The sequence below is a fragment of the Rattus norvegicus genome, chromosome 2 (genome assembly GCF_036323735.1).
Source record: "Rattus norvegicus strain BN/NHsdMcwi chromosome 2, GRCr8, whole genome shotgun sequence".
Classification (NCBI taxonomy): Eukaryota; Metazoa; Chordata; class Mammalia; order Rodentia; family Muridae; genus Rattus; species Rattus norvegicus.
The window spans coordinates 61,610,000-61,682,088 of record NC_086020.1 but is presented as its reverse complement, the minus strand read 5'-3'; the positions used below and the strand labels follow the sequence as shown (position 1 = coordinate 61,682,088).

The following is a 72,089-nucleotide window of genomic DNA, read 5'->3' as shown; positions in this document are numbered from 1 at the left end:
ACTGTATCACCTTTTTTTTTTACACAATTGAAGAAATCACCAAATAGGTATTAATCCTACTTCTAAAGCACCTGCATCCTTAAAGTGTTCTGTTCTTCAAAGGTGTTAGGAAGGACATTTAAGTTCTTGCCTGTGGAAAACTCAGCCTGTGGGACTGTGGGGTGATGAAAGTCAACACTGAGACCCACAGCTGAACGATGTGCACACAGTGCTCCCACTGTCTCAGAGCACTCTCCCCTAAATGGGGTATCTTTATCAAATTCCTCCCTCAAGGCTCGAGGATCTAAGCTGAACATCTATGCAGACTGTGAAAGCCAGAGGTGATGGATGATGCCAGGGAAACAGCATCTTCCAGACACAAAGGAACAGGTGGACCCATAGAGACTGTAACAGCATGCACAGCCAGGATTCCAGCGCTGGGAGTGGGAAGTAAATACAAACCACACCTTTAACCAAGAAGGTATTTGTAACCAATACCTGCTGAGAAAGGAAAAATCAGTTTTGTCCAGTGAGGTGACAGTGAGAATATCACGTACACCCCAAGGCAGATCCCATGCCCAGGAAGGTAGCTGTCTAACACAGCATGAACTGTGTGTGTGTGTGTGTGTGTGTGTGTGTGTGTGTGTGTGTGTGTGTGTGTGTGTGTGTGCGCGCGCGCACGTGCGTGCATGAATTTATGGTTTGGCATTGTTTTGGGCTAGGTCTCTTATTTGGGTTTTGTTTAGTTTGATTTGGTTTTGAGACAGAAAGAACATAAAGTTGGTTGGGAGGGGAGGTGGGGGGAGAACTGGGATGTCTAGAGAGAGGAAACGAATATGATCAAAATATACTCTATAAAATTTTCAAATGGTAAATTTTAAGTAATAAAAAAGACCTACAAAACAAGATGGAGAGCAAATGAAAAAGACGCTTAGCATTACCCTCTAGCATCCACAACCATTACGTACGTAGCCAAGTCTAGCCTGGGACTTTTTATGCTGCCCCATGAAGACCTCTCTGTCTCCTTCCTGAGCTGCTGGGATTACAGGCCTGTGCTACCGTGGGCAGCTTTACTTCAGCGTGCATCTGAAACCACGGGATTAACTGTGGTGCCGACTTCAAACTGAAACACTTCACATAACAAGACAATCCTAGCCCAATTATGTCACAGGGAAAGATGAGATCCTAAAATTCTATGTACAGCAGTGTGCCATGAAGACAAGAAGACCAGATAGGTAAATCTCCAAGGTACCGAGGGGTCGAGACATTGTCCAACTGAATCTCACTGCACTCAGGTGACTTCACACCATTCCATACCACCATCAGAGATGCCCACGAGGGGACAAGAGCTAGCAGAACCGACACACCTCCTTTGGGAAAATTAAGGAAGGTCTGGGCACACAAAGCAGGGTAAACATCCATCCGTGTCGTGTACAACCAAAGCACCAGCTTTCCAACCAAACAGACCGCCAACGTTTTTGAAGCCTGAGTTATTTTTTAGAGTATTAAAATTGTCAATTTAAAAGACAGATGAAATGTCCCACAATATGCTGACAGCTATTGTTACATTCGCTGGAAAGATGGTGTATAAAAAAAAAAAAAAAAAGACACCGTGGTGTTCAAAAGGCCTCACAGTCAAGATCGAAGAGCTCGCAGCGACGCAGGACACAAGACTCGGAGAAGTTACTTACCTTTAAGCAGCAGTGTGTAGAACTGGGGTTCTATTGCACCTACAGCCATGAACTCCCCATCTGCGGTCTTGTAGGTTGTGTAGAAAGGTGCCCCGCCATCTAACAGGTTTTGCCCTCGAGGCTGTGCCCACAGACCCATGGCTTGAGTTTTCCACAGGAAAGTACTTAAGTATGCCGTTCCTTCCACCTTGGAAGAAGCAGGAAACACTGTGCTCAAGTAAGGAGAGAGGAGGCAGCATCGGGGGAGGGGAGGTTCGCCTTTTCATAACTGCTTTACAGTCCATGACAACTACATCTAGTCATACAGTTTCTCTGACATTTCTGCAAGTTGAGGTAGAGAAGGTTTATGGGAGAATGCCATGGGTACATTCTCCAATTCATGAAGTATTTTGGGACTTAAAGGAACGACATTTGTCTTCCTTTCAAATGCTGACAACATGTCAATGATATTTGAAGTCAGGTAAAGGTGCAAGGCTGATCCCTGAATTCCTCTCTCTACTTTTGTTTGTGAGTGAACACAGGGGTCAGAGGTCAATGTCAGGCGTCTTTCTCAATTGCTTTCTGATGGTCTCCTACTGAACCTGGAACTCACCAACCTAGCCTGGCTATCCAGGAAACTCCAGGGATCTCTTGTACCTGCCTCCCCCAGGGCTGGGATAGAGAAACTGTTTCTGCTGAGCTTCATTATAAATGAGGAACACGACATCACAGGAGGCCAGAGAAAGAGAGACCCAGGCCTAGCAACTGTCACCTCGTCTGGAGGCCTCGCAGTGACTACCCCAGCACACATCTCTCTTACTCTTTTACCCACATGCTGTGCAAGCGCTGGACAAGAGCAGCCTCAGGTTCCCAACTCTGTCACCATGTGGGCCAACAGCCTGCGCGTGACTCTCAGCAAGAGGTCAGGGGCACTACTCCCTACAGAGAGCAGACACATCGCAATGGGCATTTCCCGCAGTTACCTTGGCCCCACAGTTTTCAGGGGACAGCACTGTGAGAAAACAGGCTCTGTCTCATTTCTGGCCTGCCAGGACCACAGATTCTGTTACTAAACGGCAGGAAGCTACTGGCCTCTCAGAAAGACGCCTGCCTTGCCTCAGTCAGTGTCTGCAAGGGCCCACAGGGAGAGAGAGTGACATATGAGGTTTAGTGACCTTATTGACTTGAGTTCTTAGCCAAAAGTGACTGTTCCCTAATGTAAGCATGAACCCCTTAAGGAAAGGTCAGACCCGCCTTTAATACACTCGAGCTCACTGTTGCCTACCAATCAGGTGAGTCTAATTAGATACATCCTGATGAAAAGTGAAACCATTTTCTACTTCCATTTAACTATAAAGAACCAATTATGCGTAACAATCCATGATTCCTTACAACTCCCAAGGCCACATGTTTGTCCTTTGTTGGTCCCTTTTGGATGGCATACACGGTGCCCACAAGGGGGCAGTGAAGGGAAGGTGTTCAAAGGCCTTGCTTTGGATCAAATTGTGCTATGGTACTGTTAGAAAACTGTTCCTCTCTGGAGCCTACAGATTTCCAATAGCTAACGGAGAGAGCCGGTCTCCTTTAGGCTGTGTGGCTCACAGGAAGGCAGGCACAGGGGAGCCACTGAGCCTTGCACTTAGTGGGACAGTGTGAACTTTCTACTGCTGCTGCTTTCTCGCCCGAGGTGGTGCGGTCTAGGCCAGGATCCGGGGTTAAGTGGTAAACCCCACGCTACACCTCCCAAAACACACTACAGAGAGGGGCCAAAAGGGCAAGGAGAGCTGTGCCCCATGACAAGAAACAGGCACAGCACAAGGCTGAGCATCATCTGTGAGAAGCAAAGAGCCGGCCAAGGCTCAAGGCGAGCAGGTCTAGCTCGAGAAGAACTTTGTAAAGTGACCCAGTGGCCCACAGCAATTTACATTCTCAATGTTGGGGTGTCCACAGGCCTCTGACCCTCTGGCCATTAGAAGTGTCTTCTCTTGAGCTTTTGTTACCTTGGTTTCCATGGTGACACGACACTCCCTTCTTGTTCCAGGCTTACTGCTCTCCCCCTTCCTTCTACTCAGCCCTACACATTAGCATTCTGTCACCTGGCTCCCGGTTTATTCCCAGATGACTGCAAAAGCTGTTACTGGTCCCAGCTTTAATACTCTCCCTGGATACTGAAAAGCTACTTCAAATCTGAAATGAAGACTGAATTCCTTTTGCTCTGGGAAGAGAGACTCTCAATCACAAACCCTCACAGGGCCAATTCGGGGCACTGCTCACACAGTACACAATGATGGACTAATTAAATTCCCTAACAATTCTGACAGGTTACCTTGGCATATTATTCATTTTACTAATTTGACACGGTTGTAAAGTAACCGCCACCCCCTGCTCCCGCCCCCAGATGACAGAGCTGGCAAACTGCAGAGGAAGGAGGAAAGAAGCGAGCTGTCAATCTCCCGCTGCTGCTTCCTGCTGTCCCTTCCCTCATCAGTCTGCCCCTGGGAACCAGGGACACCACCCCTTAGCTCACAAGCTAGAAATCTGTCTCTGCCTCAGTTCCTCCTTCTTTCCCCATTGCCAGGGCATCAGCAACCCTCTGTACCAAATTTGCACCTAGCATTCCTTTAATCAATCTTACACTCATATTAACTGCTTTAACACGTACCCTCATTTGCTAAGCAAACACTAGTTAACTGGTCTCTCTGCTGCTAGTCTCGCCGCCCTCAAATCCATTTTCCACTCGACCTCCAAAGATCTCTCAGCAAGCCTTCATGTGGCAGCCTTGGATCAAACTCTTACCAGGGAGCTGTGAGACCTCAGGGGACTGTCCCTGCTTCATGACAATGTACAGGTCTCTCCATTTATATGCACTTTCCCTTCCAATACCTACAATTCGGATTAACCACAGTCTGAAAATATTAACTAGAAAAGTCCGTAGGTAAACTTTATCAGTGCATATTTTAGACTGTTCTATTTTTAGTATTGTTGCTAATCTCTTACTGTGTCTAATTTATAAATTTTGTACGTAGCTACATCTAGGTAAGATACAGTAACATAACGTTTAGAATTATCTGCAGTTTCATGCATCCAGTGGGAGCCGTGAATCCTACCTGTGCCAAAGGGTGGGGAGACAGTACATTCACCTAGGCTGGAGGGAGAGATCACATGCAGGAAGGATTCAGCTGGAGGAAATGAGTGTTCACACAGAGAAACACATGAAACTGAGGCATCTCTGAAGAAAGGCAGCAGGAGATCTGAACAAGAAGTCCCACCTTCCTTAGTGTCTTTGAGAACCTGTTCTACTGGCTGAAAACCACCACCGATGCTCAGTTTTGAAGGATCATTACTTGGCAGCTCTAGGTCAATCACAAAAGGCAACTTGGAGACAAATATTGAGCATCACCCAGGAATCAGGTGATTTCTCTAGCGCATGCTGAGAGCGATGGCTTGGCAGATGAGGATGCCGCCATTCCTGACAACCGGAGTCCCCAGAAGCCACAAGATAAAGAAGGGTAATGACCCTCAAACCTGTCCTGACCTCCAGATACGTTCTTACACATGTGAACTACATAAATAAAGTTTAAAGTGCCCCATAGGTGGCTCGATGTGGCCTTCTGGTGCACACAAAAGGGTGAGGCTGATTTAAAGGAACTATCTTTTGCCAGACATGTTGGCACATATCTTAAATCCCTATATTCAGGAAACAGAGGGAGGTGGATCTCCATGAGTTCCAGGACAGTCAGGGCTACACAGAAAGACCTCACCTCTCTTACTCAGAAAGATTTGTGGCAACCACACGTGATACTGAGACACAATGGCAAGCCTATCATCCCCGCCCCCAACTGATACTCACCATGTTCGCATCAATGACCTGCCCTAGGCCAGACCGCGTGCGTTCGAAGAGAGCCAGCAAAATGCCCAATGTGCACATGAGGCCACCGCCACCAAAGTCGGCCAGGAGGTTCAGGGGAGGGTATGGGTTCTCACCGCTCCTGCCAATCTTTGACAGGACACCTGCACCAAGGACAGCAAATTGAACACCCCTTTTAAGTGAGCTCTAGAATGCCTCAGAGGACAGCCATTTTTATAGTCATTGTCCTAAGTGGAAACAGGGCACAATGCTCTTCAAACTATGAACCCGCTGTGTCCACTCACAAAAGGCCTTTCACACCTGCAGTCCCAGCACTCAGCCGATTTAGATTTCCAGACCAGTCTGGGAGATACAGTGAATCCTCCCCACATTAAGGCCAAAAAGGAACATCCCCCAAAACATTTTCAATATTTTATCAAAGTCTTCACTTATTACTAAGTTTTAAAGAAGACGTAATTACTATCCATTTGTTTCCTGGCTTTAAAGCCATATAATGCACTTGACTTTATTAAAAAGAGATATGAGAATATGATCATACGCAAGAAGGAAGTGGAATTAAGTTTTAAAGATATATAGAAAGCCCGCTTTATAGTTCGGCAAGTTGGGAAGGTTTATTCTCGACCTTTCAGTGTCTTCTTAAAGAGGGCAGGACGTTTGCTTTCATCAGTAACATACAGTTCTTAGATGTAACACAGCCAGGCCATTCAAAAGCCCGTACTCAGGGACAGATTCTAACAGAGTGGTAGCAAAACCTGAAACCGTGGGCTTTTAGCTGTATTCACAGATGTCTGAAACGGCGGCTCAAAATGACTCCTGGTGAAGGAACATCAGAATCAAACTAAACCACCTTTCCCACTAAGTGGAGCGACCAGCCATCATATAACCTACCTTGTCTCTCACCTCTAGTAGGGGCTTCCTTAGGACTAAGTTCCCAACTGCAGAAAATCAGTGTTACTAGTGACTCAAATGAGTCGGGGCGGGGATAGAGCTTAAGTACGGCAGTCCCGGGAACTCAAATCAACCCGTTTTCTACAACCATGTTCTCTCTGCCAGTTCCCATATGCATTGACATCTTGGCATTTTTAAAAATTCATGTTAATGAAGGCTGGGCTGGAAAGATGTCTCAGTGGCTCAGAGTATGTACGGTTCTTGCAGAGGACCCAAGCTCAGTTCCCAGCACCCACATAGAAGGTTTGCGACCCGTTGTGGCTCCAGCTCCAGGTGATCCAGAACACTCTTACTGGTCTCTAGAGGCATACGCACTCACATGCATATAACCACACACATACACATAATGAGAAATAATAAACATTTTAAAGCCCTTGTTAATCAGTGTAACTGCACTTCTGACTTTGGAGCCAATCCAAACGGTTTTAGAAAAACCTTTCCAACATACCTGACAAAGCCACATAGTTGATGTCATGGCCAGCTACTTTGGAGAAAATTCCCGACTGGCCAAATCCACTCAGCCTGGCATAGATGAGCTTTGGATTGTCCTGCTGTAGAGTCTCTGGCCCAAGCTGGAGTTTCTCCATGACACCTTTAGAGGAAAGCAGTCAATGGTTTTGTGGGCTTTTGTTGTTGTTTTTGTTTGGTCCTGGGACAAGGGACTGAGGTGCATATTTTACAGATCAAAGCAGACTTGGCTCCAGGTCCTCCCAGCATCCCTCAGTCCCTACCTGGCATACCCTGTCCTCAACTCTTAACTTTCCAGCCCTGCCCTGGGCTGCCCTTCCCCAAGAGGTTCTCCCCTATATAATTCAGACATTTTGCACTCCCTCCTCTTCCTCTTCCTCCTCACTCCTTCTGTTCCACTTCTCAACCTTCTGTTCTTTTCTTCTCCTCCTCCTCCTCTCTCTGCCCTTTCTCTCTTTTCCTCTCCCTCTCCTATCGCCCCTTTCCCCTGGCAACTTCCCTGGTTCTTGGGACCAGTGAACTCCCCTGCCAGAGAGCAGTTTCCCAATAACCCGGCCTTTAATATAATCTAGTGTGGCTTGAACTGGTTCATTTCACCAGTAGAGAAATTACCTGTCAGTTTTGTTTTTACAGAGAGCATGAATCACAGACAGGAATAATTCCTACTCCAGGGCAAACTAAAGGACAGACACTTCCAAGTAATACTAACATTGTTAGTTGTGATTTTGGTGAAAGTTGTCAGAATTAAGAGTCACTTGGAGAAACTACTTAACCACAGTGACCCATGCTCATTTTCAAATGGAGCATTTTAACATTGCGATTTAATCCTAAACTCACTGTGCTCAGGTATGCTTGTGAGAACTAAGAGAGTTAAATATAAATGTGCCTGGTGACCCTCTCCTGTCCCATTTCATTGTCAAACTTATTGGCTTACAATATTAGTAAGGAGCAGGTCGGGGTGAATGCTCTGAGTTAATACAGGAGGAAATGCCTTCAGACTTGGTTCAGGGTTTGTGACAGTTGGAAGTGCATGTCACCAAGCATGCAAATGCTCAAAAAACGGATTCTGTTAACGACTTGGTCGTTTGTCTACAGAGCATTAAAACAATGTTTTCGTACGGCCCAAAGTAAATGAAGTGATCTTGAAGATGGAGCTTGGGAATACCAGCCATTTAGGGGAAGGGTTAGCCATGGTCTGTCATTGGCTTTAGTGCAGAGGCACATTGCATATCAAAGGGTCAGTGGCTACATTCAATTGAAGTTTTTCAATCTGTCTCTTGCACTAGATTCTCATACGGTTCAATATTCCCCAAATAATTAATAAAGGCAAATCTGAAAGAGTGCTTGGGGGTGGGGTGGGGTGGGGTGGGGGGAGCAAATTAAAAGTCTTAAGAAGGAGTCAGAGAGGGGGTTGGGGATTTAGCTCAGTGGTAGAGTGCTTGCCTAGCAAGCGCAAGGCCCTGGGTTCGGTCCCCAGCTCCGAAAAAAAAAAAAAAAAAAAGGAGTCAGAGAAGCTTGGAGTAACCCGGCAGGAGAGAATGTCATCTTTCAGTGCGGCAGGGCTCACCGCAACGGAAGGGCTCCAGCAACACGTCCGCGCGTGCGCACATGCGCCGCAACACCGCGGCTCCCGGAGACCGCTTCAGGTCCAGCGCCAGCGAGCGCTTGCCTCGGGCCAGGTGACTGGGGTGGTTCACGGAGCCCAGTCTGTCCACGAGCACCACCTCGGCGCCGAAGTCCGCCAGGATCATCCCGCAGAACGGCCCTGGGGCCAGGCCTGCCAGCTCCAGAACCCTGACGCCACGCAGCGCCATGGCCAACCCTACGGTGACATCTGAGCGGCCCGGCGCGGGACCGCAGTTTATTGTACACACCCCGCCGCCCGCCCTCTGCCCGCCCTCTGTCCATCCTCCACCCACTCTCCTCCCCACACCGCCGCCCCCTTCATGCGCCTGCGCACCACCTCCCCGGAGGCTGCGCACTTGCTCACTTCCTGCCCACCCTAGGTTTAGCTGCTGACCTTTGGTCTCCGGTTTAGGTCGTGAATTGCATCCTGGACCTTGACAACCCCGTGTTGTGCGGGTCCTCTTCTGACACTCTCACTGCGCGGCCTGAATCCTTACTCTCACCCCGCACTACGTGACTAAAGGTACCCAAGCACCTCACTACTTAGACCAAAGTAAGGAGGCAAGGACGTTTGCTGAGCTGTGGTAGTCCACTGGGTGTCTCCCTCGCAGCCCTGAAAACTAGTTTCCACCCTGCAACACTTTGAAACCTGTCCTAGATCCCCTTCGTTTTAAGAGAAAGGGCCAAGGGTGTGTAGATCAGTTGCTAAGTTCGTGCATGGAGGCCAGCAGCACTTAAAACACCGGTGGTATGCACGCGTATAATCCCAGCATTTAGAAGAGTCTGAAATATCAGAATATTAATCTTGGGTTAAATGAGAGAACTTTAGAAACTAATTTGGTTTGTCAGCTGTCAGTTTTATGGACAATTACAATTTTTGAGTTAGAAACCTTTTTCAGCCTTTAAAGTACAACAAAATAATCACAAATACCCATCCACATTTACAGGTCTTTTTTTCTTTAACTTCTCAGTAATGGGTGGAGCTTGTGTATAGGTGGCCAGACGCAGTTTTTAAAAGCTCTAGGAAACTGAACAGAGGTAGGTGTGAATGCTAGGAATCTCCCGCACCAACTATTAACAAGTGGGGCAGATAATAAAAGCAAAGGCGGAATGCTACATAGTTGTAGCCAAAACACTTTTAACCAGCTACTGAGTTTTAAGACACTTCAGGGTCAAGCGGTCTGTGTGCTCTCTCTGAATGAGGTGCCTCCTGCTAGAGGTAGACAACTTCCACGTGGTCCCTAATGCTCTCTGAGTGTCCGATGCTTCTCAAGTGGCTACCCTTGCTCAAGCCTCATTCTATCCAATTCTTAGGAAAAAGAAAATGGCACGGAATGGTACGGCTGACTTCCACATAGAGACATTAACATTTTATCAGTTGCTTCCTTTCTATTTTTCTGAAACAAAACAAAACAAAACAATGGGACAGATGTGATTTGAGCTTACATACAGGATCATAGTCACAGGACTCACAGGTCCTAGCCAGCATCATGCTTTACAAACCGTCTCAGAGCACCGAGTTACCCAGAGGCCCAGACAAAGCAGACACTGGTAGGAGGTCTCAACACTTCGGATCTTTCCTCTGGCACAAACTGTCTTCTAAAAGCTAATCAGGAAACAATAATATAAACCCTACATAGGCAGTTGTGTTCAGATATTTTTTAAACAAAGGATATCCAAAATGCATTATTTGTAAAAAAAAAAAAAAAAAAACAAAAAAAAACAACAACAACAAAAAACCAACAAAAAAAAAAATAACAAACCTGGAACTTTTGGTACATGGCACACACTGCTATCCCAGACCTTGGGAAGTGGAAGAAGAACTATCAGGAATTCAAAGTCAAAGTCATCCTTGCCTATACAACAATTTCAAAGCAAGCCTGTGCTACATAAGACCCTGTTTCAACCAACAACAACAAAAAAATATAAAGAATCAAACAAAACCTCCTAAAGCAAAACTATTAAATATGCTTTGAATTTTTAAATTAAATTTAATGTCTATGCCTGGTGCCTGCAGAGGCCAGAAGAGGATGTTGTATCTGAGGGCACAACAGTTCCCTGAGGGAACTGGAGTTATGTAAGGTGTATGGTGCATGTGAACCCTGGGAATCAAATTCAGTCTTCTAGAAAGCAGCCAGTGTCCTCAACTGCAGAACCATTTCTCCAGTCCCAAAATTACATCCACAAGTGGTTCTAGACAGCAAATGAGTTGGGTCAAGATAGCAAACTATGTAGGGGACAAGTCAAATGGTGTGTGTTGTTACTATGCTTAACAAATGAAAGTTATAAATCGGTTTAGGTCAGTCATAAGAGTGTTCATGCTTGAGGTGCTGGGTTTGACTCCACCCCCCACTCCCAAACCACAAAGCAATAATAAAGCCATGAATATCCACAGGAAAGGACCTGGTCCTTTGCCATCTGTGGCTGTTGAAAGCTCACACTTGCTTTTACTTTACTATCCTTTGTTGAGAACTCAGAGAAGGCAGAGGTTTTAATGGTTAAGCAACACCATATCTTCCAGTAGGGAGATGTTTAGCAACTCTAGCCATGTCCTTTGGGACTTTGGTTCTCATTGGAATATACATTTTCACTGGAATATGCATTCACTTTGGCTTGAATTTGAGGGGGATTTCTTTGCATGTATGTGTTTGTGTGTGTGTGTGTGTGTGTGTGTGTGTGTGTGTGTGTGTGTGTGTCTGCATGTGCGTGTGTGCATGGGTGCGTGTGTCAGTGGGAATTGGACCTAGAGCCTGTGTGTTAAGCAAGCACTTTACCACCTGGAATATATCTCAAGCCCTGTTTGTACTTTGTAGTTTGACTCAGGATCTTATCGAGTTGCTTAGGCAGTGTGGAACTTGTGATCCTTCTGCCTCAGCCTCACAAGTAGCTGGAATTGCAGACTTACATGATCAGGAATGGTGTTTTTGCTTATTTGTTTAATTTGACCTCAAGGGGTTTTTTGCTATTTCAAATGACCCAAATAGCATCTGACAATGCTCTTAACACATTAGATCAAACCCAGAAGAATGTATTTGTGTGTGTGTGTGTGTGTGTGTGTGTGTGTGTGTGTATGTGTTTATTTCTATATATGGTTATGAAGTTTTTCTTGCTGCTGTTTTACCTAAAGATAAATGAAAATCTTCCTCCAAGACACTAGATTAGTGGGTACTCTATTCCCTCCAAACGTGTATCTGTATAATGTTTCCTATAGGTACATGCACAAATGTAATGTTTCTTCCATTGCATTCACTCACTTATCAGGGGTTGTGACTTTAACCTATGCACCTTGAAGTAGAACAGCAAAACTGCTACCAACTTTTCCCATTGTATGGTTTTGGCTTCTTTGTCAAAAATCAAGTGTCTTGTAGGAAGTGTGGGTGTATTTCAGCGTCTTCTACTCTAGTCCATTGATCAACCTGTCTGTGCCTATACGAGTACTGTGCAGTTTTTATCACCATTGCCCTGTAGTACTGCTTGAAGTCAAGGATGATGAGACCCCCAGAAGTTCTTTTATTGTACAGGATTGTTTTAGCTATCCTGAATTATCTGTTTTTCCACATGAAGTTGAAAATTGTTCTTTCATGCTCTGTGTATTGTGCTGGGATTTTGATGGGAATTGCATTGAACCAAACTGTTTTAAGGTCAAAATAAAAAAAATATCATTCTTGATTGTGTCAGTCTGTAATCCCAACTACTTGTGAGACTAAGCTGACCACTTTTACTATGTTAACACTACCGATCCATGAGCATGACACACCTTTCCGTATTCTGACATCTTCTCTGTTTCTTCTTCAGAGACTTGAAGTTCTTGTCATACAGGTCTTTCATTTGCTTGGTTAAGTATAAAGACATATTACTTATGGCTGTTGGGAAGGTTGTGAAACTGCAAAGCCTCTGTAAGGCAAAGACCACTGCCAATAGACAAAACAGCAGTCTACAAGAGTGGAAAAGGATCTTCACCAATCCTACATCTGACAGAGGGCTAATATCCAAAATATATAAATACCTCAAGAAGTTAGACACCAACAAGATAAGTAACCCAATTAAAAAACGAGACACAGAACTAAACAGAATTCTCAACAATGAAATCTCTAGTGACCGAGAAGGACTTAAAGAACTGTTTGACATCTTTAGTTCTCAGGGAAATGCAAATCAAAACAACTCTGAGATTCTATCTTATACACATCAGAATGGCTAGGAAAAAACTCAGGGGACAGCACATACTGGCGAGGATGTGGAAGAAAAGGAACACTCTTCCACTGCTGAAGGGAGTGCAAACTTGTACAACCACTCTAGAAAGAAATGTGGAGTTTCTCAGAAAATTGGAAATAGTTCTACCTCAAGACCAAGCTATATCATTCCTGAGCATATCCCCAAAAGGTGTTTCACCATCCCACAAGGAATTTGCTCAACTATGCTGATAGCAACTTTATTCATAATAGCCAGAAAGTAGAAACAACACAAATGTCCCTCAACCAAAGAATGGATAAAGAAAATGTGGTTCATTTACACAATGGAATACTACTCAGCTCTTAAAAACAAGGACTTCATGAATTTCACAAGCAAATGGAGAGAACTAGAAAATATTCTGAGTGAGGTAACCTAGACCCAAAAAGACATGCTTGGCATGCACTCACTTATAAGTGGATATTAGCCATAAAGTATGAGATAACCACACTGCAATCAACAGACCCAAAGAAGCCAAATAACAGCAGGGCCAAGGGAAAATGCTTGAACCTTTCTCAAAAGGGGAAAAAAATAGATACGGGACAGAAGGAGAGACCTTGGTGGGAGAAGGGATAGAGGGGAAATGGGGCATGGGGATCAGGTATAGTGAAAGCACGGGAAATAGGTGGTGGGTGGCTACGAAGGGGAGGCACTCTAGATTGTGCCAGAGACCTGAGAAAGGGGGAGACCAAAAAAAGTCTATGAGGGAGACTCTGGCTGAGACTCCTAGCAGTGGGAGAGACAGAGCTGAAGCAGCCATTTCCTGCAGCCAGGCAGGACTCCCAGTAGAAGGATGAGAACAACCAACCCACAAAATCTTTGACCCAAATTGTGTCCTGCCTTCAAGATATACAGGGACAAAGATGGAGTAGAGGCAGAAGAAATAGGCAAACAATGACTGGCCCAAACTGAGACCCATCCTCTGGGCCAGAACCAATCCCTGACGCTGTTAATGATACTCTGTTATGCTTGCAGACAGGAACCTAAAGTAACTGTCCTCTGAGAGTCTCCACCCAGAAGCCGATGGAAACAGATGCAAAGACTCACAGCCAAACATTAGATGTCCCTGTGGGAGTATTGTGGAAGAATTGGGGGAAGGACTGAGGGACCCAAAGAGGATAGGGAATCCATAGAAAGACCATCAGAGTCAACTAACCTGATCTCTGAGGCACCAACCTAAGAGCAATCATGGGCTGGACCTAGGCCCCGTGTGTGTGTGTGTGTGTGTGTGTGTGTGTAGCAGATGTGCAGCTTGGTCCTCATGCCGGCCCCCAACTGGACCAGGGGCTGTCCCTGAATCTTTCGCCTTCCTGTGGACTCCATTCCCCTAACTGTCTGGCCTCAATGAGAAAGGAAGTGCCTAGTCCTGTAGTGACTTGATATGCCAGGGTGAGGAGATATCTGGGGGGCAAGGTTGGGGGTGGACTCACCCTTCTTAGAGGACAAAGGAAGGGAAAATGGGGGAAGGAGGGAGCTGTGTGAGGGGGGACTCGGATGGGGTGTGCTGATATTGGGATATAAAGTGAATAAATAATGAAAAGAAGATTGTGGGTGTATGATGAAGACCATCCATTCGGAGATACCCAGGTCTGAGAAGGGACCCTCTAGTCACTGTCGTCTTAAATGATTGAAGGTGGAGCGTAATTGCAAGTGGGTTCTTGTGCAGACAGTGACCTCGCTGTTTATGTGTCTTCTGTGTCTCTGAGTTGTATGGCTGCCAGGAAAATATTTCACTCTGCATTATCCACATGACAGTCAGTGTATGACCTTTGTAATTATTAAGAACATTTTTAAAAACATATAACCAACAAACGTGCGTTTATTTCCACATAGGCTTATGCAATTTTTCTTGCTACACTTTTATCTGCGACAGAATCTTCCTCCAGGTCACTTAATAGATAGGGGATAGGCTTCAGATATGATATCTCCTTGGTTATTATATAACACCAAATATCCTTTGCACTTCGGTGAGATGTTTGTGGTATATGCAGACTTAGGAAGGCTTTAAACACATTTGTGGATAAAAAGGATAAGGTCAAAGGTTGGACTAAACACGGGAGCCAACGAATAGGACTTTCTTCACTTTCATTACCTCTAGATGGAGGGTGATAAATTGAAGGAAATCTGTGGTTCAAAAGCCTATGCATACGTTTAAATTGCTGTGGAAGATAAACCAAGGACTCACTAAAGAGAATTGATTATATGCTATTTTTCAGATAAGAATTTCCCTGGTGAGTTTTATATATGATTTAACATCAGGGTAAATACATTGCAATTTCTTCAATGAAACAAACTTGGGTACTGGGAATGTAGCTCAGTGGAAGAGCTTATGCCTAGCATGTACAAGGCCTTAGGAGTTTGAGCCTCAGCACTGTGTGTGTGTGTGTGTGTGTGTGTGTGTGTGTGTGTGTGTGTGTGTGTGTGTCCTTGTATGTGTGTATGTGTGTCTGTCTGTGTGTTATGTGTGTATGTGTCTGTGTTTGTGTATATGTTACTATCTGTGTCAACTTATGGCACATTCTATAATGGTGTTTTGGTAGAAAATTTAATCCTTTTTCTTTGTAGATTCTGGGGTGGGGAAAGTTAGGCAAAAACCAACTAGCACCTTCTTTAACACTGTGGCATATTAAAGTTGATTTGTGAATGTTAGTCAAGTATGATCTAGAGAAAATAATATCACTTTTATTGAAAACATTTAAGACATTATTATGGATCTCATACATGGAATACACTTATATTTTGTATCCATTTGTCTGCCAGTATTTAATAAGTTTACAGCCCATTCAACATAACATGGTGTATATAAAAACTTTGGGGATAATTCCCAAATTTAAAAAAAAGTGATAACATCTATACTATATCAACTTAATCTTACCTCAACAGGTTGTGCAGAGTCAAGAGAGCTCTACCACAGCCCCAGTAATGCAATGGCAAAGAGAAGGTGTGGCAAGCCAAATGTTGAGAAAAATTTTTATCTGAAAGTCTAAGCCAGTAGAGCTCAATATTATCTACATGGGATTTTTTTATTTGTTTGTTTTTTAAAAGAGGAGCCAATTATTTCTGAGCACTGTAAACAATTGTACTATTTAAAGGTTCTCTGAAATGACTAGATGTATTTTATTAATGAATATAAGAATAAAACCCACAAAAGCAAATGCTATTTCCCAGTCTAGACTTCAGAAGTGTCTCTCCTATGTAAGTAAGTACTCTTATTCTTGCCCTAGCCCTGTCCCAGTCAGGCTAGTCTCTGAAATATTTTGAAGAACAGTGAGCTCAAACTTGGCTGACTCCAGAGCCACCACTACATTTAAACAGAGCACCAAAACTCTTTGCAAATGCATTCTTTGAGGTGAACGCTTATTTCCAACCTGTATCAGGTGGCGATCCCTTTAGATGTAAAGAGTAACAAAAATGCTGAGTATTTCCCAAAGTCGTCTGGGAATATTACCTTGTGGTCTATTCTTCCTAGCCCCTAAAGTATCCAACATAATTGGTATGCCATTAGAATGAGTAGCAGTGTGACCAATGTAACAGTTAAATACTCCATAGAGAAGCCCAACTCCAACACCCCTCAGATCCTAACAACCCTAGCTCACCTACAAATCGCCCTTAGCATGGAGCTATCCTGACTTCCTCATCACTTAGTTTCAAAAAGCAGAAAGCCTGCGAAGGTAGAGAAGCGCTGGTGGTCCCCATGGAGGGCACCGTTGCCCATTCTTAGCCAGACTTCATCTCCTTTGGCCAACTTCAGCACTGCATGGTTGCTGGATGTATCTGATTTTCCCTTTGTTTCATAGCTGGGAAGAGAAAGAGGGACGCCCTAGTTAATCTTTGCAGTGCAAACCCCTGCCCTCAGCATTTTCTGTCTGTATCTTCCCCTGTGCTGTAAGTGTAGTTGTGTGTTCTCGAAATGACATGCATTCCTAGAACTGTCCAATAAAACCTTCCTTCTTCTTTCCTTTCCCTTGCCTCTAGATTACCAATTACTATAATAGGCTAGAAAGCCTTTCATAAACATCTGGGTTCTATGTAGAAGAGAGCTAGCTCTCTTACCTCTGTTCAGACTGGGACCATACACCCAGGAATATCTTTTTTTTTTTTTTTAGTTTGTAACTTGCATTTTTATTGGTTATTTTATTTATTTACATTTAATTTTTTAATTTACATTTTTTATTAGATATATTTCTTTACTTACATTTCAAATGTTATTCCCTTTCCCAGTTTCCTGTCCATAAGCCTCCCCATCCCCTCCCCCTCCCCAATATGAGTATCCCCCCCCACCTATTCCCCCTTACTGCCCCCCCATATTCCCCTGCACTGGGGGTCCAACCAGAGCTTCCAGGGACTAAACCACTACCAAAGACTACACATGGACTGACCCAGGACTCCAACTGCATATGTAGCAGAGAATAGCCTTGTTGTGGCACCAGGGGAAGGGGAAGCCCTTGGACCCAGTAATATCTTATCAAGCCTCTGTGAACTGTTAAATGAGGAAGAAGGAAAGCTCTACTATCTTTGAACCTTCACACAGAGTCTTTATTATGATAATTTATTTCCTTCTTGCAAATCTGGAATCTGATATTCAACAAAGATTCTGTCAACAGTTATAATGAAAATATATTACATTTGCTCACAGCCAGACAGTAGGCAATGTGGAATTAAATGTTGTGAGCTAGAAAGATAAAGACTAGTGTGTGGTGGCTTGAATGAGAATGGCCCCCATAGGTTCATATATTTGAATGCCTATTCCTAGTTGATGGACTGAGAGATATGGCCTTGTTGGTGATGTGTCACAGAGGGACGGTTTTGAGGTTTCTAAAGCCTGTATCAGTCTCATTCTTTCCCCCACTCCTCAAACTTGTGGACAGGATGTTGTTAGGTCTCAGCCACTGCTTCAGGGACATGCTTGCCTGCCTGCTGCCATGCCCCCCACTATGATCTCCAGGAACTTAGCCTCTGAAATGGTAAGGAAAGCCCGAAATAAATGCTTTATTATATAAGATGTCTTGGTCACGGTGTCTCTTCACAGTGATAGAACAGTGACTAAGACATCATGTTATGCTTAGAAGATATTTGAAAAGAATATAGTGACACAGACTACGTGGTATACACACGCCACCTAAGACAAAGTATTCCAAAGAGGCAAATACTGTTTGCAGCTTTTAGAAGACGTTTCCTGAGAAGATGAGTTTGGAGAATAATAACATGCTTGAGAGACAGACTGTAAACAATTGGGGCCCTAACAAGGCTGAATAATAAAACCATGTACTTTTATACCTGGAAGAGCAGGGATAGAACTGGTGATGTGTTCTCATTAGGAACTTTCATTCAGAGTCACATTCTTCTGTATCTCATAAATAGAGAATGTTGCCTTTCTAACCAAATCTACTATTGTAAAATGTCTTTGGTAATAGTAACTATATTTAAAAAGGGGCAAACAACAGGCCACATGAGTAACAGGCTAAAAATGGTCCAAAAGTGTACTGGATGTGATCCACCAACACGTGTCACTGACTGGGAGCAAGCCGAGCAAAAGCCATGTGTGTGTCTGTGTCTAAGGAAACTGCTGCTGAAGACCCAGTCTTGTTATAAAGACTTGGGATATTTGACTTAGTTCTTAGAGCTACACCAGCAGGAAGTGGAACATGAAAAAAAATCCCTAAAACTTACCACACCACTTTGGATGTGGCCACAGAGAAAGGTAAAGAGGAAGTATTCCCCCAAAGGATGGAATCAGAAGCCAGAGAGAAACCCAGATGAGGACTTGGTGTATGAAAAAGACTACTCATCTCTGAGTTCTAGCGTTGAACTGGTTTAGGGTCATCTCCCACGGAGACTAAGACAGAGAAGTGTGTCCTATGATAGGGAGGAGGAAGAACTAGATGGATATTTGGAAATCAAGGACTTGGAGCAGGTTAGATGTTCACCAGTATTCATTCTCTCCTTGTTATGGTTTTGATGGAAAATGTCTCCCACCAACTCCTGTGTTTGAACACTTGGTCCCCAGCTGGTAGAATTTCTTTTTTATTGGGAGGCTGGGATGTGGAATCCTTAGATGGCAGAGCCTAGTTGAAGTAAGTAGGTTAAAACAGTGCTCTCTTGAGTGAACATCACCCCTAGATCCTTCCTACTTGATTTTCCCTATCCCTTGTCTACTGAGACATGAAGAACTCTACCATATGCACATCCAACAAGGAACTCGTTCATACCTTCCAGGCTGTGCCAGGCTGAATCCTCTCAATCTAATCTATTAGACAAAAATAGATCCTCCTTTAAGTCACTTCCTCCTGGGTCCTTGGTCACAGAGATGAGAAAAGTAGGGACCGCCCTCCTGCACACTGACTGTACTGGTTTCTTACTGCTCCTGGGTTGGTTAGCTGAGGTGGGGAACAAGGTGAAAATCTGACCTAATACAGGGGCTCTCATGAAGAACGAAACTGCTGCATTAGGCTGTTGATTCCTAAACTCTTCCCTGTCTGTAAGACTTTCTCTGTTCAAGTTACAGCAGCAGCCGAGAGACCTGTAATAGAAACCATCACGTACCTGTACATGCTGAACACCGTGTTACCATTGTGCATAAGGTACACATACACTTCCTCCACGTCCTCATGCTTCATCATGCTGAAGGTGAAGAAATACACGCCTGGGAAGGGCAAGGATTCACTCATTCACCTGTACATAGGTGGTAAGTCATGTGATCTCACACCTGGCTTCGTTATTTTCTGGGTATTGTGTAGTTTCTTCATGGCCTGTTTGTATGACCATCCTCTCATCTGCTTGTCTTAAATGTGCTTTATTTTGAGCTTTCCTAATGTATTTCCTGTTTATACTTAGTAAGATTTTAAAAGTTATTAATCTAATAATGAGTCAAACATGACATTAAAATAGACCGCTACACCCCACAAATGTTGGCCAAGGTAATGAAATATTGGAGCACAGAGTAAATGTTTCATAGTTCTAAAGAAACAGTTCAGGAAACTTCTCACGTGGCTGTTATAAATCAGTCAAGTGATGTGCAAAGGAAAATATCCAACTTTAACTCAGCCACAACACTTTGTTACTAAAGGTATATTCTTACTGATTTCCATGTTACAGTTTTTGTACTACTGGGTATACAAGAGAAACCCCCAGAAATATCTACAAAAGAAAACTAAAGGAGCAATGGGCCATTCCTATTTCGTCTCAAATATCTATTTGCTTTCTATGAAGATTTCAGCTCTTAAGGCTGTCATAATTCTTCCTCTGATGTTGACCCAAGTTGTAGAAGAATAATTATGCTTTGTGAAGTGCCAGGGATGTATATTTGATGGCAATCAGTGATGTCCATTTGTACACCTAGAGACTGGGTCATAGATGAAAGGCAAAGACAGATGAAAACTGTCTTTGTAGATGTTGAGTGTTCTATATTTTATAAGATTTAATTTCATACACACATAACAACTTTCAATACTTCTAGAAAATAGATTTATAATCAAAATGACATCAAAATACATTAGTCTTCCTTCCTTAAAATGATGCTATAAATAAAAATAGATTGCAGAAACACTTTAGAAAGAGCAGATTAAGAATCCAGACAGCAAACAATGAAACTCTTAGAATGGCAGAAGTGAACCTGTATTATGTGAGCATGGGGCTTTCTCTGCCAAGAAAGGGGAGGGGCCACCTTTGTGCTCTGGGTTCCAGGCCTTGTGTGGTTGCAACTGCAAATATCAGCTTTCTCTGTCTTACTGATCTTAAAAATGAGAAAGATGGCCATCAGTTGGTAATCACTAGTGAGGCTAAGAAACAAGCAGTCCGTTTAAGGAATCAACTGTTACCATCAGGATGGTGTCCAACCAAGGGAGCTCCAAAAGCCTTTAATCCTTACGCTTTGATTATCACATCACTAAACTCAGTGAGATTATTAACCCAGGATGGCCAGGCACTTATCTGTGGCATAGATCATGATTTGCAAAAATTGTTAGAAGAAAATTAAAGCCCTCAGAGCAAAAAAAATTGCAAAAATTAACACTGATGTTATTGCAGCTATCTCTGTAGTCACATGCCATAGGCCATGTCTCACTTCAGTGGAATAGAATAAACCAAAGCACATGTTAAAAGCATGTGTGCAAGCTTAACACAGACACTTCATCCATTAGAATATTTTTATTATATATATATATATATATATATATATATATATATATATATATATATATATATACCCTGAAGGGGAAGAAAGAAAACAGAAAGGCAGAAACTGGAAAACTGTCAAATTTACACAAAGCTAGAACACTGAAGAAAATCAATAAAGTTCAGCTCTGTAGAGGCAGCAGGACGCTGGGCAGGGCTTCTGAGACTGGTGGAGTTAAGAGCTCAACTCCTCCCTGATGGAGACAGGACACACTCAAGTGCTAAAGGAATGGTCCTGGGATCAAGCCTACACAGGCAGTTTGCTGGGAAAAAAATATAGGATGCTAAAGTGTTTCTATGGCAGTTAGGATGTAGATGTCAGGATTTGTCAGTCTCCTGAAAGCTGGGAAACTTCAAAACTGGTTCAGAAGTCTTCCTTGGAAGTATGCAGAGGCAGAGGAACTGTGGTCTCAAAGGAGAAGCACATAGAGGAGGCCCACTTAAGAATTTGTTATGTAGTGTTCGGTGGATATCCCTGGGAGGCCTGCTCATTTCTGAAGGAAAAGTGGATCTGGATGAGGGGGCAGGTGGAGGGTTGGGGGTACTGGGAGGGGGGAGGAGAAGGAGAGGAAAACAGTGGTCGGGATTTATTGTATGAGAGAAAAATAAATACAAAGAAAAAAAAAGAATGGGCTCCTCCCCTTGCTAATAGCTGATCTAGGAGGAGCCAGTTCATTCAGGAGTCAGCTACTTTTCAAAAATAGAAACAACAGCAAGAACTACCCAATGGATGACTAGTACTGAAAGGAGATGTTGCCACATACTAGATGGATGATGTCACCAAAAGCTTCATCATCCTGAGTCGTAAATATACACATAGCATTGTTATAAAATAGAATTCAAGAGCCTGTGGGAGAAAGATCCAGACAAGACAAGGAACTGAAAACAGGGACATTGGGAAATTCTGATTATATTATTTTCCCAATAGGTGTGACCAAATACCTGACAAGAAGCAATTCAAGGAAGGAAAGGTTAATGTTAAAAAAGGGCTGCATTCTATCATGGTATAGAAGGTATGACATCACCAGCATGTCATGTGACTTAGTGGCTCTGTAGCCAGAAAGCAGAAAACAGACAGGACGTGGAACCAGACAAAACCTCTATGCCTGCGGTAGTGACCTACTTCCTCTAATAAGGCTCCTACCTAAAGGCTTCATAGCTTTGCAAAACAGTGCCACCATCTGAGGACCAAGTGTCCAAACATGACCTTACAGGACACATTTTATGTTCACCCTACACAGTCTGCTACAGGCCTTCACAGTCTCATGGCTGTCTCACAATACAAAATTCATTCACTTCAATTTTTAAAGCCTCCACTGTCTTTTATGTCCTAATTCTGGTCACAAGTATACAGCATCATCTAAGAATCAAGGTATTCTCTTAACCGAGTCTCTGCACAGGTCAAAACCAAATTACATACTCGCAGCATATGGCACAGAGTAAATATTTCCATTCTAAAAGGGAGGAATGGAAGCAAAACCAAACCCTACTAGGGCGAGCGCCAGAATGTCCTACAGCTCCCTCCCCTAGTCTGGGGTCTGGGATCTGGGGTCTGTGGTAGAACTGTCTGGCTCTGAAGGGCTTTGGCTGCTCCACCCTTCCAGTTCTGCTGCTTACGGAATACATGGCTCCTCTCTTAGAGCAGATCCACTCTATGCCTGGAGCTCTCCTTGCTGGAGAACCCCAACTTCTGTAGCCAGTCCAGCATCTCCAACGTTCTAGGGACTGTTGCAATGAGTTGCACTTCCATATCCTCAAGAAATGGTCTATCGAATCCTCCTTGTAGGAGCCCTGGCCCTGAACACATTATATGACTTCAGTGGCCTTCTATATACCCTTGGCATCAGACCACAGAACATTTCACAACCCCTTCACTCTCATTTCTTTAATGTCTGGTGGGGAAAAGCCATGAGAATAATGCTCCCAACTTCTACTGCCCCCTCAAAGTGTAGGTTGGCTCACCTTGCACCACAGCCATTGTAGCCTTTATGTGCCTTTGAGGCTGAACCTGGGAAACACTTCTCCAAGTGGCAGTATTGGACCAAGAACCTCTTTAGCTCCCCTGTTAGCTCCCTCTTGAGCTCTATGTTCTTGCGAGCATTCTGGCCTTCCAAACTGCCACCAGGAAGCCCCACTGAGTCCCACTGACATCATTCTAGGACTTTTGTGACTTGCAATTCCAAACTCTTCCACAGTCCTACAAGAAAGCTCCAAGTGCTCGAGAATCATGAAGTCAGGCTGATTGCAGTAATGGCTACCCTTCCAAACCATACCAATTTTCTGAATACCTTTTCTCATTGCTTTTAGCTAACACTTGACAAGAAGCAGCTTAACAGGGGGATTTATTTTGACTTACAGCTTAGGAGAAGATACCAAACATTACTGTTTGTAAAGCTAGGTGTCAAAAGCATGAGGCAGATGTCACATTGCCTCCATAGTAAGAAAGCATAGAACACATAGGAAGTGAAGCTAGACCTGTCCTTAGTGGGCCTCTTCCCTCAGCAAGACCAACCTCCTAAAGGTCCCACCGCCTTCCAAAACGGCCACTGGTGGGGACCCAGTATCCAAACATACAAGCCTATGGTGAGCATTCCACATTCAAACTACAACACCAATGGATCCTGAATAAATTCCAAAATCAGTGGCAGTGTTGTGCCCAGTGGATTTATTTATTTTGGTAATCAGAGTTTAGTTACCTTAAATCTAAACATCAGAGGAAACAGACTAAAGTGAGTGTGAAAATTTGGCAACTTTTTGTAACTTTTATAAGTCTAAATAACTTCAAAGTTAAAAAGAATTAAACAGTGGGATTTCTGTTTGTTTAGCTTTGCTTTTTAATCAGTCAGCTGTCCAGACTTTTCAAAGACTTGTTTTTAAAAAAGTCACCACATGGAAAGATTTTTAAAATATTTGGTAAGTCTTTCTTTAAATAAAACAAACTATAATCAGAATATAGACTATGCTAGCTTTTATGTAATAGGATTAAATATATTTTTATAAACTAATTTTTTTTGCATTTTCACTCAATTTTTAATATTAAAATAGGTAAAACCTTCTTTGATGTAATGACAAAGGAATACAATTACCACACAGTCAAACTCTGAGGATTATGTTCTGGGGTCTTTAAAAATCGGACATGACTGGGCTCTCTCTGGATTACTTGGTTCCATCTAAATAAATAATCTTTGAAGTCATAGTCATTGTTTTGGTTCTTTTTTCTCCATTCAGATTTTAATAGGTTTACCTGGCATTCGGAAGACTATATGAGCTGCTTGTTTCCCTTCCTCTTTTCTTTCCTCCTTCCTACTTCCCCTTCCTCCCTCTCCTCCTTCCACCCCTCTCTTCCTTTCATCCATTTTCCCCTTCCCTTCCTGCCTTTCTTCTTCCCAGTTCCTCCTCCCTCTCATCCCACCTCCTCGTCATCCTCCTCTCCCTCCTGCCTGCTTTCTCTTTACAATGGCTTCATCCATTGACTTTGCATCTCACCTGATACGGGGGCCCCAAATCTACCAGTCATGACATCGAAGAAGTTTCCAATGTTGGTCTCAACACTGCTGAAGATAATGCCACTGTTCTGATTGCTGAAGTGAGTCGCTAGAGAAGCCATGAACGCAATCTAAGGATAGAGCTGGTGGTCAGTCCATCGGCAATTTGTCATGAAGAAAAACATCCTTACACACGTAAATCTGTTTCAACATTACCTGTGATGGTAAGCGTCATATAAATACCAAGCAGTAGGCAAGTAAGTAAGTGAAGTATAATAATTTAAAGTGTTTTAAGCTTTGTGATATCAGTCTGCATTAGCAATTCTAAATACAGCTCAAAAACTACTAACGTTTAAAAGATACTTCTTTAAATATCAAAATTCTGTTATTAAGTAAGGCTGAAAAATTTTGCATAAAATTCTCAGACTGTAGATTTTAGAAGCGCATTTGTACATGAAGGGATTAGAGAAATTGACAATTGAGCAACTTCTTAATTTTGTTAACCCTAGGAAAGCCTTAAAAAGTAGGAAACACAAGATTACTATGACTTAATATCAGACTTGTTATGTGTGTCTTTATAAGTGGGGTTGTTCTGTAGTCAAACTGAGAAATGTGCACGAATGGCTAGTAAGATGGCGGCTAGTAAGAGGGCGGCTAGTAAGAGGGCGGCTAGTAAGAGGGCGGCTAGTAAGAGGGCGGCTAGTAAGAGGGCGGCTAGTAAGAGGGCGGCTAGTAAGAGGGCGGCTAGTAAGAGGGCGGCTAGTAAGAGGGCGGCTAGTAAGAGGGCGGCTAGTAAGATGGCGGCTAGTAAGATGACTGCACAGGCAAAGGTGCTTGCTATTAGGCATGACGAACTGAGTTCGGCTCCCAGTGACCCCACGATAGATGAAGAGAGCCAGCTCCTCCACAGCTGTCCTGTCCTCTGACCTCTACCCATGTGCCATGGCAGGAGAACGCCCCCTCCAAATAAATAAATGTAATTTAAAAACATTTTAAAAGAACACCCACAAAATTACTACTGGCTGGGCTCCTGGCATAGTAGTTCCATGTGAAAATGTTTCTTTCTTATTACAAATACAGTTTTTGCATGAGAATGTGTCAGTTTTTTATCCAGAAAATATATTCATTTTAATGTTATAGAGTTCTATTTATTTATATGAGTAGAAGTGTTCTTTGAAATATTGCCATTCATGAAACAATGATAAATGACGCTGAATGCTCATGTATGTTTAAGAATAGTATCTGGACTTGGTCTAACACATGCTGTAATTCTAGCAGCTCATGAAGTTGTAGCAGCAATCCATGCCTGTGAGTTTGGGGTCATCCTGGCAAGTTTCAAGTCGCCCTCTGTGACTGTGGTCCTTGTGCCACTGAGGGCCTCCTTTTTTAGAAAAATAATTTAGTTAAGTTACTTGACTGTATGCTATAGTGATTGTCTCTGAACTTGTTTTATTTCGCACACCTATGTTTTATTGATTATTTTTCTTTACAATAAAAGGCTATTGTATGGATAATCTTTAAAAAGCAAAAGAGACTTTTGCAGTTATCCAAAACACAGGAAAAGTGGTTAAGTAAAATCAGAAACTTATTGGGAAAGCAAATTTTCTGAGCATAACTTTGCATAAAATAAATATCAAATAAATTGGAGCAGAAAATTCAAGAGAACCAGAGAAGCAATTAGTGTGAGCAGCCCCGCCTGTGGCCTGTGGCTAATCCCTTGTGTGGACAGCCTCAGCTCAATCTGTGAGAACAACTGTTCTAAGAAACCTGCTCCCAGCTCCAACCTCGTGATCCAGGGGATTGGGGTGTACATATCTATTTGAAGATATGGTATTGAGTCCCGGCTTACATCTGAACCTCAAACTTTCAGTTGAGAATGAGTCATGATTATTTCTCCTTTACTGCTGCTACCATTGTTACCATTACTGGTGTTTTAAAAATAGAATTTGCGTAACTAAGAGGGCTTTGGAACAACTCTGTCTATCAAGAAATTGTATTACTTGATAACAGTATTGGAGAATATTTGAAAGCCAGTGGTGATCCCTTGAAAATAAATAGAAGAACAAATTCTTTAACATCCAAAGGATGTCCAGTCCCCTTCTTCACAAGCTTCCTTTTCAACTAACTTTTAAATTTGCAAATTTTGAAATTAAAATGTGATTGCCATCCCCTCCCTCCAACTCTTCCTATGCTTCCCCTTCCCTCCTTCTCAAATTCGCCTTCCTAAATTATTATTGTTGCATACATAACTGTGCAAAGGCATAACCATAATCTGCTGATTCCTTCCACTGTTGTTTGACTGTATATCTTTTCAGGACTTGGCATTGGTGTCTGATAACCAGTTAGGGGCTCATCCCTGAAGGACGCCGAGTCTCCCTGTGTCTGTGGTTAGATGCCTGAAGCTCATTGTCTCGAATGAGAGCCTACAAGATTCGTTCCTCCCATGTTAGCTTGTCGTCTGTCAGAGCTGCCATTGCTCAGGCAGCAGTATGGTTGAGGTTTCGTAGGTGTATCTTTCCAGTTATTTCTAGGAGACACAGTCTAACAGTACACTTCCTGGTCCTCTGGCTCTAATAGCCTTTCTGCCCCTCCAGTGATGTTCTCTGAGCCTCAGGTGTGGGGGTTGTGTTGTAGATGGGTCAGCTGAGGCTGGGCAGCTCAGCAACAGTGGCTCTCTGCACTCTGACCAGCTGCCTTCACAAACATCTTAAGTCTGTCTTCCACAAAGCATGAGAAAGCAGCATCTCGAATGGCTGTATCGTCGTGCTAAAGTGGTTAATAGATGAAATATAATGACTGCTCCGGGTGTTCTCCATTAAGTCACCCATTCTACAAAAAGACCATCTATATGTTCTGTGTTGCTGGTTTTCATCTATCCCTAGACTGTCATAGAAAACACCTTAGCCGGGACGGTCTCCCTCCCACTTGTTAATTTGTACTGGCATATGAAACCCAGCATGCTGGAATGATTAAACAGTATTTGTTACAAGTTACCCCCAAGCCCACAATAAGGTCTAGCAACACACAGGACATCTTGGTTTGCACTTGAATAAGAGGAGCCCAGAAGAATTACACAGTGTGTCCAAGAGTAAACATCTCTGCCTTCGCCCAAACTGCACTTTCCTCTGATCTTTCAAACAAGACCAGCTTTATTCGCTGGTTCTCACAAGGTCTCCTTTGCTACAGAATTTTCTCCCAGATACTTAACTTTACCCATTAATTGCACTTTAAGGAAGACTTGTTAGCCACACACAACCTGAATAACAACAACAGAACCTGGTTTACCATGTTGATACAGATGCCTTCTAGGAGAACTGTCTAAATATTAATAAACTTAGACTTCATCATTTTTCTGGGTGACCTAACTTCAATATTAACGAATTGTAGATGTTGCAAGAACTATAAAGACGAGTTAGAAAGAGAAATAAAACAATTCATACAACCATAAATGGGTTATGGTCATAGTAGATTTTTAAAACCTCACGCTGAGAGGAAAAACAACCTAGTCTAGCAAATTTGAATAACTAAAAAACAAAATGTCCTCCATGGACAGAAGAGTCTGATGCAAAAAAAAAATTAAAGAAAAATTGAACTACAAAATCTGACTGAAGAGAAACAATGTCAATCTGCAAAGGTGAAATTTTACCACATAAAGTGGCAAATCAGCAAATAAAATATAAGTAGGTACTTAGCCCTCCATTTACATACTTAACTACGTCAGTGTTCAAATTGGCTAAAACCCTCTTCTTGTTGAACCCACTGTCTTATCTGGGAAACAGGATATGAGGTCATATTTATGGTTGCATGGTACTTGGTCCTGTGAGAGAGTTGGATTTCACACACGCAGTAGATACCCTGTCCTAAGAATGCCCTCAAATCTGTGTTTGACAGCACAGGCTCAGTGCAAACATCCTGTCATGTAGATGAGCCTACCAAAACTGAGATTTCCTCACCATGAGCAAGGCTTGCTCACTTTAACCTTTGTTCCCTGGTCCCTAATGGTCAGACAGGGTTAGCAGTCACCCGGAGGGTGGTTTACCTGCAGCTCTGGTGGCACCCCTGGGTATCCCTTCTCTCCTTTGGGGCCATGCTGCCCCCGTTCCCCTCGAGGCCCCAGGTCGCCTTTGTCTCCTTTCTCACCCTTGGCCCCTTCGTGGCCAGTGGCTCCGTTATTTCCATTGTTTCCATGGTTTCCTTTAAAAATCAGAAATCACATGAGAAACCTTGGTCAGTCGTCTCAGAATATATGTTTTATACAGACACAACCCTTCCACTCAGTTGTACAAGGAGAGCATTTATAACAACCCTGACCGGAGTAGCCAAAGGGCATCAGATGGACTCTAATAGATTCTGAAAATAGCATTAGAAACTAAGACAGCAAAGCATGCTTTTCTGTAAAGTAAGGGACGAAGGAAAGACTGTGCAGAGAACTCAGCACCCCATCATCATTGAACACGGTGAAGATTTTTAAAAGCACATACCCACCAATGGCAGAATGTCTACCCCTTTGCAATGGTACATTCCTATCAAGTTCTACAAACATTTTAAATGATCAATGTTATAATAAACCTCAGTGACATCTTTAGGTATAAAGGTTCAGAAATAAATAGGGGTGGCATGGCACTTTTTCAGTGTGGGTCATTATGTATTTATGTATTACATCCATAGAGGGAAAAACTAACCTAATTTATCCGCAATAATTTATGTTTTCTAAATGGATGAGGCACGAGTGATTTTGTGCTATTATGTATATTTTTCCATCTCCTTCAAGTTTTCTACCAAAGGTTTGAAGCAATTTTATAACCAGGAGTAAAGCTCATAAAATACAATCGTTTTAAAATCAAGAGTCAGGTAGAAAATTCAAGGGTTCAGTGAGTCTCACGGAACAATCCGCACTTCCTTCTTGTTTTCATATTCGCTAACCTTCAGGTCCTCTTGTATTATACTTTGTATGTTACCTTTGACCTGTCGCTGGGCTAGGTTTGCAATGCTTTCAGACCAATGAACTTTGACTGTTAGGTTAAAATGTTCTGTCACAAGGCACTTTCTACTGGGAAACATTTAACCAAACCCAGCTTGCCCTGTAACTTCAAAGGAGGTCAAACAAAGGTTTCAAAAGAGTCAAAAGACGATTTGCTTTACATCATTGACCCTGTGAATCATTGCCTTTGATGGACAAGACAAAGGGCAGGGTTTTGTCTCTTGTTTTCATTATACATTTGGCGTCACATGAGAACTTATCTAAGAGTGTACAAAAGTTAAAATTTTGATAAATATTGACATCAATGAGGGAAAAGGAAACAAGACAAGTAGACCTTGGCCCAACCCTTTGTCAAAGGAACTCAGTAAAACACTGAATAGTTTTGGACTCTTCAGGGGTGGGGGCAGGTAGGAAGTGTCCTTGAGTGTCCTTGAGCCTAAGCAGCTGGAACAACATAACACAGAAGGTTGACCTTCTAGGTTAGCAGCAGTTCTCAACCTGTATGTCACGATCTCTGTGGAGTCAACAGACTTTTTCATGGGGGTCACCTAACACCATCGGAAATATTAGATATTATGTTATGATTTGTGACTAGCAAAATTATAGTTACAAAGTAGCAATGAAGTAATTTTAAGTCAGGGGCAGGGGTCACCATAGCACGAGGATCTGTATTAAAGGGTCACAGCGTTAGAAAGGCTGAGAACCACTGCTCTAGAGGGATCGGATGAGATCAAGAGCCTTCACTGCCTCTGCTGCTAGAGGTCGAAATGCATCCCTGAGACCAAGTAAGGCATGAAAATCAGCTGAGGGACAACAGAGATTGGTGAAATTATAAACAAAAATAAAAACGGACAAAAAAACAACAACAAAAACAGCCTAAACCTAAAATGACACAGAAAGTTTACACTCCTCAGTAGGTCAGAGAGAAACACAGCAAGCTTCCCTCTATTTACTAAGGTCTAAGAAAGTTATAGAGCGCTGTGTAGAATACACTACAGAGTGTTATGTAGAATGCACAGAAGTACTGACTGCTGTGATTTAGACTTAAACATCTTCTCAAAGGCCACATACTAGAGGCTTGTTTCCAGTATGGTGCTGTTGGGAAGTGGTCTGGTCTAGTTGAAGATTAGAGGTCACTAAGGCTAAGGATGTGAGGTGTGAGGGGAGGTAGTAGGAACCTCTTCTCTTCTGCTCTCTCACTTCCTAGCTGTCGAGAGGGGAGTGGCTTTGACCCACTACAGCTCCCCCATCCTGAGATAGTTCCTCATTATAGTCCCAAAAGTAGGCTTAGCCAGCCAGAGGAGAAACCTCCGGGATACAGGAGCAAAACAAACCTCTTCTGTAAGTTAATTATCTCAGGTATTTGCAACAGTAACAGAAGGGGACTGTGCGTAGGTGCTGACGTGTTTCCATTCCCAGTAAGTGGGTCTCTCCCCAAGTGGTGAAGATCCTCCCTTCCTGAAGCCCTTTGGATCCTTGGAGTAATGTAGCAATTATGTGCTGTAAAGGAGTGTTCCACTTGAAGTAACCTAAAGAACCAACTCCCCTGACAAGGTCTTTATCATCGCATCTTCCACACATACTGGTATACTTAAACCCGTATTCATGTTTACTCTTGGCTCCTAGTTTTGACCCAGTCTGCTACTGAAATAGCAGTGCAACTTGTGTGTCCTTACCTGGAATGCCAGGAGGACCTGGGGGTCCAGGGGGCCCTTGGTAACCACGGAATCCATAATCTCCATGGCAACACTTGCTGCAGTCTGGGGGCAGTCCTCCAGCTTGTGGAGACTAAAAAAAAAAAATATGATGGAAAAAGAAACTTCAGGCAAAGATATTTGAGAGCATTTAAGAACGTTATAACTTCCTCTGGCCTTCACCCTTAGGTAAATTTAACTCACAGTCACATTCAGAGAAGATCTGAATGCCCGAATAGCATGGGGGCTGAGGAGTAGTTAAGACCAGTGGGTGATCAAAGATACAGGAAACAGAAATTCCACAGCAGATGTGCTACGATGTAAGTGTGGCTGTGCAGCAGCTGCCCATGTCAGCTTTTGACAGCAAAAACACGATCTCATTCCGAAAAGGACACAGAAACCTCCTCTCTCTCAATACCCAGAAGTCTTGGGTACTGAGTTAACTCTCAATGCAAACAACCAGCAACTTCAATGGAACCCTTAAACTCTGCATCTCTCATCCTGGCTTACGTGGTCTAAAAAGTCTGTCTCTCCACTTCCTCATACCTCTGAAGCACACACAGTGCTGAGAAACAAAGTGTACATCTGCTCCTTTATTTTTTAATTGAGAAGTAGAAATATAACTATCTTACACAGCCGCTGTTTTGAGATTTGCGTGTGCATCCTTGTTGAATGGCTAGTTAACGTACATCTTACTTCATTTGCTCTCCCAGAATGAGTACGTTCAAAATCTACACTCTTGATAGTTTTCCAGAATACAATACACTGCTATTAGCTGCATCTATCCAGTGGATTTTTATCATCTACACACGGAGCAATTTTAACTTCGATATAAGTATTTAGCATCTCACACATCCCTCTTCTAGATTCAAAGTTATTACCTTACTGGACTAATATTGAGTGAGCACATACAGGTACTAAGTATGCAAAGATGCGACTTCCAGTAAAACGTTTATTTATATAGAAAGAAAACATTTGAAAGTGTGTGCTTGCTGTGAAGGAAGACCCAGGGGACTGACTGGAGGGAGAGTCAGAACTTGTAAAATCTGGAATCTCGTCTGCACTGGCAACCTGCCTTTTGATTGTGTCATGCAAAATACTTGCGGAAGCTTTCCTAGACACCAGCTATAACTCAACTGTTTTGAAAACAGCACATTGTTGCTAAGGGATTCATTATGAAAAGAAGAAGGTAGGGAGCTATGGAGGGAAGACTTTAACATTTCTGTTCTCTCCCCCACTAGACACGTTCCCCAAAGAAAGCCAGATCGCTTCGCCTCACTGCACATTTACGCCTCACTTTTAGTAGTTGGTCTTATGGGCATGGTCACTGTCCTCCCTTTTCCCTAAAGTTTTCCATAAAACTGGTCCACACCTTCTATGACACAGCTCTGAAGGCAGTGTTGAGGGATGGAGAGCTCAAAGCTGGAGAAAACTCTTAGCTTTGCCTCTGCCGGGACAAACTACAGACAGAGAGAAACGATTAATGGCTAAGGAAAAAAGTCAACTAATGCACATGGTCAGAGGTGACAACACTTGGAAATCAAACACCACAGCCAGCCCCACCCACCACACATCTCAGAAGGGTGATCATCTCCTGCGTGCTTTGCTAATGAGAACTACAGCTTCGAAACCCTGGGAAAGCCAGAGTTTGGCCAATGATGGATTTCGTGGATAGAGAAAGGGGACAGGGTATGGAAATCCTTGTGTAAGAACATAGTGAAAATACTGAAATGCTCAGGACTGTTAGAATAATCACCACACTGGGACCAGTGTTCCTGCTCAGTTCTTGGTGGCCTTAGAAGAGTCCTCACTCCCAGACATCAGTCTGAGTTGGCCCTGAATTTGTTTTCCAGCTCTAAGATGCAGGCAAAGATATTATTTTGTTTAACTCCCCAGAACGACGTCAAAAGAACATTAACTTTTGTTATGTTTAAACAGTTTTGTTACATTTATTTCTTCATTATATGTGTGGGACATGTGATGTGGCCATCAGAGGACAAACGTAAGAGTCCTGGGTAATAGACAGTTGAACTCGGCAGCAGGTGCCTCTGCCTGCGAAGCCAGCTCGGACAAGAGAGAGCCCTGATGCTTGCATTTCTAAGTCTAGCATCCGAACACACAGAGGTGGTACTCCTCAATACGTAAGCTAACAAGGATGAGTGGTGAATGTACCAGCTAACAGGGGTGATCCCAGGAGCACAGATCCCTGGCTCTCATGGCTGGGTGCCTTGCAGGAACCCTCCTATGGTGTTCCATTGCATGTTCTTTCCTCTAGCCTTGCCTTTCAAGGTCTAGTTCAGAGGGAAAATGGAATAGTACAGTGAGGAGGGAGGGACAGACAGAGGGGTGGACAGAAGGACGGATAGACAGAAAGAGGTGGCATGAGGAGAGGTATTTGCTGGTGTAGGTGTGTGCTCATGGGTGTGCATGTGTTGGGGACCAAAGATCAATGTTTAGCATCCTTCCTCTGCCTTGTTTTCTAAGACGGAGGCACTGAACCTGAAGCTTGCACATCAGCTAGGCCGGCTAGCCAGTGGACTTAGGGATCTGCCAGTCTCACCCAGACTCCACCCACCCCTGGTGCTGGGTTACAGGTGCACAGCCTCCAGTGCTGGAAAGCTGCACTCAGGTCCAATGCTCGCACAGCAGGCGGACCAAGCTGTTACATTTTTGATGGACTCAGAAGTTGGACAGGACGTAGTTTAGACATTTTACTATCACTGAGGAAGAATTTGCATACGGGAAGATATTATCCACACTGTCTTTATTATTATTATTATTAACTTGAGTATTTCTTATTTACATTTTGAGTGTTATTCCCTTTCCCGGTTTCTGGGCCAACATCCCCCTAATCCCTCCCCCTCCCCTTTTTTATAGATGTTCCCCTCCCCATCCTCCCCCCATTGCCGCCCTCCCCCCAACAATCTAGTTCACTGGGGGTGCAGTCTTAGCAGGACCCAGGGCTTCCCCTTACACTGGTGATCTTACTAGGATATTCATTGCTACCTATGAGGTCAGAGTCCAGGGTCAGTTCATGTATAGTCTTTAGGTAGTGACTTAGTCCCTGGAAGCTCTGGTTGCTTGGCATTGTTGTACATATGGGGTCTCGAGCCCCTTCAAGCTCTTCCAGTTCTTTCTCTGATTCCTTCAACGGGGGTCCCGTTCTCAGTTCAGTGGTTTGCTGCTGGCATTCTCCTATGTATTTGCTGTATTCTGGTTGTGTCTGTCAGGAGAAATCTATATCCGGCTCCTGTCTGCCTGCACTTCTTTGCTTCATCCATCTTGTCTAATTGGGTGGCTATATATGTATGGGCCACATGTGGGGCAGGCTCTGAATGGGTGTTCCTTCTGTCTCTGTTCTAAACTTTGCCTTCCTATTCCCTGCCAAGGGTATTCTTGTTCCCCTTTTAAAGAAGGACTGAAGCATTCACATTTTGATCATCCGTCTTGAGTTTCATGTGTTCTAGGCATCTAGGGTAATTCAAGCATTTGGGCTAATAGCCACTTATCAATGAGTGCATACCATGTGTGTTTTTCTGTGATTGAGTTACCTCACTCAGGATGATATTTTCCAGTTCCATCCACTTGCCTATGAATTTCATAAAGGCATTGTTTTTGATAGCTGAGTAATATTCCATTGTGTAGATGTACCACATTTTCTGTATCCATTCCTCTGTTGAAGGGCATCTGGGTTCTTTCCAGCTTCTGGCTATTATAAATAAGGCTGCTATGAATATAGTGGAGCATGTGTCTTTGTTGTATGCTGGGGCATCTTTTGGGTATATGCCCAAGACAGGTATAGCTGGGTCCTCAGGCAGTTCAATGTCCAATTTTCTGAGGAACCTCCAGACTGATTTCCAGAATGGTTGTACCAGTCTTATCCACGCTGTCTTAAATTTGTCATCCTCCTTGCCAAATCTGGTCGTTAGACAGTAGAAGCGTGAGCAGCATAAGAAGAAAGGGATGTCTGTAAGATAAGCTCCACCCATTTTGCAGGAGGCCCGGAGGCAGAACTGAATTATACTATTTATTACTGAAGAAAAAGAACACATAATTCCTTTGCTGGGAGGAGGAGAAGGGAAATGGGAAGAGGAGAGAGGCTACAGTGAGAAAATGCCAGGTAAAGGAAAATGTAGACATAAAGATCTCTTCCACCTCCAACCCACCATGGATGCTATAGCCAGCCCCTTTCCTGGTACACAAATCTTATCATGTCACTGCCCTACTTTAACAGACAGAACTTTCTGGAACAAAGTTGTGTCAGAACTCTTTCACTAGTTAAGAGTCCTCCTTTGCAGGACACTCAGATCATCTGCAGTCTCCTTGCACAGGACAGGCTCCAGTCACATCAGCTGCTCATGGGCTCCTTCAGTCTTCAGTGAAACACAGGTTTTTATCTACTGCTCTCTAAGCCTCTGCTGCCATCTTTTTTTCTCTTTTTACCTTATTATGCCTTAAAGACCCAGTGACCAACACGATTCTTTTTTTCTGGGTGCTCTTTGTACATTGACCTTGTTTACTGCACAGAATTTAATCAAACTTAGTTAATAAATTAACAACAAAAAAGATTGGGTGACTGTGAGTGAGGAGAAATTTTAAAATGTAACAAAAACTTAAATTCGAGTAAGAAGAGATTGAAGAAGAATGAATGAATGAGTGAGCGAACAAATAAATACTGACAAAATTTTGTTTCCAATAGAAGGTGGCTTGAGTGCGTTTCTGGTCTCAGTCTACATCCTACAACTTGGAAAAGGTAGAAGCTGGGAAATGCTTGGGGAAGAATTGTTGGGGAAAAATAGAATTAGCATAAGGAATAGGATAGGGGAAGTAGGGAGGGAAGGAAGAACTTCTCATGGTCCCAAACTCAGTCTTGGCACTGGTATCCACTTGTAGAGGAATGGTACTGGAAGCTTCCAGGATGCTATCTCCTTCAGGCTCTGAACCTCCTGAGTAGCTCAAATAGGTCTTTATATGAAAATGCTTCAGGAACTCAGGGCTGGCAGACTGGAATGTGGAGTGGAGCAGAACCATAGTTGGGATTTCCGCAGCCCGGTTGGTGTTGGTTGACAGGAAATAAGGAAAGACAACCTGTAGCGCCCTAATGGACAGCCAGGAAAGACACCGTCCATCCACCTGGAAAGCCCACCAAAGCTGAAAGGGGCACTCTGGTTACATCTCCCTTGACAAGGCCCCCTGGAGGGACTCGGGAACTGCACTCAGTAATCCCGTTAGTTACAGGTCTCAGGCTGTGTGGCATTCTAGTCTGGCCACAGGACCAGATGATCGACTGATGTGGCTAGGTAGGGGGGTTAGATTGCAACTATGTGAAAAGAAGTTGCAAAGCTCTACAAATCAGACAGGCGACTGGTTTTTGTGGTAACGTGCGCCTCTTCAAAGATCGTGCAGTCTGAAGTAACCCTAATTGCCATTCCAGCTGACTTCAACATTTTTTTCTTGCATGCTTAGGCTCCAAGTACAGAGACCTTGCTTCCTGGTTTTGGCTGCTTTTGATTAAGTTGAAGTTTGGCGATTTGCAACTAACTACACCAAAACCTCTACTCACCCCCGTGCTACCAAAAAAGTTAAAGATTAAAGCTAATGTTAAAGCTGAGATGCTGAGCTTCTGCCCCAACAAATAAATCAAGTTTTGTCATCCAGAAACACTGTATGATACAATACAGCTTGTAATTTAAATATGCTGTCTTTTTGGATTCCTTTCCTTTTAATGTTTTAATTCTGTCTTTACAGAAAAAAAAAATGTTAAACAAGAAGTCCTAGCAACCTAGACCACTCCAAAACAAATAAACAAAACTGGAGAAAAATGTTACAGAAAATTCACAAATCCAAGTAAAGCAGGCTTAACGGTTTTTGGCAGAGGCAAAGAGCAGCTTCTCCCTGCTGGAGAGGATTAAAAAGAAACCAACTCTCTTGGAATCAGCAAATAATTATCTACAGCAGTGCATCTATCCATTTAGGTCAGCCCATTTTTTCCCCTGCATAATCAGAGCAATTTAAAAAAAGAGAGAGAAAAAAAGTCCCAACACAGAAGGAAGCTAACTCCTTTGTCCCCCTACTCTCCTGAAATAGTGCTATGGCCCCTCGGTCCCAGAACATCATGCCAGCGACTAGGAGTCCCTGCTGGATCCCAGGACACCCCGGCGACACTCCCACACAGTTCATCAAACTGCTCACAAGCCCCAGTCCTATGAATCTTAGTCAAAACCACAGCAAACAACAGCAGGCAATAAGTTTTCAAAGAAAATCCTTAGAAGAGAATTCTGAGTACCTGGCCCCAGAATGGGTTGATCTGGGCTAGGTCCTCTACCTCAGGGTGCGGAAGCTCATCTGGTCTCAGGGATTTTAGGTCTGTAGAAGTGTTATTATCCACAGTCCCCGTTTTAGCATGGCTCTGCTCTCTCACTTTCTCCCTCCTGGAGCCGCTACGGCCAGTCTGCTGGTGGCTCTGGACTATCCTGGCCACCGCTTTATTAGCTCTTCTGCTCACCTCCATGTATTCATCTTGACACAGGCAAAATGGGAGGAAAAGCAAAGCCAGCAGGTGCCACCAGACGAGCTGCCTCCTGAGCATGGCTCGTGACAAATCGGCAGAATCTCCCCGGGGAAGCTGATGGGGGCTGTAGGCACCCGGCACCCGGCACCCGCACCGTAGTCGCCTCAGGCAAATGCCAGGTTTGGAGATGAGAGCTGCAGCCGGCTGTGTGGTTTTATACTTTTGGTGTGTAATAAATAAGGCTGCAGTCATGCCAGAGTGACAGCAGCTCCCCCCCACCCCCGACAGACCAGCCCCCATTCATCACATTCCTGCACCGCAGGCAAGACAGTTTGTGTGCTCGGCGTCCAGTTGCTGGGGTTCATAAATGTCACACCTTGGCATTTTTTTTCTTTTGGTACAAGACTGAAGGAAATATACCCAACCAGCTGGAAACAGAGTGTGTGCATCCAGTGGTTTGCCTTCATGATTAGACACGGAAAGGCTGTGTGCATTTGTGGTCTAAAATGACTCTTGGAAAAACCTTCCCTTGTGCTTGCCAGGGAATTCAGCTCCAACTGTATATCAGTTCCTGCAATCACAGCAGGATCCCGTTCTAGTCAATAAAGGGAGGTCTTGCTTTGCACGGTCCAGATACCCTTTGGACCACTGCAAGCAACTCATTTTCCCTCCCAGATACCAGCAGCAGTCTACGGATGGTTGACCAGGAAAGACTGACCTGAGTTCTAGGGTAAAAGCTGAGTTTGACCAAGATAATTCCCCGTGCTACGCTCCATTTTCATCTTCTTTGCATCTCTAAGAGCCAACGTTAGAAACCAGCTGTTTCTTGCATCTACATACTTGCAAGATGGGAAGACAACCTACGTCCTTGCTAAGAGACATTCTCCTCTGGCTGCTCTCTACCTATGCAGTGTTGCTGCACAAAACTAAAGAATCATGGGAAACACCAGACTAGACGCACTATTCCAAAAAGCTCAAGATTGGGAGAATTCTATCATGTTACAGTTCCTATGCGTTTATCAGAGAACAAAAGGGTATTCCTAGCCTCTCTGTGATAATAAATTTAGGGACTTGGTAGCCTTGCTCTTAAAATTGCTTTTGTTTAGAGATCATTCTGTCACTACTCCCTGGTAAGAGCATTATTAGCCCCACCCCCTACCATTGAGACTTGCTGTGATCCTAAGCTCTTAAAGAGGATGAGTGGACTAGTGTCTGATTCTGGGTGCTTGAGGGAGGCTTTAGAGAATAGTGGAGGGATACAGAGAAACCATGGCTTCATGACGGGCAGCCAGATAGAGTGAGGGAGGAACTGTACGGCTGTCCTGTTTCAACAAATAGGACTTGAGAACCATATGCTGCCCCTGAACTGGCCAAACTGGCAAATATTACCTTGGCCACTCCTGACACCCATCACCTAACCAACTGCCTCCAGAACCCTCATGAATCCAAAGACAGTGCTGGGGGCCAGTGACAGTCTTCCCATGAAATAAAACTCCCTGGGTCACAATAAGGGGGTTAGGGTTCATAATTACTCAAAGCAGGTCATTCTTACCTTCTGGGCAGAGATAAGCCAGTTAGTTCACCAGTGTGCCAGCTGTGTCTCAACTGTCTTCCACAGAAGCTTCTTTGACCCACCCCCCTGACCACCACCACAAGCTTTGGTTCAAATGTGGGCAGCATATGAGCCTGTGGTTCAGCTTGAACTATCCCAAGAATCCTCTTCACAGGCCAGGAGGCAGTTCTGGAGGACCACAGCCTCGCTGAGGACCCATCAGTGATGAAGACTCAACTGTGGGTCAGAACAGCCCAAGACCTCATCTCAGTGGCGGCTCCACCTTCAAGGAGGCTTGGGAAGAAAATGTGACAAAGCAAGAAAATTGTGACAAGTGGGTCACCTGATGCCCTGCTGTTCTAAAAGCTGCGCCTGGCCTTGTCTATCAGGCTTGAGCTGTCTTCTCCTTAGCTGTAAACCATCCTCTCTGGACTTCCAGCCCCATCAAACTCCTAACTACCGTTTCATTCCTACCATCCATTCTGGTACTTCCTAAACCTAGCTTCCCGCTAAAATAAACCAAGAAATATCAGTGCCTCAGTCCCATCTCAGAGCATTCAGTCACAGTGTCCAGGACGCTGGGGCACCAGAAGCTGCTAGGAGTCTCTACCAGGATGAGTGAGGGCTAGAGTCATCGATCCATACTCTCCACAACCTGAGAGCATGATTTGTTGATACCTCATACCACATGAGTTAGTTTAGCTCAGTGACTTCTCTCAGCAAACCTATCTTCTCTATTTTACAAAAATATCAGGAGGGTCACACTGGGAAAGGGGTCAGATCTCATCAGTCTTCTAGTTTGTACTCTCTGCCTTCCTACAAAGCCACACAGGGAGGTAAGCATGGACCACCCATTCCCCAGCCACCAGGGAGCTGTTGATAACAAGCAAAAGTCCCAGAGTGTCATGTGTTGATTGTGTGCATCTCACAGACAAAGATAGTGTGAAACCCCAACCTTTGTGAGTATGAACTCATTTTGAAACGATGTTTTCATACATGACATGAAGAAATTCTTGGAGAAGACAAGGATGAGGATCAGGTCGATGCTTTTACAAATAGAGAAACACCGGAGATTGCTAGCAAGTTGCCCGGAGTTGAGCAGAGGCACAAGACGACCATCCATCCCCTCAGGTCTCTTAGCAGGAACAACTTCACTGACATCTTGATCTCTGACTTCCTGTTTTCAGAATGTGACAAGATGATTCTTTCTCTGTGGCACTTTACTGTGGCAATCTTCAAGTGAATAAAGATGTCATCTGTGATAAGTTGGAAAAAAACAGATAGGAATAACAGTTCCCTGTTATATAGCACAACAGGCTAGCTATGGTCAGCAGCATTTAATAGTCGATTTCAGAATAGCTAGTAGAAAATATTTTAATCTTTTCAACATAAAAGAAATTATAAATGTTTAAGATGATAGACATGTCTATTGCCCAGATATTCATTCATGGTGTGCATATATTACATTTTACTCTATTTCCTAACTATACACAATTACTAAGTGTCAATTGAAAATTATTTGTAAAAACCTGTAGACTCCTTGGAAGATCCAGTCCCTGTATAACCAGCTTTGCTGGGCACTGTGCTATGTACACATCTTTAATCCTAGCATCCAGGAGCCAGAGGCCAACAGATCTCTGTGAGATTGAGGTCAGTATGGTCTACAAAGTGAATCCCAAGGCAGTCAGAGTTATGTAGAGAGACCTTGTCTCACAGAGGAAAAGAAAAAGAAAGAGAAAAAAGGAAGGAAGGATGGATGGAAGGAGGTACAGACGGAAGGGGATGTGAACGCATGCCCCTGTCCCTAACCCAGAAGCTATCTCCAGTTGGTAACCACTTCAAAGGAAAGCTTAGGTTTCTTGGGGGAGTCGCAATGGAGAAACAAATTACTCTTAGAGTAGGCTGCCTGTCCAGTAGTAGAGGGCCCACAGGAACTGAACTCAACTGCATCTTTGGGAGTTCCTTGTCTCAGAAAGTCAGGTCCTTTTTAAAATTAATTTTTATTTTATTTTATTTGTATTTCTCTCTCTCTCTTTATCTTACAGGTCTCTTCTATGTATATTCTGATCTCCGGTTTAGCACTTTTATAGGATCCCTGAGTGTGCAAATAAGGTCTCTGTGTGTATAGCGGTTTCTTGTGCATTTTCTTCAGCTTTTTAAATTCTGTTTGCTTTGTCCTATCTCCATAGATTAGGTTTTGTTTTATCTTATTATATTTTATTATTATCACTAAGAAGCCTGTTTGTTTTCTAACGAGAGAAAGAATGAGATAGATCTGGATGGGGGAGGGGACAATTGGGAAGGAGTGGAAAGAGAGGAAACCATAATCAGGATATATTACACGAGAGCATACATTTCAACAAGAGGAAGGAAACAAGCCCCTGAAGACTGCCATCTTGTACCCGAGGAGACAGTAGGTTGATGATTTAGCCAAAGGCGCAAGTTTAAGGATGATGGAGGCAAATGTGCTTCAAAGGGTACCTGGTATTTCAATTCAGTTCTTTTTTTTTTTCCTTTACCCTCGTATTTCCCACTAAATTGGCTTAACCAATTTAACCTGAGCTTATTATTAAATATTACTTGTGGTTATCATGTCATATATCTTCCAGGATGTCTCTTGCATGTAGTATTCTTAGCTATGAGTTCTAAGTTCGTCTATGGTTTAAGTATCAACATCTGGAATCTTCTACCTCCCTGTAAAAGATGGAGTCCCAGTTATGTCTTGCTGGCTTGGGCTCTGAGAGGTCTCAGAGGATGTATGTGGATACTGGGCTCCTAAAATATACAGGACTACACGCCCCCTCCCCGCATCCTGCTTGTCTTTCCTCCAGGATTCCAGCCCGGATGCTGGTGCAGCCTGCAGTAGAAGCAGCAATGATGTAGGTGTATAGGAGTGTCTGTGTAAAATCCCAGTGCCATAGCTCAGCTTTGCATGTTGGAGGCAAATATTTGTTTAGCCTTACAAAGAAGGCTGTTGTAGGATGTGTAGGTGCCCTGTGGCCTCTCCTGCTGTGCTCCAACATGGTCTGGGTCCAAAGAGATCAGTTATGGTCTGTCAGTAGACAGTCAAGAGTTGTACTGGATTCAACGTCTCTTTATATCAGGGCCAACTTAAAGAGTAGCTAATGAAGGAGACTATTTGGACAATTTTCAGAAACACTTGATGAGTAGCCCACATTTCCCTAGCCCTGTTGAATAAAAAAAATACTTCTTGTACACAGCTGAGTGAATTCAGAGATTCCACAATCAAGGCTTTGTCCCTTCTATTGAAAATATAGATGTATTAAACTACAAACAAAATTAAAATCATCCCCCTGAAGAGGTCATTTAACTGGGTTGGTCATTTATACCTAAGCCTTCTCCAGATCTTTTCCTGAGAAGTCTTCTTTAGAGGAAATTTTAAAGAAAGAATTGGATCAGGAAACTGGCATTGTCTCTCCATAGGAGATATTGCCATTCGCAGAAAAGGCAATCCGTGCTTGCTGGAAGACTCTCACAAGCGTGGTCTCTGTTTACTAATACAAGACAAGAGCAGGAGAGGAGCACGGAGACATGCTGCTCAGTGAGTCAAAGGTGCCGTCACCTTGGTTGAATTACATGGTTCAGGGAGTGAGCCTGATCTGGTCAGCATCAGAATCTGAGTAATGATCTGTTTCTATGACCAAAACGGGGCAATGAGAAACCGATGTGCAAAGACCAGCCCTTGAGTAAATCTTTTACAGTGAAAAGCACAACTTCATGTTGATTACATAAGTTATACTATTAAATAAACAACACCTTTTCAGTAGGTGATAGACAAGAAGCCAAGTCTGATGAGAGAAGTTTCGATAGGAGTGGGTGTGCCTATGTGTGTGCGTGTGCATGTGCGTGAACGTGTGCGTGTGTGTGTGTGTGTGTGTGTGTGTGTGTGTGTGTGTGAAACTGTTGAATGTCATCAAGCGTTTGTGTTAGTCAGTCAAGGATAAACAGAAAAACCGAGCCATGCTTGCTATTTCAACAGAAAGAATTTAATAGAAAGAACATGATCTATGAACACAGTGCTTTATGTTGTCTGAATTTAGAAGCTGAGAGAAGAGGCCCTGTGGAAAGGTTTGTAGGGGAGGACCACTATCCAACTAAAGATGCCACCTCTGCTGGGACCCAGTGAGACACTGGTGCTGACTCGGAGCCAGCAGCTGCCAAGATGAAGGCTAATGCTCTAATGACGAAAACAGTAAACAAAACAAACAACAACGGGTTTTGAACCTGGTTACTCTCTAGCGTTTTCTGGTACTCCATTAGTACCAGACTTCAATAATTAAATAATTATGATTGAATAATTGAAAAAGATTCCAATAATCTTAAGAAATCCAAGTCCCTGCATCTGAGAATATCATTTTGAAGGCTGGGTTTGAGCCAACCGATACTGTCCAGTTTCAGTGATGATGTTCCAGCCTCTCCCCTGGGAATGTCCCTACTACAAGGAACCCATGCTCTGGTTCTTGGGAAAGCACTGGAGACACATCTGCCAGGTTTGTTTGTCCTACTTTCTTTCATAAATTCTATTTAGGTTATTTCTATTTTCCTATTAATTTGTTTCTTCACACAGAGGACAGTGTAATCATTTATATAAAATTTTTATTTCTCCTGGAGTGTTGTCCAAGACCTCCCTCAGAAATCAGGTCTACAGTTCCCCTTCTTTTAGCTTCTAAATTCAGATAACACTAGCATCTCCCTGTTCTTCTTCCTTAAGGTATTGGTGTTTTTTTTAGTCACTATGTTTGTTGAATGTACCTTATAGTAAATTATCTGTTGAAATGCCAAATGTGACTTTGTTCTTCTGTTTAGTTCCTAATGGACACAAATGCTTGAAGACATCAGCATTATCACTAAATATGATAGAATTTGAGGTGCTCAAAAACTATCTTGTGGGTCTTATTAACATGACCTATAGGTACATATTGGACACTCTAGTTTTTTTTTATTGTATTGAAATAATTGTAGTGTACCACCAAAACAATTTAAGGGAGGATGGGTTTATTTTGGCTTATAGTTTGAAGGTACAGCCCATTGTAGAGAGAATCTCTTAGAAGCAACACCTGTTAATGAAAAGGCCTATGGCCAATGAGCTGAAGCAGGAAACGGGAGGTGGAACACTGGAAGGAAAAGAGAGGATTCTGGGAAATAGTAAAAGGTGTGAGATTCACCAAGGAACAGAGAGGTGGTCAGAAACTTGGGAGCAGAGGTAACCAGCTACATAGATGAACTCAGGATAGAACAAAAGGAGAGATTTGCCTGGGAACACTGAGGAGACAGACTTAATTCAGCCATGTAGCTGAACTCAGATGAGAATAAAGAGAGATTTGGGCTGGAAGGCTGAGGAGATAGTTGTAGACCAGCAGGTAGAAGAACTCAGGATAAATAAAAAGAGAGATTCACCTGGACTTGGATGAATGAAGTTGAGGAGAGGTAACTAACCATGTGCAAGACCTAGCATAGTTTGAATGGGTTGAGTAAGTTACAAGCTAGTTAGGGAATGAGCCACAGATTGTGGCTTAGGCATTTATTAATAAACAATTAGTCTCAGAGGCGTCATTCTGGGAGCAGGGGTATGGGGAAAAATAGATTTTTTTTTACAGTCCATCATAGTATGGAAAGAATAGCAACCACAGGAAGAAAAGAGAGACAATTGCTGGTATTCAGCTTGCTTCATCCTTTATTATTATTTTAGTGTGTGTGTATGTGTGTGTGTGTGTGCATGCGCGTGTTTGTGTGTGCAAATAGACACAGAGGCCAGAGGCACTGGAGTTCCCTGGAGCTGAAGTTTCAGTAATTGTGATCTGCCTAACACAGGTGCTGGGAAACAAACCTGGGTTCTCTGCAAGAGTGTTGTGTGTCCTAAATCGCTTGGCCATCTCTCCAGCTCTCTTTCTCCTTGTTATTCAACCTGGGATCCCAGCCCATGGAATGGTGCTATCCATCCATGTTTAGTGTGAGTCATCCCATTTCATTTAACACAATCTAGGAACCCCCTCACTAACATGCCCTAGGTTTTTCTCCTAGGGGATTCTATATCATGTCAAGTTGACACTATTAACTATCACAGACACTAACATAACCTTTCCAGGGCTGGCCTATTCAGTGCTACTTCACTCACTGAGAAATGGAGATTCACTTCAATACATAGAAGCAAATTAGTGTGATTCAGTCTTCAGTTAAGTTAGAGGTAGAAAAACCATGGACACTTAGTATCCTTATTTCCCAGAAGAACTAGCACCCTGGTCATTGAAAAGCAAACTGTATTCACAGTGAAGGGGAGACAAGATCTTCCTTCTCTACAGCAAGATCCAGAAAGTTCCAAGCTTATGCCTCAAAATGGTAGACTGCTGTCATCAGAAGTCTTATATTAATCAGGTTTTCCAGTGAAGATGACACAAAGATACATACACATAAAATACAGATGTACATATACAATATATACATTTTATGTGTGCAAATATAATTGTTCCTTTGAGAGAGAATTGTGTATGTATGTGTGTAAAATCTCTGTGTGTATATTATAGAAACGATTTAGTGAGTTAGGAAGATGGCTCAGTTGGTAAAGTGCTTGCTATGCAAGTATGAGGACCTGAGTTCAGTCCCCCAAACCCATGTAAGAAAACAAATCCCAGTGTCATGGTGCATGCTTTAATCTCAGCACTGGGGAGATGGGGACAGGTGGATCCTTAGGGATTCTTGGTCACCCAGCTCAGCCAAAACAGGTGAACACTGTTCAGTGCTATCTCAAGAACAAAGTGTAAAGTAAGCACCAGAAGTGGCCTCTGGCTTCCATATGCACATACAAATATGTGTATATGTACATACATACATGTGTATGGGCACATGTGCACACACACACACGGGAGGGGGGGAGAGAGAGACAGAGAGAGAGAGAAAGATCCACTAGATTGATTTATATTGGTAACTACACACCAAAAATTCTGAGAATCTTGTAATTGTTCAGTCCACAAAACATCCAGCACTCTTAATTTGGAGCTGAAACTCTGGAAGATTACTGGGAAGACACTGGTCTTCAGTCCACATTAGAAAGCTGAGAAGCTGGAGTCTGATGTCATTGGAGGGTGGTAACAACAGTAGCAGCAAGGATAGATATTCACCAACAAGAAGCAGAGTCGGGCAAGCAAGCAAGAAACATGGACTTTTCAGAACTTTTCATCAGGCTCACTCACTAGAGAGTGATACATGTTCTGGATAAGAGTCTTCTCCTCCAGTTAATCCTTTCTGGAAATGACCTCATGAGCCTACCCAGAGGTATTAGTTGATTCCAGATCTCATTAAGTTGACAACATCAATCATATATTAGACCTAATATAATTATGAAGGCTCTCAAGCCTGATGCTGTTGTGAGAAGCAAGCAGGCTACAAAACACAAATCACTACTGCAGTGTTGAGTTCACAGATAGCCTTCAGGCTGAACCTCTTACTCGTCAGGGACCTCTGCCTTTCTCATAAGGCCTTAAGTGATTAGATGAAGCTGTTTTTGTTTCATTTCTGCTGCTGTGACAAAACTTACTGATGGAAGCAACGTGGGTGAGGAGTCAGTTTATCTGGCTTACAGTTTCAGGTTATAGGTTTAAGAATGATTGCATGGAGGTCAAGGAACTGAAAACACCAGGTCCACAGTCAAGAGTAGAGAGAAAGGAATATCCCCATGCTGCAAGCAAGCTGCTACTCAGTTAGTTCTCACCAGTCTTTCACAGTCCAGGGTTCATAACCAGGGAATGACACCACCCACAGTGGGCTAGGTCCTTCTATATCAGTCAACAATCAAAACAGTCTCCCACAGACATGCCCATAGGCCAGTATGATCTAGGCAAGTCTTCATTCAGGTATTCTTCCCAGGTGATTATAGGTCATGGAAACTGAACATTTAAAACTAACCATCACATAGACTTATTAGATTATGAAGGTGTCTTAGTCTCTTTTCTACCACTGTAGTAAAATAGTGACCATGGCAACTTATAAAAGAAAGTTTAATTGGGTTTATGATTGCTAAATGTTAACGTTTATGATGGCTGAGCAAAGGCATGATGACAGGTGGCTAGAGCAGCCACTGAATATTCACATCTTGATCTACAGGCAGGAAGCACAGACCACACTGGGAATAATGTGCTTTGAAGCCTCAAAGCCCATCCCTAGTGATGTGCTTCCTTTAGCAAGGCCACACCTCCTATTCCTTCCCAAACAGTTCCACCAACTGGGAACCAATATTCTACACATATGCTTCATGAGCCTGTGAAAAATCCCTTCTCATTTAAGCCGTCAAAGAAGAATAAAGTAATTTATCCAAACACTAATAATTTAAATGTCAGTCACATTGATTGGTGTGACCAAACAACTGGACACTATAAGCTAGCCAATTTGTCACATAAAATTCACATTTTAAAATGGAAATCAAGGGCTGCGAAGATGGCTTAGCTTCACAAGCTCAAACATCCTTAGTTTCAAACACACTTTCATCCGTTAGGCAGGTCTGTCTATGAGCCTTCTTTTGTTTTTGTTTTTTTTTGTTTTGTTTTGTTTTGTTTTGTTTTGTTTTTTCGGAGCTGGGGACCAAACCCAGGGCCTTGCGCTTGCTAGGCAAGCGCTCTACCACTGAGCCAAATCACCAACCCTGTCTATGAGCCTTCAACCCTAACATGTTCCTATCTCTTGATCATTGTCTCCCTGGCCAAAGTATTTCTCATTCAATAATGTTTCTTCACATCGCCAGTGCATTTTCCTGATGTTAAGATATATTCCCAAGCTGTTCGTTCATAATTTAGCACCATATGACAGATTAAATGAATTTGGGGCCTGGTAAATATAACCCTTCCTTGTAAAAACAATCTCATTCTCATTCTTCTGTCTTTCAGAGGTAAGTCATGGTGTGTGTGATACTCTGTGGTATGAGAGACTCCATCAGGGTGTCTTTGAGATGATTCTCCATGACAAAAATTGAACATATAAAAAGAATGTACCTTTCCTGTCTCTTTACTGAATGCTATCATATTTACCTGTAAAGTGAGACAGTACAGAAACTATAGGATTCCAGAATAAGATGATGGGAGAATGCTTTTCCTGTTGGCATCTATAAGTCACTGAACTAGCCGGTCCTAAACCCACTCATTTGTCTCCTGTGTGAGACATGCGGATTCTAATTTGAGATGTATTAACTCTGTCTTCACCATCTTTTTCCTGAATGCTCTTTATATAGCTGTCCTTTCAACTGAGATATTGATAGGAATAGAAATACCATGGCTGTCATGGTGCCTTGTTCTGCAACTAACACATTATAACACATAACACGCATGTCATCAATCCTGATCAAGAGAACATATAGAAAATATAAAGTAAGTTTATTGATTAATAATGAACTGGTTAGTTAATTAAAGACTGCCTAAGGTTTTTATAGGACTTATATATTTGTAGTATAATCTCAGGATCCACTCTGTTTATGTATACACACACATATATGTATGTGTGAAGAAAATCCTTCCCACACTTTAATACCCCCAAAATACTTCTGGCAGAAGCAGAGCAATTTCTCAATATGTCCAGTCACTATTTATTCCCAGAAGCCTTCAAAAGTTTCTCCCCACGAACACAAATCTCTGCCTTCGGTCAACCATTTTCTTTCTGCACCCTTCCCTCCCAGCCTCCTCTGAGGTTACCCTGGGGCCACAAGGCTGAGTTCTAGCCAGTAGACCTAAAGGGCAAGCCACTTCTGAGGCAGGCCTTCAACAGTATGCTCTGTATTCCATAGGGTGGAACTGTGCTGGCAGCGCCTCTGCTGGCCTAGGTTCCTGAGAGACTAGCTGGAAATGATGCTGGGCTGACACTAGAAGACATGTACTCTAGTAAAGGTACTCTTTAGCATCTTCGTTAATTTCTCACTATAGCTAATATACACCCTTAGCTAACTGTCTTGTCTCTTGGGTGCTCTCAGAGTACTAAACTTTTATCATAAGATTTCCAAGTTGAAAATTGTATTTATCTGTTGTATTCTTTTATTATTTTTTCTTACTGGTATGTATATGCCATAATGAAATTTTTTTTCTCATTACTGTACTTTTTTTTTTTGAGATGGGGTCTTATGAAACCCAGGCTGGTTCCAAACTGGTTATATAACCTAGGCTGGCTTTGAACTCCTGATCCTTCTGTGTCTACCACATTATTGATATAGGCATTAGATATCACACCTGCCTCACTATTGTATTGTTAACACTCCACACAGTGCTGGATATGATAAATCTGGTACGCATTTGCTAATGGATAAATGGGCGTATGGACAGATAGGAATTGATTTTAGTTTCAGAGCCACCAGAGTTTGAATACCAGCTCCTCGATGTTCTATCCTGATTACCTTAACCAATCTAAGCTTCTTTTTCTCATTAATAAAATGAAATACATAACTTATAAAATTGCTAGGAAGACTTAAAGGGACATCTAAGGCATTGTTAATTCGAAGTTATTAAGAAGACCATGTCAGGTCAATGTAAGTTTTGCTATGCTTCACACAAATGATTTACAAATTGTAAAGCAAATCAAGAAACAGAAAAGAGAAAGAAAATGTTAATTTAGTTCACAGAATAAGACAGCTTCTTTCTGTTTATTTTTGTAGGCAGTGAGAAATTTCACTTTGCCAAATTCATTTTTAGATATTACTGGTGTCGGTGTTCAATAAACAGTTTGGGAGCCTAAGACAATTTAAAAGTATGTCCTTATCCACTTTATTTCTTAAAGTTGTATTTGAAAAAGCAGTGATGGCTCTCTGGATAGAAACAAAGACAAACATCCTGAGGGGATAAAGCTAAGTTTATGGAAAATCCATATGAAACTTTGAGTCTGCCTTCAGAATTAATCATCTGATTCTGTCAATAATGGCGCAGCCCGGGCCTGCCTGCTTTCGTGGTTTGCCACAGTCGGTTCCAGGACTTTGCAAGTAAGTATTAAGGAGCGGAATGTTTCCACATGAGTAATGCTGGTGCTAGACACCCCACCCGAACCACAAGGGGAGCAGATCTGGGGCTGGCGTCCCAGATACATTTCTTTATTCCCAGCCTTAAACTAGACAGTAAAGGAAGGGCTCTTGGATAGTGAACCTGGAGTCTCCCCAGCTGTGTCCCACCGGCTCCTGTCTGCTGGTGTGGCACACTGCTCTCATCTTTCAGCTCCGACCCCCTCATTTGTCTGCATACTTTTCCACAAACACAGTCAAGGTCCATCTTCCAAGACAGCATCCCTGGCTAGCCCATTAAGGATGGACTCTGGTGCAAACATCGGATGATTTTTATACACTTAGTGGAAATGTGCACTGGCTGAGAGGTTACATGTTTTATAAGCAGTAACGGCACCCAGGGATTTTAGGAAAAGCTGCAGTTCACTTAACTGAAGCCTCCCACCTTATTGGTTTGAACAAACAATGGCACAAAAAGGAGGAATAACATAGCCTAAGATACAGCTATTCGGTAGCAGCACCAGCATTAAAGCATAGGTCTGTGGACCACCAGGTGAGTGATCTTCACGATTCATGCTAGATGTGGTTTGTGTGCACTACAATAAAACATTGCTCTTCAAGTCAGCTCTGGGCTGACTCCCAGACACGCAAGTCCTTTATATCCAATGCATGGCGTTTTAATATTACTTGTAACTATCACCCCAAACACTTATACCTCAATGACTCATGGTGTCTAATGCAATGCAAAAACAATATTATTTGCTTTTACACTGTACTGTTTCAGAAAAATTCTTACCTTTCAAAGTTTCTGTTTCCTGTTTTGTTTTGTTTTGTTTTGTTTTGTTTTTTTCGCCTTTTCTGTTTCTCCTCTCCTGATTGTCTCCCTCACTGCTGAGCAAATGTAGGCCAAATCCATGTGTATTAATTAGAGATTCAGAGATAAACAAAAGGCTTGCCCTGGGAAGTTGCAGGGATTACAGAATTACTGGAATCGAGAAGCTCAGACTTGAAAACATGTGAGAAAAATAGTTTGGAGAGTCCTGCACAAGAAGTTGATTAGTTTTCCATAGAAGCTGTCAGGCTGTAATGTGACATCCATGGAGTCGGACGCCACATACCCCTGTCCACTCAGGAAGCTGTCAGGACTAATTCTGAACCTTTGTTGACTGACCCTAAATAGCATGCCCACGCCATCATTACTGCTTGAAAAGAATAAAAGAAATCACCACGCTCCACGGTGGAGGGTAGGTTTTGAGTAGTACAATATGAGGAGGAAGACTCACATAGAAAGGGGTCAGACATTGGATGACCAGCAGGGTATCAGAAGGCAATGAGCAAAGATAAGAAATTCAAGGGCTATGGGGGAAAAAATCCGAGGCTGACATACTAGGGGAAATCTAAACTGACCGCCATCTTATTACTTGTGTTTTGCTTATGCATTCAGGCAAAGGCGAGAGGTATGTATTGTCAATGTAATGAAATTCACATTGCTACAAATGGATTTTCAAGATGCGAATGGGAAGTGTGAGGCTGATGAATTGTCACTGACGTGGATTCCTCACCGTGACCCCTCAGTGCTAAGACACCCGAATCTGTTGTCTAAGCCCAAGGCTTTGCTAATAAGTTAAGCTCCAGAGAGAGATACAATTCTCCGGCAGTCATGCCAATCAATGTCTCATATTTTCCAAGATGCACTGGGAAATCTGCGTGCATCTTTCTTCAGCTCTGAAGCACACAACAGCTGTGGGACAGCTGTTCAGCCTTGAGAAGATAGGGTTCATTGTCCCCTGGTATCCAAACTCTGATCCTTCCGCTCAAACAGCTACAGCTCTAGATAACAGAGACCCAAACAACAGAGTCTCCAAAGATTAGCACATTTGTTCAGAAGTATTACAATGGGAATCTGTATGGCATAGTGAATTATGCACATCTTCAAGGACGGCGAGATGATGGGAAACTTATAAAGGGGGAACGGGGTCTACAGAGGTCGACATAGAAGAATAACACATGGCTATTTTAAGGCTAGTAACAAGGGTGGGGTCCAGCTAACCAAATAGATGGCTCTTGAGTAGAACACCTTGACAAAAGATTGCCTGTGTAAAAGGCTGCTGCGAGGTGGTGGAATTGCGGTGATACTCAAGTGTTTAGTGCCAGGTCTTTATATCATTCATAAGCATAAGTTCCCCTCCTTCATACGTTCCCAGGTTCATTTGCCTATTTATGGTGATGGCTTGAGACAAGTGGTTCTCTTTTGATTCTGGCAATTCTCACAGAGAAGATCTCCTGGGATGCATTACACGACTTGGTCATTGTCATCAGAACTTCACAACCTCACTTAACAGGAGCAACCTCCCTCACCTTTACCACGAAATGTGTCATTTTACTTTTTTTAATGAGTCAATTTTTTCCCTATATATTATATAACATTCTATTTAAAATTATTTTTAAAATCTCGCCTTTTGCATTTAGTTTTCTTAATTCCTTTTTTTTGAGATCTTATTTTTTATTCACTTTACATCTTACTCACTCCCCCTCTTCCCCAGTCACCCCCTCCCCTTTCCCTCTGAGAAGGTGGAGGCCTCCTTGGGTATCCCCCTCACTCTGGCATATCAAGTCTCTGTGGGGCTAGGCACATCCTCTCCCACTGAGGCCAGACGAGTCAGCCCAGATAGAAGAACATATCCCATGTACAGGTAACAGCTTTTGGGATATGAAGACCAAGCTGCATATCTGCTACATATATGCAGGGAGGCCTAGGTCCAGCTCATGTATGTTCTGATTGGTGGTTCAGACTCTGAGAGCCCCAAGGGTCCAGACCAGATGACTTTGTTGGTCTTCCTGTGGAATTTCTATCCCCTCCAAGGCCCACAATCCTTCCTAATGCTTCATCTACTCTTTGGTGGTGAGTGTCTGCATCTATCGGAGTCAGCTTCTGGGTAAAGCCCAAGGACAGACATGCTAGACTCCTGTCTGCAAGCATAATGGGGTATCAGAAATAGTGCTAGCGATTGGTGCTTGCCTGTGGGTTGTCTCTCAAGTTGGGCAGGTTATTGTTTGGCCACTCTTTCAGTCTCTGCTCCATCCTCTGTGCCTGTATTTCTTGTAGACAGGATAAATTTTGGGTCAGAGGTTGTACGGGTGAGTTGGTGTCCTTATTGCTCCACTTGGGTTCTGCCGGGCTACAGGAGGTGGCCTCTTAAGGTTCTATATCCTCAATACTATGAGTCACAGCTAAGGTCACCCCTATTGATTCTTGGGCACCTCCCCTATCCCAGGTATCTGTCACGTCTTTGAGATGCCCCCACCACCTCCCCATCAGTTGCAGATTTCTATTCATTCTCATGGCCATATGGCCATCTCAGAGCTGATTTTTTTTAAAGTGTTTATTTATTGCACTCAATTTACTCTTTAATGACATCCTTGACCTGAGCTTCACTGCTGAAGTCATTAGCCATTTTGCAACTGTAATCAACCACTTTATGGGTTTCCTTTGTCAATCATTGGTGCAGAAACCTGCTCATCAACCCAGTGTCTTACTGTCATCATCCTTGAATAGGCTGACTTCTTGCTCACCACAATGGCTTCCCAGCTACTTGGCAGGCATACAACATGACATTCCATACACTTAGCAGTGCTCCTCACAATTGGTTGCAAATGCAGAGATGGATCTGGTGCTTATGTAAACTTTTCACAGCTCTGTGAGCTCCAGGTGCTAGGCCATCAGGGATGACTGTGCTCTTTAGCATATCTGTAACGTTAGCATTAGCATCCATTACATATCCAACAGTGATGCCTTCCTCAGCCAAGGCAATGGGTTAGGATGAAGCCTAATTGTCACCATTCACTCCATGGAGGGGAAGGCATGACTTATCTTGGATTGAGAAAAAAAAAAGTTGATTAGTTTCCCAGAAATCAAAATTTGAATTGATCTTCTGCTTGAACAGAAAATTGTGCAGTTACACTGATTTAGTTCCAGGACGTTATGTTTGGTTACACAACAAACCTCACAGTAAGGGAAGGAGGAAGCATCAAAGCCATGATGACATCCTTGAACTTTCTCTTAGTTTGCTTATACTCATTTTTCCTTCTTGGCTTGGGCTGTCTGTGAATAATACCACATGGGCACTGGACTCTTTGTTTACTTTCCTGGATAATTAAAAAAAACATTTCAGGCAGTATAATATCCTTACCTAATGCTGTCATGCCATTTGTATTCTAATGGCATGATCCAGCTAGAAGATACATTTTTTTTAAAGTAGAGATATTACTCAGACAGAAAAATTAACAAGGATAAGTGCAAATTTGACAAGAGCAGACAATAACTACTAATGTTACACTTTAATTTTTCCCTTAGCTAATATGAATGGGAGCAAGAAAACAAATGTGTTCCTAAGGTTGTTCATTAAAAATTATAAAACTGATGTGGGGCTGGAAAGATGTCTCAGTGGTTAAGAGCACTTGCCGTTCTTGCATAGAACCTGAATTCCGTTGCCAACACCCACATCAAATGACTCATGCATGTAACTCCAGCTCCAGGTAATCCCATGTTTCTGGATTTGGGGTTGGGAAATATCTATATTCACATGAGCATATCCACATACAGATACATATATCTACCGATGAGTAATAATAAAAACAAATGATTTCTTTTAACGTTGAAAACTTTCAGAAATTGTCTTGAATTTCTGGGGATCCACTTAATTTTAAACTTTAAGCTTTTCAATTTTATATCTCCTAACATGTTTCCTCTGAAACTGTCAAGCCATGGTGGTCCAAAATAACACTGCAAAACAGCCAGCGTTTGCAGGATGTGAAACAGTAGAACAGTTGGAATAGGAATGGTAGAGCCTAGAGTCATTGACATTTTGGTCAAGATGAACTAAAGAATTACCAAATGTGGGTTGATGTCACAGGTGAGGCAGGTACACGATAGAATGAGGCCTGTCATTGGATGAGAAGGAAGGATGGGTGGGACAAAAGTTAGAAGGAAGAGGAGATGGGAAGGGAAGAGGGGAGGAGACAGAGTAACTGGGGACAACATGGAAGCTGACTTTAAGATTGCATGCTGTACCTTTCCAGGTTGTTATAATGTTCTTTTTTTTTCTTTTTCTTTTTTTTTATATTACTTTTTTTTATTAACTTAAGTATTTCTTATTTACATTTCGAGTGTTATTCCCTTTCCTTGTTTCCGGGCAAACATCCCCCTCCCCCCTCCCCCCTCCCCTTCTTTATGGGTGTTCCCCTCCCAACCCTCCCCCCATTGCTGTCCTCCCCCCAACAATCACGTTCACTGGGGGTTCAGTCTTACCAGGACCCAGGGCTTCCCCTTCCACTGGTGCTCTTACTAGGATATTCATTGCTACCTATGGGGTCAGAGTCCAGGGTCAGTCCATGTATAGTCTTTAGGTAGTGGCTTAGTCCCTGGAAGCTCTGGTTGCTTGGCATTGTTGTTCATATGTGGTCTCGATCTCCTTCAAGCTCTTCCAGTTCTTTCTCTGATTCCTTCAACGGGGGTCCTATTCTCAGTTCAGTGCTTTGCTGCTGGCATTCGCCTCTGTATTTGCTGTATTCTGGCTGTGTCTCTCAGGAGAGATCTACATCCGGCTCCTGTCTGCCTGCACTTCTTTGCTTCATCCATCTTGTCTAATTGGGTGGCTGTATATGTGTGGGCCATATGTGGGGCAGGCTCTGAATGGGTGTTCCTTCTGCCTCTGTTTTAATCTTTGCCTCTCTATTCCCTGCCAAGGGTATTCTTGTTCCCCTTTTAAAGAAGGAGTGAAGCATTCATATTTTGATCATCTGTCTTGAGTTTCATGTGTTCTAGGCATCTAGGGTAATTCAAACATTTGGGCTAATATCCACTTATCAATGAGTGCATACCATGTGTGTTTTTCTGTGATTGGGTTACCTCACTCAGGATGATATTTTCCAGTTCCAACCATTTGCCTATGAATTTCATTAAGGCATTGTTTTTGATAGCTGGGTAATATTCCATTGTGTAGATGTACCACATTTTCTGTATCCATTCCTCTGTTGAAGGGCATCTGGGTTCTTTCCAGCTTCTGGCTATTATAAATAAGGCTGCAATGAACATAGTGGAGCACGTGTCTTTTTTCTATGTTGGGGTATCTTTTGGGTATATGCCCAAGAGAGGTATAGCTGGATCCTCAGGCAGTTCAATGTCCAATTTTCTGAGGAACCTCCAGACTGATTTCCAGAATGGTTTTACCAGTCTGCAATCCCACCAACAATGGAGGAGTGTTCCTCTTTCTTCACATCCTCGCCAGCATTTGTTGTCACCTGAGTTTTTGATCTTAGCCATTCTCACTTGTGTGAGGTGAAATCTCAGGGTTGTTTTGATTTGCATTTCCCTTATGACTAAAGATGTTGAACATTTCTTTAGGTGTTTCTCAGCCATGTTATAAATGTTCTTAAGGGATGAATGTGTACAGGGCTTTGTATGTCTAGGTGGGCAATTATATCTTATCAATTGTATCAAAGGTTATTGTGTTGTGTGTTCTTTCATGCAGCGATTTAAGTGTAAGAAAGTGTGCAGTGGCTAGAGACACTGGGTCGCCGCAGAGTTGGGATGTGTGTTTCTGGCATGGAAACTTGCCTTGGGAACTAGAAAGGTAGAGAGATTGCTGCCAGGCTTAGAGAGAGGCCTTTGGCAGTGTGATATGGGATGGAGCAAAGCGGGTGAGAGGCTTTGCTGCCTGAGATGAAGATATCCAGCAGATATCTTGGGGCACTGCGGAGCCAGATCTAGTGGGGGATAAAAGACAGCATTTTATTTTTTATTTTTTTATATTTTTTACAACAACCAAAAACAACATTGATGTTTTGTTGCCAGTGGGACTCAGAATAACTGAGGATGAACAAGTCTAAGACAGTCAGCAGAACAGAAAAGCAACTGTGAGCTTATAAATTTTAGGATTTTAGATATGGGACTTCATTTTCCAGGAAATAGTTTGCATGGGGACAGATTGTGCAGAGGGACATTCTTCCTTCCTGTCACATGCCCTCCTGGATACATACACGGCATCTCTTCACTGTTCATCATTCCCAGCACGTGCCCTGTAATTCTTATTAGAATCCATTCTCTAGAAAGATAAACTCTCCAACAAATAGACCCTAATGTGTTTTCCAAGTATTATTTTGCCAAGAAAATATCTTTATTAGATGATCCTTTTATAAAATGAGGATTAGTTTCTCAGAGCCTGTGAGACTTAGTTTTGCAGCAGTGAGGAAGGCTTAAGGCCAGGAACTTGCCTTAAAAGATAGCCTATGGGCTGGAGAGTTGCCTCAGTGGTTAAGAGCACTGACTGCCCTTCCAGAGGTCCTGAGTTCAAATCCCAGCAACCACATGGTGGCTCACAACCATCTGTAATATACATTAAATGAATAAATATTAAAAAAAAAGATAGCCTACTTGGGCTGGGATGTGGTTCATCAGGAAAAAGAGGCCCTCCATATCATGAACAAGAAAAAGAAAAGGTAGCCAACTTTATTTAGAGATAACAGGATCCAGGTGGTACTTTAAACCCTTAGAACTAGTACCTACTCAAGGGGCAGAATAAGCACTTCCTTTCCACTGTAAAATCTCAGTGTCAGTGGGTCCTCCACAAAAGAGCCATCTGAACAAAGCACTTGGGCTCAGTGAACAGGAAGTCTCCTTGCTTCAGCTCCTTGTCTTCCTGAGTTCTAGATCTGGACAATCTTGATGGGGAGGAAGTGCGTCGTCCTGGCAATAGGTGAGTGTTCCATCTGGTCAAGAGCATGTGTATAGGTTTGCAGATCCTGCTATACCCTGAAGGGCAGGACCCATGAGTCCCCTGGGTATCACAGCAGGACTTGTTTTCTCTTCCCTTTTCCCTCTCTGGATGCCAACTGGGGCTACTTCTCATTTGATGTGTGATACTCACCTGTGACCTTTGCTCATTTTCTCTCATGGTCTCTAAAAATCACATGCTCTTTGCAAACTCATGTTTCATCAGCATTATCTCAAAGCTGTTGATTTTCAGTATGAAGACGGGAAGTTGGAAAGAAAAGGGGGTGTAAAGAGAGCTACATGGGGAAGGAGAAGCTGAAGGGCTGAAGAACAAGCCAGAGCTACTTGTGACTTCCCATGAGTTCCTGCTAAGATTAACATATTTAACCACACCTTGAGTAATGGTGCACTGGGTTGCCACTCAGCACAGTGGCAGACAAAAGGATCCCAGAGAAATGGCCTCCTCATCAGAATATGATCGCCTCAGGCCCAGACAGAGAAGCCTGGGTAAGACAAATGATGGGCTGTCGAGCGAGGTTTGGCTGACACTTGGTACATACTGGAGCAGGGAGGGGATAGAAACGTCAATCAGGAGGCAAGCTCTGTGTTTGCCTGCTTTCTTTAGGAAGTGACTTAAAGCTAAAGCAATGTGCTAAGCTGAAGAACGCAGACTTCAAGTCAGTGCAGTGCTGTCCAGTGTTCAATGTCAACAGCCGTCCTTGGGAGGAAATCATCTCAATCACAGGCAGGGTCCTATCCTGTTCTTTTTGGATTGGAAAATGGGCACATTTCACTCCTTTTCCCTGTGTGGGCACTATACTTCGTTGTGTCTGCAGTAGTGATATATTGCAAGTATAGACACATGAATTAATAAGTCCATTTAGGCCATCCAGAGACTACCCCCACCTGGTGATCCATCCCATATACAGTCACCAAACCCAGACACTATTGCAGATGCTAAGAAGTGCATGCTAACAGGAGCCTGATATAGCTGTCTCCTGGGAGGCTCTGCCAGAGCCTGACAAATACAGAGGTGGATGCTCACAGTCAACCATTGAACTGAGAATGGGGTCCTCAATGGAGCAGTTAGAGAAAGGACTGAAGGAGCTAAAGGGGTTTGCAACCCATTGGAAGAACAACAATATCAACCAACCAGACCCCCTGCCCCAGAGCTCTCAGGGACTAAACCACCATCCCAAGAGAACACAGGGATGGGCGTATGGCTCCAGCCACATATGTAGCAGAGGATGGCCTTGTCGGGCATCAGTGGGAGGAAAGGCCCTTGGTTCTGTGAAGGCCTGTTTGTTTCTCTAGTGTAAGAGAATGTCAGGGCATGGAGAGAGGACAGAGTGGGCGGGTTGATGAGGCAGCACTCTCATAGAAGCAGGGGGGCAGGGGGAGTGGGATAGGGGGTTTCCAGAGGGGAAACCACAAAAGGTGATGACATTTGAAATACAATTAAAGAAAATATACAATAAAAGAAAAAAATGAAAGAAAAACAAATCCATTTAGGCCTGGAACTCATTCTATATATTTTGTTTATCTAGAAGTTAGCACAGTAATGGCTTTCACTGGATAAACTTTGAATGACTGAAATTTTTATGAATGGTTGCATCCCCCGGAAGACAGTCACAAAGATATCCAGTGCTGTCTTCCTGGAGTCTTCACATGGGAACCAAAATGTCAGACATTGATCTGACTGATCACAACAAATCCCTCTCCCCCAGGATTCATAGTGCACAGGAAATACAAGGCTTTGGTTTTGTGAATGAAATTAGAACAAAGTTTTTCATTGGATGCAGAAAATCCGAGGGAACGCTGACGATGCTGTCAGTCTTTCTCATAAGGACCCCAGTCATCCTGGATCAGGTCTACACTATTTACTACCTCATGCCTTAGTCTGCTTAGAAGATTGTAAGAAATGCTAGGGGGAATGTTTTTATTTCAAATGTCAGGGCCTCTTTTCTAGTTCACAGACTAATATTTAGGAGGTGAGGGGGTCTCATGAGAACTCCACTCTCAAGACATTATACCCTCCCAAGCGAACTAAATCCTGCTATCATTGCTTTAGTGGCTACAATCTCAAAAGCTATGTAGACATACAAACATTCAGTCCCCATCTCCTCTGTAAGGGATCAGCCCAGATACAATGACTCTGAAGTCGTGGTGTTAGGACTTCAACATGTGTATACTGAAAGGACACAATTTGGCTCAGAAGTTATGGCCCCCCAAAAGCTCAGGACATTGCTGAAGTCCTAGCAGCCCAGGTTCCAACATGTTTCCTGTGCACTATAACTACCACACACTCTGAGTTGTGGGACCTCAATCTCCCTAGAACAAGACAGACTCAGGGTTCTAACATGAGAACACGTGACCACAGTTCTAAAGACATGATCTGTGAATAGGTCATGATTCTTCATGCTAGCTTTCCTACAGGGGCCTCTTGTGTAAATATGTCCTCATTTCAGATGACTTCTCTCTCTATCTTTTCAGGTTAGCCCATATTTATGACTCCTCATATTACCACAGAGTCTGGTCCTTCCTCTTTTGCACTATGTCTAGTTTTCAAGTAGCCAACTTCCTGTGAGGGCAAAAAATAACTGTGATTATCAAGAAGCAAGAGACTGGGGTAGTGTGTGTGTGTGTGTGTGTGTGTGTGTGTGTGTGTGTGTACGTATGTACACACATGTCATAGCACAGGTATGGAAGTCAAAGGGCAACTTGTGATACACAGTTCTCTTCTTCCACTATGTGGATTCATCTCAGATCATTAGATTTGGTGGCAAAAACTACTGAAGCATCTCTCCAGCCCAGAATTTTTAAATCAATACAAGGTAGTTTATATGGAAATTTAACCATTAATATTTGACATATACTATGTTTGATAAATACTTACCAAGTGAAGGAATAGCATATATTGTTCACAGAGAGTTATTACCCAGCATGTGAGATGTGAGGGAAACTGTCAGTAGCTTACATGTTTCCTGGTCTGCTACCATTACTACATCTCTTAAAACTCTACAGCCCAGTCCACCACCACTGATCATTATGAGGGGTCTTCTTACTCTAAAATCTGAGCTTAATAAGGCAGTCAGTGTACACAATTAGTGTATATAGTGGGGTTTATTTTTAAGACTCCCTTATGTGGTTATGTGGGCTAGCGTGTGAAATTTAAAGTAATAGACAGTTCACTGGAGACTCAAAGATACCTATTATAGTTCAAGTCAAGGACCGTCTAGGGGCAGAATTCCTCCACAGAGGAGATCTCAGTCTTTATATTAAGGTCCTCAGTTGTTTGTATACTCCACATTATGGGACACAAAGTCTGATTTAAATTTTAATCTCATGCAAAAAATCAGTCACAGTAATATCTTACCTGCATCTGGCAAAGCAAGTGAGACCATTTCCTAGCCAAGTGAAATCATGACATAAACCTTCCCTCAGGCTTCACAGCTTCCAGAAACTTCCCCTTCAAAAGGGAAGGTCCATGACACAATGAGGGGAAGGTCCATGGCCTTCTGAGGCACTGGCACTTCACCTCACACCTTACATGCTGGGATATAACTCTCTGTGTTCAATATCACTTACTCAACCAGTTCAGTGGAAAAATACTGAATGATACTTTAATATCCTAGGCTTTCTTTGTCTAGGAACTTAGGACACTAAAGTCAACAAAGATGCCATCTGTTTTCTCAAATGGACTCTCCTCTCCTCTCCTTCCTCCTCGTCCTCCTCCCTACATAAATCCTAGCTGTCCTAGAACTCATTACATAGAGTAGGCTGAACTTGAGCTCACAGAGCTCTGTCAACCTCTGCCTCCCAAATGCTACTAGGATTAAAGGCATGTGCCACCATGCCAGCAGATGTTCGTCAAGATCCTGTCACTACACTCCATGGAAATGTCTGCATCTTTGGACTTCCATGGGCTTCCCTCTCCAGACAGACCCTGCAGATCGGTCTGTGTCCTCCACTACAACAGCTTAGTCTTTGGCCAAAACTGCATGCTTATCTTCAACACAGCAACCTCTCTGCTCATCACACGCAATACCATCTCGTCTTTCATGTTCCCCCTCTCCCCCAGGGCTCCACTGAAATCTGTGATGCAGATGGCTCTGAAACCCTGTTCCCTGTAAGTCCCAAGAACAAGTTCTGAAGATTCAGAAAATTCACTAACCAAGAGTAGGAAGAAATTTTTCACTAGATGAAAACCTAGGGATAGGAGGCACTTTTCAGTTAGGAAGACAGAGGAATGCAGCAAAGGAAGTCAGAGGCCGTGTGTGTGTGTGTGTGTGTGTGTGTGTGTGTGTGTGTGTGTGTGTAGAACTCATTATACCATTGCAGTTTCAAAGATGGATGGTATCACAAGACAAGGGATGCAAGTGGTTGAGGAGCTGCTAGGCTCCCAGGGCTCATCCAACAAAGGCAAGGGATGTTGGGATGAACTTGTATTAGTACAGCCATTCACCTAATAGTACATGTACATGAGAGTGGGAAGCACTGATATGACCAAATACTCATGAAAATCAAATGAACAAAGGCATTACACACTAAGCATAGTGTGTGCACACATGTGCATACATGCATGTGTGTGCATACATGTATATGCGTGTATGTTTGCATGTATGTATACGTGTTCATGCATGTGTGTGTCTATGTGTACAACACAAAATTATCAAGGTGGTAAAACTACTCCATAAAACTTCACTTTCGGACACCGCTGGAACCTGAAGGAAACAGACCGGATAAACAGTTCTCTGCACCCAAATCCTGTGGGAGGGAGAGCTAAACCTTCAGAGAGGCAGACACGCCTGGGAAACCAGAAGAGACTGCACTCTGCACACACATCTCGGACACCAGAGGAAAACACCAAACGCCATCTGGAACCCTGGTGCACTGAAGCTCCCAGAAACGGCGGTACAGATCTTCCTGGTTGCTGCCGCTGCAGAGAGCTCGTGGGCAGCACCCCTCAAGCCAACTTGAGCCTCGGGACCACAGGTAAGACCAACTTTTCTGCTGCAAGTGACCTGCTTGGTGAACTCAAGACACAGGCCCACAGGAACAGCTGAAGACCTGTAGAGAGGAAAAACTACACGCCCGAAAGCAGAACACTCTGTCCCCATAACTGGCTGAAAGAAAAGAGGAAAACAGGTCTACAGCACTCCTGACACACAGGCTTATAGGGCAGTCTAGCCACTGTCAGAAATAGCAGAACAAAGTAACACTAGAGATAATCTGATGGCGAGAGGCAAGCGCAGGAACCCAAGCAACAGAAACCAAGACTACATGGCACCATCGGAGCCCAATTCTCCCATCAAAACAAACATGGAATATCCAAACACACCAGAAAAGCAAGATCTAGTTTCAAAATCATATTTGAAGTGTGCCCTGAATCTGCCAAGACCTTCTGCCATGCTTTTGTGCTTTCCCAGATCTAATCAATAAGGCATGCCAGGCAACTATGTTTAAACTCATCTGCCTGTAAAAGTTCTGGGAAAGGGCTGCTCTGTTGATATTTAGAGTGTGTTTGCTGACATTCATTTACATATTTTTGTCTTGTTTTCTGAAATCAGCATTCCCTGGATCATTGCTTTCTTTGTTACATCCACGTAAGGTTGGCTACAGCATGAGACTGTAGTCTGCCCTGTTCTTTCAGGTCCTTAGAGCCCAAGTCTCACAGACGCAGACTTACATAGATCAGCGAACATCGACAGAGAAAAGTCAAGGTTTTGAGAACAATGTTATATAGCCAAGTCTGATAAGAAGCTGGGAATAAGTAAAACTGACTGCTGGACAGTTTTCCTTGGTTCATTTGGTTAGAAAGCCATTTCTATCTCCCAGGCCCCATTATGACTGCACTCTAGGAGTTGGCCCTTCAGTGTCACCAACAAATGCTTAAGTATATTTACATGTGGACAGCTGCATCCCTATACATATTCAAGCCAATCGAGGTGGTGTACCAGTCCCATCTATTCAGTCGCATTGAGTTGTTTATATTGCTGTGGGTTTTGTCTTCCTGGTGCTGAGTTCTGGAAATAATAGTGTTCCAGTGCCTCTCACTGTAGGAAATTTTTTCAGTGTGTCCAACACACGGCAGAAGCATCAGTTTTCTAGTGCTGCTCACCTCTAAGGAGCCAGTACAAAGCTCAATGCTCTGCTAATGAAATAAAGGTGAAAATCAGCATAGAATGAGGAAGGCTAGGAGGAGGCTAGGTCTCCAAAAGGCCACATCTCCACAGCATGTACTACTGATGGTGAACAAGTAACATCTAATGACCAAGAAGAAAGGGGAGTTTTGTTTGGTGGTCGTGACAGTTCATCTCGGTTTTGAACTTGACTGAGTCTGGAGTCAGCTCAGAAACAAGCTCTGGGGAACACGTGTGAGATGGTGATGGTGGTGGTGGTGATGATGATATTATTTGAAGTGGGAAGACACACTCTAAATGTAGGCAGTATCTCCTGGCAGAGGCCTCTATGTTAGGACTTCAGAGGTGAGATCATCAGGAAATCATCTCTACCCAGAGCCATCTTGGCAGCCAAGGTCTCAGGGTTTTTGAGTACTGCATTATCTTCTAGCTGTGACTAACACCCTTCACGGCTAGAACCCAAATTGTTTTGGTCTTCCAACCTGGACTGAAAACTAGTGTCTTTCCAAGAATCCTGAAGACCCCAACCTTCCTAACACTGTGACCCTCAAATACAGTCTTTCATGTTGTGGTGACCCCAACCATAAAATTATTTTGTTGGTCTTTCATAACTGTAGTTTTGCTACTGTTAGGAATTATAATGTAAATCTGAGATTTTTCAATGGTCTTGGCCTGTGAAAGGGTCATTCGATACCCAGAGGGGTCTCAACCCACCATATTGGTATGGCTAAGGCATCGAGACTCGTGCTCTGAGCAACTGTGCGTTCTCAGCCTTTTTAGTGTGGAGACAGCTATTTCTGAACTGTCAAGACCATATTCTGTGATCCCATCTAGTACATACCTTTTTTATACACTAAATATGTATGCATCTATAATATGTATGCATCTATGTATGTATATGTGTATATGCATGTGTGTATACATGTATGTATATGTGCGTATCTATGTATATGTAGATATGTGTATGTGTGTATATGTATATATGAGTACATGTATGTGTGTATCTATGTGTGCATGTGTGTGTGTACATATGGCATATCAGTTCTGCTCCTCTACAAAACCCTCACTAATTCAATAAGGATATGATAGACTGATTTTCTTAGAGTCTTTCTAACATTTGAAAGTGGCTACTACTGCCCTAAAATATGTAGACTGAGCATTGGTTGAATGTTTGGCTTACATGAAAATTAAAGGCTAGTCTGCCTCATAATGGGCCCAACTATGTAGGATAATGAAGTCTTTTTCTGTGTGTGGTTTCCCTCCTGTTGAGTTCTTATGTAAAGGGACCCTGCTTTGTGGTCTCTCGGAGCCCAGCACAGTGACTTCTTCCACAGACCACTGTCCTTTGACTCTTCCCAACACCAACCCACAGGATCAGAAAAAAAAGAATTATATATAACTCTAGTAAATTAAGACATTCCTGGTAACCTAGGCCCCTTTGTTCCAGCATTTTCTATCATGGAAGGCAGCCATTACAGTCTGAAAAGGAGGCCTTCATACAAATGGGCTTTCTGGACTCTGACCATCACCATGAAGTAAGTTCCTAAATGCAAATCCCAGCTGCTACCTCTAACTTGACCACAGGCCACATAGCAGTCCTCTAGCTGCTAGCACAGCCAAGGCACTCCAGAGCGTCTCTGTGAATCCCACTTTGCTGGAATGAGAGAAACAGCTGCAGGATCCATTCCATCCCATGGAGTAAGGAGAAGGAAAATGCACATGCTGGCTTACTTGTTAAAAAATGAGAGCCTTTTCATGAAGCGGGGCGTTTATGTCCGAAGAGCAATGTCAATGGAATTACTCCACAGCTGGGGTCCACAGCTGGGGTCTTAGCATTCGGACACCTGGGTTCAGAGATGGGGTTGTCCACGTCTACCACAGGTCTCACCTTGGTGTGTAGAGAGCATACTGAGGGGTTGGCTCCTCTGAGACCCTTAGCCACAGGAAAGAGAGAGAAACAGGATGGTAAGCAACTTCTAGACGGAACACATTGTACATCTCTGGAACAGAAAGGAAGATTAATGTAAAACACACTTTGTTCAATGGGGATAAAAAGACATTTTATTCAGAGTCACATATGAACAGTCATGCCCCAGGATGAGGAATTCAGGTCACCCTGACTGACGTGTTCTATTTTATTATCACAGAGGGGAAAAAAATGAAAGTCGTGAGTCAACACGTTGCATTATCTAATAAAAAGCTGTGTGCTCTTTTCTTGAGGTTTGTGATGTTTGTGATGTTGGCTGTGTGCTTGGAAGGCTCAAAACAGAGGCCTGTAAAGAGATGCACAACACAGTTCCCCTCATTCCTGGAACTTTTTAGCATTACCTGGTTTGGAAAGAGGTGTGGTTTAGGTTTGGGAAAGGGTTTTGCACACCCGTCACACCAGGAATTCTTCCAAGGCCTCTATGATGTCAGGAGCCAGTGGATGGGGTATTTGGACAGGCAGAGCAGGCTGCAATGTCAGGAAGAGCTCAGAAAAGGCTGAAGGGATTGCAGCAGGGGCACATGAGCAGATACTAGCCATGCCTGCCCCAACGCGATTAGCCTAACTCTGCTTTTAGCCAATAAATCACAAAGTGGCAGAGCTGATTCACTCTTAATCGGCTCAAGATTCATTTTTGCTCACTTGGTAGAAATCAAGAAGCTACTGCCAATACCTGATAAAGGTGGCTCATTTGGGATTTAAGCCTGAGAGAAACAGCGCTGTACTCAGCATAGGATTCTCAAACAGGCTTATGAGCAATGTTTTATGCCTTAGCTGCTCTCTGCACAGGTCGATGAAAGTGGCTCCTTGTGGCTCAGGATTTCTCCACAGCTTTCCTCTGATCTCTGCCCTCAGTGCTCAGGGTTTCTCCACAGCTTTCCTCTGATCTCTGCCCTCAGTTCTCAGGATTTCTCCACAGCTTTCCTCTGATCTCTGCCCTCAGTGCTCAGGATTTCTCTACAGCTTTCCTTTGCTCTCTGCCCTCGGCGGGGATCAGGTGCCTCGTGCTAGTTAACCTGCGTTAGGGTGGTAGAATGGAAACAGAGGTACTCACAACTGCAAACTTAGGAAAAGCTGTGTGGTGGTTAGGCCCCCAATGATCTCCTGGCAGTCAGCAGGAAGGCTGTTTTACAAACTTGAATGGAAAGAGGTGGTCAGAGGAACTAGACAAGCTTCCTTTAAGAAAGAAAAAAGGAGGGGGTTGGAAATCAGGCCTCTCTTGTTATGTCTTAATGAGAAGAGAGCGGTCAAGGAATCGCTTGCCTCTTCCAGCTTGCCTGGTGCCTGGGGAAGCACCCGCCATAAGAAAACAACCAGCAGAATCTATCAATCAGGGTTCACAGGGGATCACAGAAACTGAAGCAGCAACCAGGGAGCCCACATGGCTCTGGGCTAGGTCCTCTTGTGTGTATATTACTGTTGTGTGGTGTGGTGTTCTTGTGGGACTCCTAACAGTGGTAGTGTCCCTGACACTTGCCTGCACTCAGGACCCTTATCTTCCTACTGGGTTGCCTCGTCCAGCCTGATATAAGGGTCCACACCTAGACTTATTGTAACATGTTATCCTGTGTTCTGTTGACCTCCTTGGGAGGCCTACTCATTTCCAAAGGGAAAGGGAGGAGGAGTGGGTCTGGGGGAGAGGTGAGGTGCCAGGGGAGGAACGAAGGAGTGGAGGGAGGGAAAACTGTGGTAGGGATGTGTTACATGAGAGAAGAATTAAAAAATAAAAGAATGTCCTCAGGAAGAGAGTGAAAGAAGACCGAGAGGCCTTCAGGAGACCTGAGGTGGCTCCAACCATGTCTGCTAGGTTTATTCCTCTGCTCATAAGATCTTCAAAGAGCAAATTCAGTTGGTGGAGTTTGGGAGTTTTGCTTTATATTATTTATGAAAGGTTTTACAAACCTGTTACTCCTTCGGCAAAGCCACTGCAACATGTTTAGAAGGAAAACAGGCACACTAATGAATGCTCTTTCTAAAGCAGCAGAGGCATTTAATAGAATTAAAATCTGACATAGATCTATGGGATTTGTTGAGTAGCCACAAGACCCGGAAAAGAAACTAAACCTGAAGGATTAAACCCAGGATTAGCTAAACTTCTACCTGATCGCTCCCAGCTGATACATTTCTTAACTCTTTTCCAGATCAAGAGCTATGAAACCCATAAAGAGAAGGGGGGGAGGGAGAGGGAGACGGAGAGAGGGAAGCAGACAGAGAGAGAGAGAGAGAGAGAGAGAGAGAGAGAGAGAGAGAGATTGTAGGCATCTGAAAATTGCTGAAAAAAGACCCCAGACTCAGTATTCAAAGACAAAGAGTGTTCATTCTGCAGAAACATCTAGCATTGCAAGGGTTACCATTGTTTCCAAATGGCAACACCCACAGAGACATTCAGTCCCTTTTATAATAGAACTGCTAAATTGCTTCTAAGATAACAGTGGACTTCTAAAACTTTGGACACATTCTAAGGGGTTACAGATACCATTAACTGAAGGTCATAAAGACGATCTATACCACAGGACCCCAGGTGCAAAAACAGAAGATAAGATATTGACTGAATTTATCTAAACAAATTTCAAGGACAGCTTAGTTATAGTCTAAAACTTTTCCACGACCCTGTAAGCCAATGACAAATGGTGAACATCAAGCCACATAATTGCTCCTATTGTATAAGCACATAGGCATTCTCTGTTTATGAGCTCTTATCCAATTTATGACTGAATTTACGTGCAGACGCGAAGTGAGTTTTTTTTTTTACCATGTTAACACAGCTCTGAGAATCTCACAAGTACTGAGAACAAAGGGCAGAGATAAGTCCCCCTCCCCTTTTCTCCCTGGGACTTCAACTTAGAGAAGCACAATTCCCTGCCAAGGTTTTACCTATCCTCCCACCGTGTCTCTCAGAGGTGCTAACCAGAGGAAGCCAGCCTTAAAGCAGCTCAGTCAGGCAGATCAGCTGCAGAACCCCAGAAGCAGAGTACCTTTCTCCCAGGAAAGACAGCAAACGGTCCACGGCCTAGTTTCTGAATGGGCTAAGAAAAATGGACTCCTCAGCATAAGACAGTCCAATGCTAAGTACATACAGCCAGCAACAAGCTGGAAATCATGGTCAGACTCCAGGCCTTGAAGCCTCTCAGCTTACTTTACCTGGACCAGTCTTAAGATTTCTGTGCATACAACACGGTAGATGAGGAGTCTATGGACCATAAAGTTGCTGGTACAGTTAAGACCAAGCAATATACAATATTATTCCTACTGAATCTTTCTTCTGTTATACTTGTAACAGAGATATGATTAAAATGTTCATTACACTTCCTTATTACACACATGGGGACAAAACAGGGGCATCTGTGTATTTGCTAATTTGCCACCTGCTTTTTTCATACATATTTCTGCAAACAACACCTATCGCCAACATTTTAAGTAATGAAATGCTTACAGAAAGATCTCCAAAAAAGTTAACTGAAATTGCATTAAATATTGATTTAAATTGGAAATAACTGCCAGGATGAAATAAATAACACTATATATTACTTTCCTTTTCTTTACGATCTTATTAAAATATAATTACATCACTTCCCTCTTCACTCTCCTCCCTCCAGCCCCTCCCATGTCCCCTCCTACCACACCTCCATGTTTTTTCCCTTTGCTCTCAAGAGACAGACTGTGTACATTGCTTTCTTCAGAGAGCTTCAAGGTATGAACCTGAGTGGCCAAAATAAATCTTACAGTCTGAGTCAACACAAAGCCAGCATTCTTTACAATTTGGGAGGTGTGTTAGCAAAATCATGGTAGGATAGCTTAGGTAGGGTTACTGTTTCTGTGATAAAACATTTTGGCCAAAAGTAAGTTGGGGAGGAAAGGGTTTATTTGGCTTATATTTCTGTGTTGTAGTCCATGATTGAAGGAAGTCAGAACAGGAACTCGAACATGGCAGGATCCTGGAGGCATGGCCTGATGCAGAGGCCATGGAGAGGTGCTGCTTACTGGCTTGCTTCCCCTGGCTTGCTCAGCCTGCTTTCTTATAAAACCCAGGACCACCTACCCAGGGACAGCATTAACCACAATGGGGCTGGGTTCTCCCCCCCACCAATCACTAATTAAGAAAAAAAATCCCAATCTGATGGAGGCATTTTCTTAATTGAAATTCCCTCCTCTCGGATGACTATAGCTTGTATCAAGCTGACATAAAACTACCCAGCGCGTGCACTATATCCATGACCTGTTCTTTTTTTAAAAGGCATTATATTAATTTGAGGGAACAGTCTTGGACGTTGGCAAAGACGTGACATACTGAAGCATCAAGGCACCCAGAAGACTGGCCCAGGGGATAAAGTGAATCAGTGTTGCTGATGGCAGAGAAGAAATAAACCGTTCAGGGTGGGGTGCAGCTCAGTCGGTAGCATGCTTGCTCAGTACACAGGAAGCCATGGGCTTGATGCCCAGGACTGAGTAAAGCTGTAATAACCCATAACCCAGGAATGGTGATGTTCACCTATAATCCTAGCACTCAGGAGGTGAAGACAAGCAGATCGGCATTGTAAAGTCACTTTGGCCTAGCCTGGGGTGAGGAAGAAAGAGAGAAAGAGGGACTTTGCACTGAGTTGAACAACTACTTGTTCGTTCGTTCGTTTGTTTGTTTAATGAAAAAGTGCTTCAGCCTAATAAAGGGATTACAAAGTCTACACGATCTGGCGCTACAAAGTGGTTGTTAAGTGGCTAGAGATTCAAGCATGAAATTTTCAAAAAATTAATCCTTAGACTAAATGCCATCATGGCTCCAACAGCAAACTCAAAGGCATAGGACACTGGGTAGATATTCACAGGCTTGGAGGCCACTAAGGATGGTCCTTCCCTCATAAGCAATAGCTTGTAGAACCCAGGGCTAAATGGTGCTGGTTGCTGATCCAAAGTCTGGGATCTGAGTCATTCCTCTGTCCCTAGACAGAAACAGGATTCTCTGAACTGGTGGAACAGAACCAACAACTGTCTGTGAGATTATGATCTAGTTGGAGGGTTTCTGAAAATAACGAGGAAACTATCCAAAAGTGTATCCAATTGCCCTGCTATTGGGAGAAAAAAACGACCCAACCCAGAGAAAACTGTCTGTTCCAGAGCTGTTTGAAATAGAACACAGGTTGTACAATATGTGGATAGGCAATTGGCCAATGACTACTGCCTTTTGGACATGGTACACTCTCACCTTCGAGTAATAAACTCGACCTCTACACTGTGGTCTGCATGAGTTGTTTCACTTTTTTCTCCACAGATCTCGAGGAACAAAGAGGAGAGGCCAGAGTGACATTCTGGTGGCACAAGGATGCTCTGCAGGTGGTCAGGGGACAGATCAGAGTCCCAGCTGGAGATGGAGACTTTAGTTTCTCTATCACACTCATACCTGGTTCTTCACAGACCGTGACTTGAACAACCCAAAGTCCTCTTTCAGCAGGGGGGGGGGGGGTGGGGGGGGGTGGGGGGGTGGTGGTCTCTCCGAGGGAGGCCTTGGAAAGTCTGTTTTCTCATTCCCTTCCTTATATTTGGAGACTCCTTTCAACACCACTTCATACTGAGTTTCATATACATAAGAAAATGGGCTATAAAACTGCTCGTCAAACATCCTGTGACAGTCTGAATAAAAATGCCTAACCCAGGGGTTGGGGATTTAGCTCAGTGGTAGAGCGCTTGCCTAGGAAGCGCAAGGCCCTGGGTTCGGTCCCCAGCTCTGGGAAAAAAAAAAAGAACCAAAAAAAAAAAAATGCCTAACCCATAGGCTCACATATATTCTTAGTCACCAGGGAATGGCATTATTTGGAAGAACTAGAAGAATTAGGAGTTCCCCCTCCCTCTCCCTCTCCTTCTCCCTCTTTGTCTCCTCTCTGCCTGCAAATTGGGATGTAGCCCTCAGCTTCTGCTCCAACATCATACATGTCACCGTGTTCCCCACCATGATAATAGACTACGCCTTTGAAACTGTAAACAAGCCCGCAGTCAAATGTTGTCTTGTATAAGAGTTGTCATGGTCAGGGTGTCTCTTC

The 72,089-nt window shown here is 43.3% G+C and overlaps 2 protein-coding genes across 4 annotated transcripts in view; both read right to left on the bottom strand.

The window, feature by feature from the left end:
• Positions 1–8,798, bottom strand: part of Amacr (alpha-methylacyl-CoA racemase) — a 12,091-nt gene extending 3,293 nt beyond the window's left edge. Inside the window, exons 1-4 of one of the 2 annotated variants that reach the window (NM_012816.2) lie at positions 8,501–8,754; positions 6,914–7,057; positions 5,500–5,660; positions 1,671–1,857 (exon numbers count right to left, since the gene is read on the bottom strand). In NM_012816.2, the coding sequence (NP_036948.2) occupies positions 1,671–1,857; positions 5,500–5,660; positions 6,914–7,057; positions 8,501–8,747 (739 nt within the window). In that variant the 5' untranslated portion in view covers positions 8,748–8,754. Of the gene's footprint in view, positions 1–1,670; positions 1,858–5,499; positions 5,661–6,913; positions 7,058–8,500 lie in introns of both variants that reach the window. The other variant, XM_039101775.2, reaches the window with a different exon arrangement.
• Positions 8,799–15,448: 6,650 nt separating this feature from the next.
• C1qtnf3 (C1q and TNF related 3) lies at positions 15,449–37,864 on the bottom strand. Of its 2 annotated transcripts, none has more exons than XM_006232067.5 (6): positions 37,624–37,864; positions 31,101–31,212; positions 28,483–28,637; positions 24,445–24,574; positions 19,330–19,429; positions 15,449–16,583 (listed from the first exon to the last, which is right to left on the bottom strand). In XM_006232067.5, the coding sequence occupies exons 1-6, from the start codon at positions 37,705–37,707 to the stop codon at positions 16,424–16,426; spliced, it is 741 nt and encodes a 246-aa protein (XP_006232129.3). In that variant the 5' UTR covers positions 37,708–37,864; the 3' UTR covers positions 15,449–16,423. The 2 variants fall into 2 exon arrangements, with proteins under 2 accessions (XP_006232129.3, NP_001127908.1); NM_001134436.1 differs by having other exon boundaries at positions 15,524–16,583; positions 37,405–37,773.
• Positions 37,865–72,089: the final 34,225 nt, after the last annotated feature.

Coding starts and splice junctions, on each gene's coding strand:
- C1qtnf3 (NM_001134436.1), bottom strand. CDS start 37,707: ATGCTCAGGAGGCAGCTCGTCTGGTGGCACCTGCTGGCTTTGCTTTTC. Junction 31,213..37,404: donor TCAACCCATTCTGGGGCCAG/GTACTCAGAATT, acceptor TTTTTTTTTTAG/TCTCCACAAGCTGGAGGACT. Junction 19,430..24,444: donor ATTTGGGGCCCCCGTATCAG/GTGAGATGCAAA, acceptor TGCCCTTCCCAG/GCGTGTATTTCTTCACCTTC.